At 40.2% G+C, this 72,089-nt stretch overlaps 1 protein-coding gene and 1 long non-coding RNA gene across 2 annotated transcripts; both read left to right on the plus strand.

Annotated features, from left to right (window-relative positions):
* Positions 1-7,321: 7,321 nt before the first annotated feature.
* On the plus strand, positions 7,322-52,203 carry LOC139584145 (uncharacterized). Its single transcript, XR_011676719.1, has 2 exons — positions 7,322-7,661; positions 51,148-52,203. It is a non-coding gene; the product is annotated as an uncharacterized lncRNA (long non-coding RNA).
* LOC139584144 (beta-1,3-galactosyl-O-glycosyl-glycoprotein beta-1,6-N-acetylglucosaminyltransferase 3-like) lies at positions 8,048-10,331 on the plus strand. Its single transcript, XM_071415666.1, has one exon. It carries the CDS (start codon positions 8,265-8,267, stop codon positions 9,579-9,581), a length of 1,317 nt encoding a protein of 438 aa, XP_071271767.1. The 5' UTR covers positions 8,048-8,264; the 3' UTR covers positions 9,582-10,331.
* Positions 52,204-72,089: the final 19,886 nt, after the last annotated feature.

The raw sequence follows: 72,089 nt of genomic DNA on the forward strand, positions 1-72,089 counted from the left end.
AGCTAGTCATGTGTCAACAGGGGGGATGTATAATATGGTAAACTAAGTATTTACAGCATTCTAATCTCTGTTATGTAGCGTTGTTGACACATGGAGCTAGTCATGTTAGGGTTAGGGGATGTATAATATGGTAAACTAAGTATTTATATGGCCTAATAACTTACCTAAAAAACAAATTGTGCTTCATGTGAGATCTGTGCAAAACACAATCCTCAAGGGAGAATAAAACAGGACTATATTCCCTGAAGCGACAAATCCATTTCAGATAATGGAGATGGAGTTTATTGAGTTGTCAAAATGTGAAGGCAAAAAATGGTGTTTAACTGTAATAGATATATTTACTGGGTTGAAGTGTTTCCAACAGGAAAAAGAAGAATTGGAAGACTCCGACGTGGGAGGGACCCTACCAAGTGTTGCTGACCACTCCATTTGCAGTAAGAATTAAAGAGCCACCTGGGTACATGTGACACATTACAAAAAGGTAAAGAGAGTAGATCTCCCTGGGTAGATATTCCACAATATTCCTGGGGGGGAAGACCGCTACAAAGGGAGGTGGTAGGGACCATCTGTCTCAACCCGGTGAAGAAACCAACTGAACCCCAAGGGAGTTAGACGTGGAGTAAAATTCAGGGAAGATGAGGCCAGGTGGGGATCGAGGGAGGAGGATCGTTTTTGGGGACGCTGCACCATATTGATATTAATCCTCATCACAGTCATAACCTCAGTACTGTGGTGGGAAATACAAGAAGCCAAGAGGGCATCTCCGACGGCAATCACACAAAGGGAGAAAAGAAATACAGATGTTGAGGGAAACCAGGTTTACATTAGTTTGAACGGAGAAGTGACGTTTGCATTTTATCTAGATCAAGCAGGGGAATTGCCATCATGGCAAACCAGGAGTCTTACAACCTGGGGAAGATATATCTGCATGTCACCCTGTAACTCATGGAGACATGTGATTACACACACTGAAAGGGAAGGATATGTTAATAGATATGGACAAAGGTGGAGCATAGTGAAGGGACCCTTTGTACCATCAAGGGACTGTAACCAAGAAAGGGGAAGGTATTGCTTAAAGACTAGAATCACCATTAAGGGGGTAAAATCAGAAGATTATGGAAAGTGGTATGTTGGGTTCGACCAAAAAGGACAGGATACTCTGGTGTCATTCTGGGTTAACCCAAAAGCTGGGCTGGTTACAGAAGCTGCTGGAAGCCAAAGCCCCGGGTTACCCCTAAATCCACCTGAGAAACATGTTGTGGTTCAAATAGTTTAGACAAAGGATCTCCATGAGGTCTTAGAGGAAGAAACAGGATACCAGGATTCCAACCTATGGTTAGAGTGGATTCAGTACACAGCTAAGACCACAGCTAAAGAAGAATGCTATGCTTGTGGGTCTGCAAGACCAAAATTGACTACCATTCCTTTCCTCTAGATGGAACAAATTCACCAAAAGGTTTAGTTAAAAAAGAAAAAGTACAGAGAGTTGTAGTGATTTGCGTTATCTGTACCCGCCTGTGTTCTCCATGCCTAGACTGGCACCATTTCAGATTTCTGATGCAATGTACTACTGTTTTGCCAGGTACCTGTCTGATGGTTACCCCATAGGGAAGGTGAAGACCTGTTCCGTAACTGAAAATGTAACAACAGGTAGCACCATGACTAATCTTTCTAGTTTTCTATCCCCAGAAGATTTTACTCCGACAGGCCCGTGCTGGTGGCTATGTGGAGGGAACCGGTTAAGAGCTCAGCTCCCAGTAAACCGGACAGGTATATGGGCTCTGACCCAACTGGTAATGCCTTTTACTCTCATTAAACAACAATTACTTCAAGTGTCGAAGACATTGGGGCGGAGCAGGAGGAGCTTGCCCGAGGGGTCATTTGACGGTGTGGTATATATAGATGAGATAAGCGTGCCTCGAGGGGTGCCAGATGAATTCAAAGCCAGGAATCAGATATTAGCCGGACTGGAGTCTAGCATCTTCTGTTGGTCAACTATTAATTAGAATGTTGATTGAATCAATGACATTTATTATAATCAACTAAGATTCATTAATAATTCTAGGGATGCTATCAATGGCCTGGCAGAACAGACAGCGGCTGCTAGTCTTATGGCAGAGTCGGATGGCTTTAGATATGCTATTGGTGGAGAAGGGAGGTGTGTTATGTTTGAATCCATATGTTGTACTTTTACCCCAAATAACACGGCACCAGATGGATCCGTGACTAAGGCGCACATGAGATGGCTGATTGGCACATGAGATGGCTGACAATTCAGGAGTAGACACCACGTTTACAAGCTGGTTTGACTCATTGTTTGGAAAATGGAAACCGTTTATCTTGTCTGTATTAACTATGGTTCTACTTTCTCTACCCATGTTAGCTCTGTGTGGATGTTGCATTATACCCTGTGTGAGAGGTCTGGTTGAGCTATAGAGACATCCGTGTCCAGCCAGATGTTGCATTATACCCTGTGTGAGAGGTCTGGTTGAGCTATAGAGACATCCAGCCAGATGTTGCATTATACCCTGTGTGAGAGGTCTGGTTGAGCTATAGAGACATCCAGCCAGATGTTGATGGCGTATGAGGACCATGCTTTGTTCCCCGATCCTAGAGACTACTATCCACCAGAACTTATGGGAGATGATGTCCTTGGAGTTTCCCTCACGGAGACGTTCATGGCTCACTAAGATTCCTTAAGAAGTGAACAATGCATTGAAAATCAAAAAAATAAGTGATGCAGTTGTGATGCTATTAGGGAAACTTGTGAATAAATGATACTCAGGGCGGAATGTTGGAGAAAACGTGTAAATACTATTAATTTATTGAGTTAATGTTGAATAATAGAAGAGAACATTTAGCATTTGTAAGTGTGTTTAACAGTAGGTTAGAGAAAAATGTAGTTCATAAATCTTCTTAAGGCTAGGTAGCCAACATCCGCTGAAATGGCAGAGCGCGAAATTCAAAAATATATTTTTTGAAATATTTAACTTTCATAAGTGCAATACACCAAATTAAAGCTTAACTTCTTGTTAATCTAGCCATCGTGTCCGATTTCAAAAACGATTCGATTATGTTAGGTCAGCGCCAAGTCACTGAAAAACATACAGCCATTTTCCAGCCAAAGAGAGGAGTCACAAAAAGCAGAAATAGAGATAAAATTAATCACTAACCTTTGATGATCTACATCAGACGGTACTCATAGTGTCACGTTCCTGACCTTATTTCCTTTCTTTAGTCTTTGTTTAGTTGGTCAGGACGTGAGCTGGGTGGGTATATTCTATGTTTTGTGTTTCATTGGTTTAGGTGTGTCTTATTGGCCTGATATGGTTCTCAATCAGAGGCAGGTGTTTTACGTTGTCTCTGATTGGGAACCATATTAAGGTAGGCTGTGTTCACTGTTTGTTTGTGGGTGATTGTTCCTGTTCGTGCGTTCATTGTTTTTTCATTGTTCACTAGTTCAGGACTGTAGCGTCGTTGGTTTCGTTCTGTTTATTGTTTTGTTCGTATTGAAGAGTATTCAAATAAATATGCATACATACCACGCTGTGATTTGGTCCTCCTCTCTTCCACATTACGACGATCGATACACATAGGACTTCATGTTACACAATACATGTATGTTTTGTTCGATAAAGTTCATATTAATATCCAAAAATCTCAGTTCACATTGCCACGTTATGTTCAGTAATGTTGTGCCTCGAAAACATCCGGCGAGTTTTCAGAGAGCCACATCAATTTACAGAAATACTCATCATAAACTTTGATAAAAGATACAAGTGTTATGCATAGAATTAAAGATATACTTCTCCTTAATCTGCTAAATTGTAATTAATTCGCTACTATGGCCTATTTATTGCCTTACCTCCTTACACCATTTGCACACACTGTATATAGACTTTTTCTATTGTGTTATTGACTGTACGTTTGTTTATTCCATGTGTAACTCTGTGTTGTTGTTTGTGTCGCACTGCTTTGCTTTATCTTGTCCAGGTCGTAGATGTAAATGAGAACTTGTTCTCAACTGACCTACCTGGAGTGCATTATAGTAGTCAAGTCTGTTTGAAATAAAATGATTCCTTATTAGAGAACATAAGCATATTTTTAAACTGAGGTGATTCTTCCCATAGCTTAATGAACAATCACCTACTATCTTATTAAACACACCTCTCTTAATAAATACATCCATCTTATTAATCAGAACTGTCTTTTTTAAAGAACAATCATCTACTATCTTAATAAAGGTATCTGTCTAATCTCTCTAAGTACACACACCTGTTAGTAACACCTTGTACCTCTGCAGCACACCTGTTGATAAGACAATATTGACTAATGTACTTCTCTGACGTCAGGAGTCCATAATTCAAATATTGTAAATAAAATATAATATACACTGCGTATACCAAAAATTAGGAACACTGGGATGATGTCCCATGTTGACTCCAATGCTTACCACAGTTGTGTCATGTTGGCTTGATGTCGTTTGGGTGGTGGACCATTCTTGATACACACAGAAAACTGTTGAGGGTGAAAAACCCAGCAGCATTGCAGTTCTGGACACAAACCGGTGCACCTAGCACCTACTACCATACCCTGAAATGTCTTAAGTCATTAAGTATTCAACTCCTTTGTTCTGGTAAGCCTAAATAAATTCAGGAGTAAAAATGTGCTTGATGTGTATCAAGTCACATAATAATTTCAATGGACTCACTACGTGTGCAATTATAGTGTTTAACATGATTTTAGAATGACTGCCTCTTCTCTGTACCCCACATATACCATTTTTTGTAAGGTCCCTCAGTCAAGCAGTGAATTTCAAACACTGATTTAACCATAAAGATCAGGGAGGTTTTCGATTGACTCGCAAAGAAGGGCACCTATTGGTATATGTGGGGGAAAAGCAAAGCGCGAAAAACACTCACCAAAGCTGATGTACCAAAGAAACATACAACGTGCACAAACACGGAACATGGAAACATAGCCTGGCGCATCACAATAACCACATAACAACAAACAATTTCACACAAAGAAATGGAGGGGAACAGAATAATAAATACATGCAGTGTGATTAGGGAATGAAAACCAGGTGTGCAGGGAACAAGACAAAACAAATGGAAAAATGAAAAATGGAGCGGTGATGGCTAGAAAGCTGGTGACGTCGACTGCCGAACGCCGCCCAAACAAGGAGAGGAGCCGACTTCGGCGGAAGTCGTGACAATGACTGTGATAAGAGAAAACTGAAGATGGATCAACAACATTGTAGTTGCTCCACAACACTAACCTAAAGGACAGAGTGAAAAGAAGGAAGCCTTGTACAGAATACAAATATTCCAAAATATGCACTAAAGTAAAACTGCTAAAAATATGGGAAAGAAATTAACTTCATGTTCTGAATACAAAGCGTTATGTTTGGGGCAAATCCAATACAACACACATAACACTCTTCATATTTTCAAGCACGGTGGTGGCTGCATCATGTTATGGGTATGCTTGTCATCAACAAGGACTAGGGACTTTTTTTGCACAGGCAAAATCCTGGAGGAAAACCTGGTTCAGTCTGCTTTTCAACAGACACTGGGAGATTAATTCACCTTTCAGCAGGGCAATGACCTAAAACACATGGCTATAGATACACTGGAGCTGCTTACCAAGAAGACAGTGAATGTTCTTGAGTGGCTGAGTTACAATTGTATAAAAAAAAAAAAAACATAAATACCTTATTTACATAACTATTCAGACCCTTTGCTATGAGACTCAAAATTGAGCTCAGGTGAATCCTGTTTCCATTCATTATCCTTGAGATGTTTCTACAACTTGTTTGGAGTCCACCTGTGGTAAATTCAATTGATTAGACATGATTTGGAAAGGCACATACCTGTCTATATAAGGTCCCACAGTTGACAGTGCATGTCAGAGCAAAAACCAACACCTATGAGGTCAAAAGATTTGTCCATAGAGCTCTGAGACAAGATTGTGTCGAGGCACAAAACATAGCATTACATTTCTACAGCATTGAAGGTCCTCAAGAGCATTCTTAAATGGAAGAATATTGGAACCACCAAGACTCTTACTGTAGCTGGCCAACTCGAGGGTGTAATCGCTGCCAAAGTTGCTTCAACAAAGTACTGAGTAAAGGGTCAGAATACTTATGTAAATTCTGTACACAAATTTGTTTACATCCCTGTCAGTTAGCATTTCCTCTTTGCCAAGATAATCAATCCACCTGACAGGTGTGGCGTATCAATAAGCTGATTAAACAGCAAGATCATTACACAGGTGCACCTTGTGCTGGAGACAATACAACTCTAAAATGACCAATTTTGTCAGGGTATGGGCAGGCATAAGCTACAGACATTGAACACAATTGCATTTGATGGCAATTTGAATGCACAGAGATACCGTGACGAGAATCCTGACGACCATTGTCTTGCCATTCACCCGCCGCCATCACCTCATGTTTCAGTATGATAATGTACGGCCCCATGTCGCAAGGATCTGTACACAATTCCAGGAAGCTGAAAATGTTCCAGTTTTTCTATGGCCTGCATACTCACCAGACATGTCACCCATTGAACATTGTTGGGATGTTCGGGATCGACGGGTATCACAGCGTGTTCCAGTGGAACATCATTCCACAGGCCACAAAAAACAGCCAGATCAACTTTACGCGAAGATGGGTCACGCTGCATGAGGCAAATGGTGATCACACAAGATACTGCCTAGTATTCTGATCCATGCTCCTACCTTTTCTTTAAGGTATCTGTGACCAACGGATGCATATCTGTATTCCCAGTCATGTGTTATCCATAGATTGGTCCTAATGAATTGATTTCAATTGACTGATTTCCTTATTTGAACTGTAACTCAGTAAAATCTCTGAAATTGTTGCATGTTGCGTTTATATTTTTGTCAGGTATATATAACTTATTTTCACCCTCAGCCTTTTGTTTATCATGATTCAATAAAGTTGGTTGCTGTCTGTCGATGGTAATATGATGTCTAAGATGTTAGTCAAGGATATTTACTGATGAACATGAAGGGAAATGCTCAGACACCATTGCTAACCAAAATAAACGGAGGTGATCCTTCACATGGATTAATACATCTAGTGTTTTGTCACTGCTGACACCTGTAACATAGGAGATAATAGTTATTTAATCCATGTGAAGGATTTCTGTTTCTCTGTTGCTCAAGGACATAATTCCCATTTTACACTTCATGGTTTCTAAACAGGTCAAGTTACAGAGAGGAGAGAGGAAGTTGACATTTATAACTTTTTTCAAACAGGGGTTGGAACCGGTTCAGGGAACAGATCCGAAAACCAGAAAATAACAACATTTTTCAAGGAACAGAAACGAGAACGAAAGTGATCTGTTCCGGAACATGGGAATCGGTTAATAACGTTATTTTACGTTCCATTTTTTTTCTCCAGTCCCACAAAAAATGCAACGAAGTCATTATGCATAGCCCTCCAAGTCCTGATGAAAAGTTATTCCAGTGTCTGCCTGCCTGCCTGCCTGCCTGCCTGCTGAACATATTTACCAGTGTGTGTGTGTAGGCTACCTGCCAATTCAGACATTAGGGAGAGATTTTTATTTAGAGAACAGTGGATTAACTTTTTCAATACAACATTTCACATTGTATTGATTAACTACAAAAAGGTAAGACATTTTATTTGAATTCTGGTGTCAGTCTGCACAAACAGATGTGTTAGCTTGCTTGCTAGCTTGTTAGCTAACTCTGGAAAACTCTAGGCAGTATTATGTGTAATGTAATGGAAGTGAGTCATGATCAAGGGCTAGCTCTGGTCCAACCTTAGTTGAGCCAACTCTCTGAAGTTCAAAGACATTCAAATTTCTTTCATTTAAGCCGCTCCTCCGTAGGTAAAAGTCTCTGGTAATGCATGTCATATCAACAAGATGTCCAGCGCTCTCCTCACCCACAAAACATCAGTCGCATATCGACCAGGAAATGATCCATGCACAGCGTACTACAGGTAGAGCCACTCCTGAGCCGCTCCCATGCCAACTAGAGTGTTTACCCCATGCACACAGACCATGCCCACTAAAGTCAATGATCCAGATTTCCTTTTATACTGAGGTGTGAGACTTGTCATTTTTTTGAGCTCTGAGGTATGAGCGAGACACATTACTCAGTTGAGCAGCAGTGGGCAACTCCTTAGATGTAGATACTAATACCACCACAATTACTGTCACTGCTACCGTACAGACAATACTACATAGTTAGATAATACAAGACTAGGCATGTCTCCACTTCGGTTGTCAAGCTCTCAGAGTGTCTTCAGGAACTTATCTCTGATCGTACTGAGTGGCGCTATCTGTTTGTTCCTATGGGCCGCTCTCAGACCCTGCTCTGACAGGAAGACTCTCCGCTCTCCAGACCTCCCTCTGCACTACGCTGCAGACTTGTCGGCCTGCTCAGCCATCATCCGAGGAGACACAGAGGGTCTGGAGAAGGAACAGCTCAGCACACTGCTGAAGACCAAGAAGAAGAGCCAGCTGCTGTCGGAGGCATTCTACCACACCGTGACACGGGACTGCCAGAGATTTGTCACAGACAGAGAGTTCATCACCATGCCTCTCAGCCCGGAGGAGGAAGAGTTCCCCATTGCATTCTCCATGGTCATCCACGAGAAGATTGAGATGTTTGAGAGGCTCCTGCGTGCTCTGTACACTCCTCAGAACGTCTACTGCGTCCACATCGACCAGAAATCATCCGAGGACTTCAAGAGTGCAGTGAGGGCTATCGTGTCCTGCCTACCCAATGTGTTTGTGGCCAGTAAGATAGAGAGTGTGATCTATGCCTCCTGGTCCAGAGTGCAGGCTGACCTGAACTGTATGGAGGACCTGCTAAAGTCACCTGTCCAGTGGAGGTACCTTCTCAACACCTGTGGAACCGACTTCCCCATTAAGACCAACGCTGAGATGGTTCAGGCCCTCAAACTGCTGAACGGAAAGAACAGCATGGAGTCAGAGGTCACCAATGGCTACAAGAAGGGCAGATGGCAGTTCCACCACAACGTCACGGACACAGTGGTCAGGACAGCGGTTAAGAAGACCCCTCCACCAATCAACACCCCCATGTTCTCTGGCAACGCCTACTTCGTGGTATCCAGGGCCTTCGTCCGTCACGTGATGAAGAGTCAGGAGGTCCGGGTCCTGCTGGAGTGGGAGAAGGACACCTATAGTCCTGACGAACACCTATGGGCCACTCTGCAGCGGATGCCCGCTGTCCCAGGCTCCAACCCCCCCAACAGTAAGTACCAGCAGTCAGATATGAACTCCATGGCCAGGGTAGTGAGGTGGAGCTACCATGCTGGGGATGTGAGGAGCGGAGCCCCTTACCCACACTGCTCCGGGACCTACAGGAGAGCTGTTTGTGTCTATGGAGCTGGAGACCTGCAGTGGCTCCTAAACCAACACCACCTTATCGCTAACAAGTTTGACCCCGAGGTGGATGATGTGGCGATCAGGTGTCTGGAGTCATACCTGCGCTTCAAAGCAACACACCGTGTATCATTAAAGACAGTGGAATCTGGGAGTATCGTACCAAAACTATAAATGTTAAAAGGTTGTAAATATGGTAATACACATTTATCTAAAATATATATATTTCTGATTCGTACAGAATATTTCTGTTAGTACTGTATATTTCTGATTGCCATGCTTATTTAAATATGTTTTAGATTATATTGACATGTTTGTTATTTAGCAGACTATTATCCAGAGCATCTTAATATTAGTGATTGTTGTATATTTCTGATGGTACTGAAATGAAGGTTGGAAATTCAGTCATGTATGTTTATTTATGTTTCTTTAACTGTTGGGGTTGCACTGTGGATTGCTGAATGCCCTGTACTGTATTTCCTAGATATATGTCCTCCTGTACTCGTTATTTATTGCACAGCATCGCCATCTATTGGAATGACTTGTCTACCTGGACACAGCAGTACGGTATCCTCATTATAACAGTTATATATGTGTATTCAACCATGCTGGGGGAAAGGTTGTATATCATGATAAGTTACTGATTACAGAATCAGCTAATCTTCTCTCTGTTTTTGTTGTTGTTGTTGGAACCATCATCAATAATTTTTGCACTGCGTACTGTATGTTGACTGTATACCTAAGACATGATTGTATCTAAATTGAGTCCAACATGAAACCCAGTCTTGTCATGTAACTCAGTGTTACTGTAGTATATAATGTATTAAGAATAAATATGCCAACTGTATGTATTGCCAACTACTGTCGTAACTATATGGCATACACTTGGGCAACAGTGTGCTCTTCTGTCCAATCCTTCCTAATAAATACAGACAGTTAGACTGGCGTCACATTCAGTTCTAGCCTCAACCTCTATCTCTTTAGATTGTTCTGTTTTCACATGAAATGTACAGACACAATATGCTCCTTCCAGGCAGACAGACAGGCAGACAGACAGGCGGACAGACAGGCAGACAGACAGGCAGACAGACAGGCGGAGAGAACACATTCAGGGGAGAGGGGATCATGGGAGGGGACATTCGGGACAGTAACTTTTTTCATGCAGGAATCTTACAAAGACATCAGCAGTAAAGCATTTCCAGGTGCTGTGAGACCTCCAGTAAAGCATTTCCAGGTGCTGTGAAACCTGCTCTATTTAAATGTGTGGAGGTCATGTGACCTGAAATTAGGCTCAAATCAAAGAAACTATAAAAAGATATGAATCTCTGTCCTTTCTCACCTGAAAATAAATATTTAAATGCAATGAAGAATATGCATCAAGCCTTAACAGAGTGCCCTAAATACATCGAAGATACAACAGTAACTATGACAACGTCAACATCTCTACGTTTGGCTTGATACATAAAAGGTTATCAAAATTCAACAGAGCATGGTGGACAGATTAGCCAGAGGTTAGAGATCAGAAGGTTGTAGGCTAGTGGCCAATCCTCAAAAAGGGTGTTCATTTGAGATACCTCTACATGAGGTAGAACAAAACACAACCAGATTTGTTTCATATTGCTACATTTTTGTAATTTAGCAGATGCTCTTATCCAGAGGGACTTACAGTTAGTGCATTCATCTTCACATAGCTAGGTGGGACAACCACATATCAGATTCATCTTCACATAGCTAGGTGGGACAACCACATATCAGATTCATCTTCACATAGCTAGGTGGGACAACCACATATCAGATTAATAGAAAGTACATTTCCTCAATAAAGTAGCTCTCAGCAAGGTCACCTTAACCCTATAAGCAAGTTAAGGGGTAAAAAAGTGTTAGCAAAGTATACTTTTGTGAACAAACAGATGTTTTCGGAAGATGGGCAGGGACTCTTCTAGCTTCAGGGGGAAGCTGGTTCCATCATTGGGGTGTCATGACAGAAGAGTTGGGGCTGGGCTGAGTGGGAGCTGCCCTCCTGTAGGGGTGGTAGGGTCAAGAGACGAGTGGTGGCAGAATGGAGTGCTCGGGTCGGGTTGTATGGTTTGAGCATAGACTGAAGGTAGGGAGGAGCAGTTCCTCTTGCTGCTCCGTAGGCAAGTACCATGGTCTTGTTGTGGATGTGAGCTTTGACTGGAAGCCAGTGGAGTGTGTGGAGAGCGTGGTGACATGGAAGACCTAGGGAAGATTAAACACCAGGCTGCAGCGTTCTGGATAAGTTGGGGGAGGTTTGATGGCACAAGCAGGGAGCCCAGCCAAACCGAGATTTGCTGTAGTCCAGACGGGAGATGACAAGTGCCTGGATTAGGACCTGTGCTGTTTCCTATATGAGGTTGAACCATGCAGATGTTGTAGAACAGGAACCTGCAGGAGTGAGTCACTGCTTTGATGTTTGCAGAGAACAACAGGGTGTTGTCAAGGGTCACGCCAAGTTTCTTTGCACTCAGGAAGGGGGACACAGTGGATATGTCATGGAGAGGTCTTGAAGCAGGTAGGCCTTCCCCGGGAGGAAGCAGCTCCGTCTTGTTGAGGTTTAGCTTGAGGTGTTGGGCTGACATCCAAGCTGAGATATCAGCCAGGCACGAGGTGGTGCGTGTTGCCACCTGGGTGTCAGAAGGGGGGGAGAAAAGTTGTTCAGTGTCATCCACATAGCAATGCTAGGAGAGACCATGTGAGGTTATGATGTAGCCGAGTGACTTGGTGTAAAGAGAGAAGAGGAGAGGTCCATCCTCATAGCAGTGATAGGAGAGACCATGTGAGGATATGATGTAGCCGAGTGACTTGGTGTAAAGAGAGAAGAGGAGAGGTCCATCCTCATAGCAGTGATAGGAGAGACCATGAGAGGATATGACAGAGCAGAGTGACTTGGTGTATAGAGAGAAGAGGAGATGTCCATCCTCATAGCAGTGATAGGAGAGACCATGAGAGGATATGACAGAGCAGAGTGACTTGGTGTATAGAGAGAAGAGGAGAGGGCCTAGAACTGAGCCCTGGGGGACACCATTAGTGAGAGTATGTGGTGCAGACACAGATCCTCTACAAGTCACGTGGTAGGAGTAGCCTGCCAGGTAGGATGCAATCCAATAGTGAGACGCCCAGCCCTGAGAGGGTGGAGAGGAGGATTTGATGGTTCATGGTGTTAAAGGCAGCGGACAGAACTAGGATGAGAACAGAGGAGAGAGATTTAGCTTTGGCAGCCTCTGTGACATTGAGAAGAGTCTCGTGTTGAGTGACCCATCTTGAAGCCTGACTGGTTAGGGTCAAGAAGATTGTTATGAGAGAGATAGTGAGAGTTGGTCAGAGACAGCACGTTCAAGTGTTTTGGAAAGAAAAGAAAGAAAGGATAGAGGTCTATAGTTTTTGACGTCAGAGGAGTCAAGTGTTGATTTCTTGAGAAGGGGAGGGACTCTGGCTATTTTGAAGTCAGAGGGAATGCAGCCAGTGGTCAGGGATGAGTTGGTGAGGGAAGTGAGGAGTGGGAGAAGGTCTACAGAGATGGGGATGGGGACGAGCGGGCAGGTTGTCGGCTGGCCAGAGCTCACTAGTGTCGTGTCTTTGCTATCGTTAAATTGAAGACTTATAGTTTTTATCATAGATTCCTATAATTAGGGATTACGCGATCACTTGAGTAATAACGTAATTAATTAACTATGAATTCGAGGGCACCAGGGAAAGTTATTAGATTACAAAGTTATAATTTCCCAATATAACCTTTCAGATATTTTCATATCTGATCAATAGTCTTCTAATTAATGATTTATTTACTCTACCTTACGTCAGTCTCATTCCAAACGTCGTAAATCGTTGATCTGCACGAACCCAGTCTTCACTATGAGTCATCCATACATCAATTGTCTTAAATCATTTATTTATTACTAACTAATTAATTCACAGAAATGCATAAACAAACAAACAAACTTAAAATAGTTACATGAAATGATAGGAGAAAATATGCCCTAGTGGGCTAAACCGGCATGGCGGCTGTTAGACAAAGGGAAAGTTGCGTTCGACTAAGAATTCACTACAGAGTCCATAATTATAACAATTGACATGCTAATCCTTTACACATGAACGCTCACTCATTCGGGAACAATTGCAATCAATATATATATATAGTTACGCTCGGTGTGTGTGTCGTCTTGATCGTTGGAGAGAAGTTAGTTTGTTGGAGAGAAGTTAGTTTCTGTTGGAGAGAAGTTAGTTTCTGTTGGAGAGAAGTTAGTTTCTGTTGGAGAGAAGTTAGTTTCTGTTGGAGAGAAGTTAGTTTCTGTTGGAGAGAAGTTAGTTTCTGTTGGAGATTCGTCGGTCTCTGTCTTGGCTATTGTGGATTGTTCAGAGGGACATTCGTTATAGAATGGATGTTTCGGCGGTTGTCTTTCTTCGCGTTCAATGATACCGAATTCCTAGCTGCAGACTAGAAGTCAATATCAAAGACTTGTTATGATTCGTATAAGAGTTTTAACCACGTGGTATAGAAAGTAATTCTACTCAACCTTCGTTCTCCTCCTTGGAGGATAAACATGGTCTGGGGTAATTTCTTAAGAGTTGGCTTTTATTCAGATAGCAGAGAGGGGTGGTCCCATGGTCTCTGACCCATACTGGGCTCAGGGCGGTCCTTGGATTTAGTTCAAATCAAAAAGGTATTTGTATTTTTCTTAATTAAACAGTCCAAAATCATATTACACAATTATACAAACAGTATCATACTCACTCATTCATTTTATACAACAAACAGATGTAAACCTCATATCTGAGGTTATTATATAAACAGCGGTATGGTAGTGTGGCCAACCCGTCTCTCCTGAGTTTCCCACATGGGGACAAATGGACTGGTTCATAGCTGGACTCTTCCACCGATCTTTATACTTTTGCAGGAATATGAAATATGTTTGTACCTCAAGTTCTGTGAGGTGGAAGAGAATTCCTTTGTCCTGAAAGTTTACCCTCTGTCTTATACTGTTTGTGGTGGGGAGATTCTCAGGAATTTACGACATCTCTCTGTGATCACCGCATGGGTTGTGGTGGAAAGGGAGAGGCAGGGAGAGGGGGATGGGGTTTGCAGTACCCAAGCAGGCAACATCATGACACTAGTCACAGGATTTCATCTGGAAAGAGAGGGGAGAAAGAGGTCAAGGCGTAGAGTAGTTCTGTGTGAGTGGAACAAGTGAATAAAATAGGCTGAGTGAATGAGGAGCGGATGTCGTCAACCTTATTTTCAAAGTGGTTGACAAAGAGGGAGGAGGAAGGGGGAGTGGGGTTAACTTCTTATGGCTGGGTGGCAGTATTGAGTAGCTTGGATGAAAAGGTGCCCAGAGTAAACTGCCTGCTACTCATGCTCAAAGGCTAAGATATGCATATTATTAGTAGATTTGGATAGAAAACACGTTGAAGTTTCTAAAACTGTTTGAATGATGTCTGTGAGTATAACATAACTCATATGGCAGGCAAAAACCTGAGAAAAAATCCAACCAGGAAGTGGGATATCTGAGGTTTGTAGGTTTGCCTATCCAATATACAGTGAGATATTGGTCATATTGCACTTCCTAAGGCTTCCACTAGATCAATCAAGTTTATTTTATATAGCCCTTCGTACATCAGCTAATATCTCGAAGTGCTGTACAGAAACCCAGCCTAAAACCCCAAACAGCAAGCAATGCAGGTGTAGAAGCACGGTGGCTAGGAAAAACTCCCTAGAAAGGCCAAAACCTAGGAAGAAACCTAGAGAGGAACCAGGCTATGAGGGGTGGCCAGTCCTCTTCTGGCTGTGCCGGGTGGAGATTATAACAGAACATGTTCAAAATGTTCATAAATGACAAGCATGGTCAAATAATAATCAGGAATAAATGTCAGTTGGCTTTTCATAGCCGATCATTAAGAGTTGAAAACAGCAGGTCTGGGACAGGTAGGGGTTCCATAACTGCAGGCAGAACAGTTGAAACTGGAACAGCAGCAAGGCCAGGTGGACTGGGGACAGCAAGGAGTCATCATGCCCAGTAGTCCTGACGTATGGTCCTAGGGCTCAGGTCCTCCGAGAGAGAGAAAGAAAGAGAGAAGGAGAGAATTAGAGATAGCATAATTAAATTCACACAGGACACTGGATAAGACAGGAGAAGTACTCCAGATATAACCAACTGGCCCTAGCCCCCCCGACACAAACTACTGCAGCATAAATACTGGAGGCTGAGACAGGAGGGGTCAGGAGACACTGTGGCCCCATCCGATGATACCCCCGGACAGGGCCAAACAGGAAGGATATAACCCCACCCACTTTGCCAAAGCACAGCCCCCGCACCACTAAAGGGATATCTTCAACCACCAACTTACAATCCTGAGACAAGGCCGAGTATAGCCCACAAAGATCTCCACCACAGCACAAACCAAGGGGGGGGCGCCAACCCAGACAGGAAGATCATGTCAGTAACTCAACCCACTCAAGTGACGCACCCCTCCTAGGGACGGCATGAAAGAGCACCAGTAAGCCAGTGACTCAGCCCCTGTAATAGGGTTAGAGGTAGAGAATCCCAGTGGAGGGGAACCGGCCAGGCAGAGCCAGGCAGATCGGCCAGACAGTCTTTAGAACATTGTTTGATGTTTCTACTGTGAGGAATGAGGGAAGGAAAGCTCTTTGAGTCAGGTGTCTGGCATGAGCTGAACATGCGCGCTCACGTGAGAGCGACCTGCTTTCCATTGCATTTCTGAAGACAAAGGAATTCTCCGGTTGAAACATTATTGAAGATTTATGTTAAAAACATCCTAAAGATTGATTCTATACATTGTTTGACATGTTTCTACAAACTGTAATGTAATTTTTAGACTTTTTGTCTGACCTGCACGTCATGAATTTGGATTACTGGACTGAACGCGCGAACAAAATGAATGTATTTGGACATAAATGATGGACTATATCGAACAAAACAAACATTTATTATGGAACTGGGATTCCTGGGAGTGCATTCTGATGAAGATCATCAAAGGTAAGTAAATATTTATAATGCTATTTCTGACTTCTGTTGACTCCAAAACATGGCAAATATCTTTATGGCTTATTTGCGCTGTACTTAGATTATAGCATGGTGTGCTTTTTCCGTAAAGTTTTTTTGAAATCTGACACAGTGGTTGCATTAACCCCGTTCCGCTAGCGGAACCCCTCGCCAACAGCCAATAAAATTGCAGGGCGCCAGATACAAAACAACAGAAATCTCATAAATCAAATTTCTCAAACATACAATTATTAGGCACCATTTTAAAGATAAAATTCTCGTTAATCCAGCCACAGTGTCTGATTTAAAAAATGCTTTACAGCGAAAGCCCCACAAACGATTATGTTAGGTCACCACCAAGTCACAGATAATTTTTCCCACCAAAGAGAGGAGTCATAAAAAGCACAAATAGAGATAAAATGAATCACTAACCTTTGATGATCTTCATCAGATGACACTTATAGGACTTCATGTTACACAATACATGTATGTTTTGTTCGGTAAAGTTCATATTTATATCCAAAAATCTTATTTTACATTGGCGTGTTAGATTCAGTAGTTCCAAAACATGCAGTGATATTGCAAAGAGCCACATGAATTCACAGAAATACTCATAATAAATGTTGATGAAAATACAGCTATTATACATTAAACTTTAGATACACTTCTCCTTAATGTAACCGCTGTGTCAGATTTAAAAAAAACTTTACGGAAAAAGCATCATCTGAGAATGGCGCTCAGAGCCCAAACCAACCAGAGAAATATACGCCATGTTGGGTAGTCAACATTATTCATATTATTCATATATAAATATTCACTTACCTTTGATGATCTTCATCAAAATGCACTCCCAGGAATCGCAGTTCCACAAAAAATGCTAATTTTGTTCGATAATGTCCATCATTTATGTCCATTTATGTCCAATAGCTTCTTTTGTTAGGGCGTTTGGTAAACAATCCAAAAGCGCGATCTGGTCGATTCGGACGAAAAGTTCAAAAAGTTATATTACAGGTCGAAGAAACTTGTCAAACTAAGTATAGAATCAATCTTTAGGATGTTTTTATCATATAAGTTCAATAATGTTCCAACCGGAGAATTCCATTGTCTGTAGAATTGCCCTGGAACGAGAGCAACCTCTCAAGTGAAAGGCTGTAGGCAGACTCCTGAGTAAAACATCTCCCATCCGGCCCCCTTCACATGAGCAGCCTGAAACTATGTTCTAAAGACAGTTGACATCTAGTGGAAGCCTTAAGAAGTGAGAAATAACCCATATTCCACTGTGTATTCGATAGGGGTGAGTTCAGATATCCCCAGGTCTTTGCCTGCCATATGAGTTCTGTTATACTCACATACATCATTCAAACAGTTTTAGAAACTTCAGAGTGTTTTCTATCCAATACAAATAATACTATGCAAATATTAGCATCTGGGACTGAGTAGGAGGCAGTTCACTCTGGGCACGCTATTCATCCAAGCTACTCAATACTGCCCCCAGCCATTAGAAGTTAAACAGGTCAACATTCACAAGGCTACAGGGCCAGACGGATTACCAGGATGTGTACTCTGAGCATGTGCTGACCATCTGGCAATTGTCTTCACTGACATTTTCAAACTCTCCCTGTCTGAGTCTGTATACCAACATGTTTCAAGCAGACCACCATGGTCCCTGTGCCCAAGAACACTAAAGTAGCCTGCCTAAATGACTACCGACCCGAAGCACTCACGTCTGTAGCCATGAAATAATGGTGTTGATGTGAGCCATTACCAACCTTTCAAAGCACTTCATGGCTACAGACGTGAATGCTACGGGTCTGTAGTCATTTAGGCAGGTTGCCTTAGTGTTCTTGGGCACAGGGACCGTGGTGGTCTGCTTGAAACATGTTGGTATTACAGACTCAATCAGGGACATGTTGAAAATGTCAGTGAAGACAGAGGGAATAACTACACTGTTTGTATTTGGCCATATTCCCAGTTACCTTGCCGGTAGCGGGACACCAGCCGACAACATCCGGTGAAATTGGAGGGCGCGCAATTCAAGTAAAGTATTGTAATATTAAACATTCATGAACATACAATTGTCTTATATCACTTAAACGCATAAATTCTTGTTAATCTAACTGCGTTTTCTGATTTCAATTAGGCTTTACAGCGAAAGTATACCATGCGATTGTCTGAGGACGGTGCCCACATCAACATATTTTTCAACCAGCACAGGCTTCATAAAATCACAAATAGCAAATAAATAAATCACTTACTTTTGAAGATCTTCCTCTGTTTGCAATCCCAAGGGTCCCAGCTACAACATGCATGGTTGTTTTGTTAGATAAAATCCTTCTTTATATCCCAAAAAGTCAGTTTAGTTGGCACCATTGATTTCAGTTATCCACTCGTTCAACATGCAGGCAAAGGAGTCCAAAAAGCTACCACTAAACTTTGTCCAATCAAGTCAAACAACGTTTCTATTTAATCCTCAGGTACTCTAAAATGTAAATAAACTATAATGTTTTAAAGTAGTATGTTCAATAGGAAAGCAAAATTAGTAAGTGTGCGCGCTCTCCCTCCCGTGCTCTTCTCACCAAAACTCCAAATTCATGCTTTTTTTTTTTGAAAGACAAGCCTGAAACCTTGATTAAAGACTGTTTTCTTCTAGTGGAAGCCAGAGGAATTTCAATCTGGGAGACAGATTTACATAGAAACAATAGGTTTCCATTATAAGTGCCTTGGACCTAAAAAAAATAAAAAATATTCCGGTTGGATTTTCTTCGGATTTTCACCTGACATATCAATTCTGTTATAGTCTCAGACTTATTTTAACAGTTTTAGAAACGTGAAAGTGTTTTCTATCTAATGCTACCAATTATATGCATATCCTGGCTTCTGTGCCTGAGTAACAGGCAGTTTACTTTGGGCACGTCAGTCAGGCGGAAATTCAGGAAACTAGACCCTATACCTAACAAGTTTTAACCCTCGCAAGGCTGCCGTTCCAGACGGCTTCCCTAGCCTCGTCCACAGAGCATGCGCAGACCAGCTGGCTGGAGTGTTTTTGGGACATATTCAATCTCTCCCTATCACAGTCTGCTGTCCCCACTTGCTTCAAGAGAACCACCATTGTTCCTGCATACAAGAAGGCAACTGAACTAAATGACTATCGCCCAATATCCCTCACTTCTGGCATCATGAAGTGCTTTGAGAGGCTCGTTAAGGATCATATCACCTCCACCTTACCTGTCACCCTAGACCCACAGTAGTAGTCCTGATTACCAATAATGACGAGACAGCCTACAGGGAGGATGTGAGGGCCCTGGGAAAGTGGTGCCAGGAAAATAACCTCTAACTCTACATCAACAAAACAAATAAGCTGATCGTGGACTTCAGGAAACAGCAGAGGGAGCACGCCCCTATCCAAATTGATGGACCGCAGTGGAGAAGGTGGAAAGCTTCAAGTGCCACGGTGTACACATCACTGGCGATCTGAAATGATCCACCCACACAGACAGTGTGGGGAATAAGGTGCAACAGAGCCTCTTCAACCTCATGAGGTTGAAGCAATTTTTACAGATGTACAATTGAGAACATCCTGTTGGGCTGTATCACCACCTGGTACGTCAACTGCACCACCCGAAACCACAGGGCTCTCCAGAGGGTGGTGCGGTCTACCTGTCCTCCAGGACACCTACAGGTCCCGATGTCACAGGAAGGCCAAACAGATTATCAAGGACATCAAACATCCGGGCCACGGCCTGTTGACCCCGCTATCATCCAGAAGGCGAGGTCAGTACAGGTGACTCAAAGCTGGGACCGAGAAACTGAAAAACAGCTTCTATCTCAAGGCCATCAGAATGTTAAATAGCCATCACTAGCCGGCTTCTACCTGGTTACACAACCCTGCACCTTAGAGGCTGCTGCCCTACATAAACTCAGCAAAAAAATAAACGTCCTCTCACTGCCAACTGTGTTGATTTTCAGCAAACTTAACATGTGTAAATATTTGTATGAACATAACAAGATTCAACAACTGAGACATAAACTGAAAAAGTTCCACAGACATGTGACTAACAGAATGGAATAATGTGTCCCTGAACAAATAGAATAGAATAGAATGCCCGCGGGCCTCTTGCCTAAGCACTCCCTAGGTGCCTTCCCCTTCCCCCTGGGAACAAATGATACAGAATAATACAAACTTAAGGAAACAATAAACCAAAAAACAATCCTTTTGACATACACCACTGCTCGCATTGGCGCGTGCAAGCAGTGTGGGTTTCTAAATTTATTTTGCAACGCTAAGGCACGTTCATGCAGATGAGCAGGGACCCTGGGCATCTTTCTTTTGGTGTTTTTCAGAGTCAGTAGAAAGGCCTCTTTAGTGTCCTAAGTTTTCATAACTGTGACCTTAATTGCCTACCGTCTGTAAGCTGTCAGTGTCTTAACGACTGTTCCACAGGTGCATGTTCATTAATTGTTTCTGGTTCATTGAACAAGCATGGGAAACAGAGTTTAAACCCTTTACAATGAAGATCTGTGTTTGGATTTTTACGAATTATCTTTGAAACACAGCGTCCTGAAAAAGGGACGTTTCTATTTTTGCTGAGTTTACATATCAAATCAAATCAAAATAAAATAACATTTATTTATATAGCCCTTCTTACATCAGCTGATATATCAAAGTGCTGTACAGAAACCCAGCCTAAAACCCCAAACAGCAAGCAATGCAGGTGTAGAAGCACGGTGGCTAGGAAAAACTCCCTAGAAAGGCCAAAACCTAAGAAGAAACCTAGAGAGGAACCAGGCTATGAGGGGTGGCCAGTCCTCTTCTGGCTGTGCCGGGTGGAGATTATAACAGAACATGGCCAAGATGTTCAAATGTTCATAGATGACCCGCATGGTCAACTAATAATATTGTTACGTACGCCTCTAGGAAGAGGGAACGTAACACCCTGCTACAACTCAACTCCCCGTGGAGTGAAAGAGGTATGGGACTGTAGGTGCGAGTAAGGATGACAAAGGCAGAGCATTACCATTTACTGGGAATTTATTCCTTGACTCGGTAAATTTGGGGAAAAGGGGCTGAACGGAACCAAAGCAAAGAAAGTAAATGTCAAAGCCCCCTCTCCTACCTTACCTGCCTATCCATTACTTACCTGACTTAGCACCACCTGGTGCACTAACCAAAATACAGGGGGTGGTCCGCCCAGGTCTTACCTAGTGTGCATAGACAGTGAATATACTACGGGTTATGTATGCCCGCGGGCCTCTTGCCTAAGCACTCCCTAGGTGCCTTCCCCTTCCCCCTGGGAACAAATGATACAGAATAATACAAACTTAAGGAAACAATAAACCAAAAAACAATCCTTTTGACATACACCTACGTCTGCAGGACCGGCTACAAAAATACTTCACAACAAATATACAGACCAACAACGAAAACACAGGACATACCAAGAAGCTCTCTCTCAGCAACACTAACCAAAATACAGGACATAACCATAACACACACACGGTCTCTCTCTCTCTCTCTCTCGAAATAGTGTGTTGAAAAGTTTAGGGATGAAGTGGGTAAATGACTGGAGTCACAAAATGCAGAAATAGAGATAAAATTAATCACTAACCTTTGATGATCTTCATCAGATGACACTCATAGGACTTCGTGTTACACAATACATGTATGTTTTGTTCGGTAAAGTTCATATTTATATCAAAAAATCTCAGTATACATTGACACGTTATGTTCAGTAGTTCCAAAAACATCCGGTGATTTTGCAGAGAGCCACATCAATGTACAGAAATACTCATAATAAACGTTGATCAAACGTTGTCTCAAAGGGACCACAATGGAAATAAGTCCCAGACTTTATTTATATGATTTATTTATGTGCATGTACGGCTTTTGTTTTTTTAAATGGTCAAACTAATAAACTAACCTAAACTAAACCGTACCTCTCTCCCCTGATTCCACAGAGCCCTATCACTCTAACCCTACCTCTCCCCTTATTCCACAGAGCCCTATGACTCTACCCTTACCTCTCTCTCCCACCTCTCCTCTGATTCCTATCCCTCTTCCCCCTACCTCTCGCCTGATTCCACAGAGCCATACCCCTCTACCCCCTACTTCTCTCCCCACCTCTACCCTGATTCCACAGAGCCCTATCCCTCTCTCCTCTTCCTCTCTCCCCCACCTCTCTCCTGATTCCACAGAGCCCCATCCCTCGATTCCCTACCTCTCACCCCCACCTCTCCCCTGATTCATCAGAGCCCCTACCCCTCTACCACTACCTCTCTCTGATTCCACAAAGCCCTATCCCTCTAACCCCTACCTCTCACCCCCACCTCTCCCCTGATTCATCAGAGCCCCTACCCCTCTACCACTACCTCTCTCTGATTCCACAGAGCCCCATCCCTCTATTCCCTACCTCTCACCCCCACCTCTCCCCTGATTCATCAGAGCCCCTACCCCTCTACCACTACCTCTCCCCTGATTCCACAGAGCCCTATCCCTCTATCCCTGATCACCTCCTGTCCCACTGTTTCTCCACTGATTCCTCAGAGCCCCTACCAACCCTCCTTTACCCGCCCCCAGCCTGCGCTACACCTTGATGAGTATTTGAATGGGTATTTTAGACTGCAGGCTTAATTAATCCTGTGTCTAGTTTGATTAATGAATCCTGTGTCTATTTTGATTAATTGTGTGTCTGGTTAGATTAATTGACTCTGTAACTGAGCAGTAATGGTCTGATATTTCTCTTCCTGAACCAGGACCATGTGACTCCGCTGTTGACAGTGGCGCTGGGGAAAGTCAAAGTCATGAATTCCAAAGCGACCCATACTCCTAGCTCTGTAACTGCCGTCTGTGGATTCCTGTTTCCTGTATAACTCCTGTCCTCTGTGGACTCCTGTTTCCTGTATAACTCCTGTCCTCTGTGGACTCCTGTTTCCTGTATAACTCCTGTCCTCTGTGGACTCATGTTTCCTGTATAACTCCTGCCCTCTATGGACTCCTGTTTCCTGTGTAACTCCTGTCCTCTGTGGACTCATGTTTCCTGTATAACTCCTGCCCTCTATGGACTCCTGTTTCCTGTATAACTCCTGTCCTCTGTGGACTCCTGTTTCCTGTATAACTCCTGTCCTCTGTGGACTCATGTTTCCTGTATAACTCCTGCCCTCTATGGACTCCTGTTTCCTGTATAACTCCTGTCCTCTGTGGACTCCTATTTCCTGTATAACTCCTGTCCTCTGTGGACTCATGTTTCCTGTATAACTCCTGCCCTCTATGGACTCCTGTTTCCTGTGTAACTCCTGTCCTCTGTGGACTCATGTTTCCTGTATAACTCCTGCCCTCTATGGACTCCTGTTTCCTGTATAACTCCTGTCCTCTGTGGACTCCTGTTTCCTGTATAACTCCTGTCCTCTGTGGACTCATGTTTCCTGTATAACTCCTGCCCTCTATGGACTCCTGTTTCCTGTATAACTCCTGGCCTCTGTGGACTCCTGTTTCCTGTATAACTCCTGTCCTCTGTGGACTCATGTTTCCTGTATAACTCCTGTCCTCTGTGGACTCCTGTTTCCTGTATAACTCCTGTCCTCTGTGGACTCATGTTTCCTGTATAACTCCTGCCCTCTATGGACTCCTGTTTCCTGTATAACTCCTGGCCTCTGTGGACTCCTGTTTCCTGTATAACTCCTGTCCTCTGTGGACTCCTGTTTCCTGTATTACTCCTGTCCTCTGTGGACTCCTATTTCCTGTATTACTCCTGTCCTCTGTGGACTCCTGTTTCCTGTATAACTCCTGTCCTCTGTGGACTCATGTTTCCTGTATAACTCCTGTCCTCTGTGGACTCCTGTTTCCTGTATAACTCCTGTCCTCTGTGGACTCCTGTTTCCTGTATAACTCCTGGCCTCTGTGGACTCCTGTTTCCTGTATTACTCCTGTCCTCCTGTTCCTGTATAACTCCTGGCCTCTGTGGACTCCTGTGGACTCCTCTTTTCAATTAGTTTGTATTGGGACACCAGATTTCTAAGCAACTTGCTTGCAGTTCCTACGGCTTCCACTGGATGTCAACAGTCGTGAGATATAGGTTGAGGTTATTCGTTTGTGTAATGAAGAAATACGGCCATCTTGAAGTCGAGGCACTCCTGGTGTCCTAGACATGCGTTTCAATCAAACAGAAGGCATGCTACATATCGTTTTAATCCTGTATTGAACACATATCATCCCGTCTTCAATTTTATCGATTATTAACGTAAGAAAATACCTAAAGTTGTATTACATAAGTAGTTTGACATTTTCTGGCAAAGTTTAAAGGTAACCTTTGATATATTTTGTCGTTATGTTTGAGCAAGTTGGAACCGGTGTTTTTCTGGATCAAACGCGCCAAATAAATTGACATTTTGGACATATATCAACGGAATTAATTGAACAAAAGGACCATTTGTGATGTTTATGGGACATATTGGAGTGCCAACAACAGAAGCTCGTCAAAGGTAAGGCATGAATTATATTTTATTCTGCGTTTTGTGTCGCTCCTGCAGGGTTGAAGTGTTTTCTCTCTTTTGTTTACAATGGTGCTATGCTCAGAAAATAGCATCGTATGGTTTCGCTGAAAAGCCTATTTGAGTTCTGACATGTTGGCTGGATTCACAACAAGTGTAGCTTTAATTTGATATCTTTCATGTGTGATTTAATGAAAGTTTGATTTTATAGTCATTTTCATAGTCATTCATTTTAATGTGGCGCTATGCATTTTCTCAGGCTTTTTGCGTAGTGATACAGTAGTGTCTTGCCTAAACTCATATTTTTGGATATAAATATGAACTTTACCGAACCTAAAATACATGTATTTTGTAACATGAAGTCCTATGAGTGTCATCTGATGAAGATTATCAAAGGTTAGTGATTAATTTTATCTCTATTTATGCTTTTTGTTAATGCTCTCTTTAGCTTGAAACATGGCTGTCTTTTTCTGTGACTTGGCTCATACCTTACATAATCGTTTGGTGTGCTTTCGTCGTAAAACCTTTTTGAAATCGGACACTTTGGCTGGATTTACAACAGGTGTAGCTTTCCAATGGTGTAAAATACTTGTATGTTTGAGGAATTTAAATTATGGGATTTCTGTTGTTTTGAATATGGCGCCCTGCAGTATCACTGGCTGTTGATGAGGTGGGACCCTAACGTCCCACATTCCCTAGAGAGGTTAATGAGCCTTTTGGACCTAGTGTAACACCCTGATCTGTTCCACCTGTCTTTGTGATTGTCTCCACCCCCTTCCAGGTGTTGCCCATCTTCCCCATTTTTTAGGTCATTGGACTTTTCAATGCTTTTCCATGGGAAAGTCTAATAATTAGGACCCAGATTGCAGTTCCTATGGCTTCCACTAGATGTCAACAGTCTTTAGAAATTGTTTCATGCTTGTTTTTTGAAAAATGAAGAAGTATTCGTATTCTTTCGAAGTATCCCTCAGAAGGACTCTAGTCTTTTGGTGCTCGTGAATGAGTGCGCGCTCCTCGTTCTGTTTCTCTGGTATTGAACACCGTATATTCCGTCTTACATTTAATAGATTATTTACCTTAGCACGGGTACTTTCTGTCTAGGAGCAAAATGGAGTCATGATCAGATTTGCCAAAAGGAGGGCAGGTAAGGGCCTTGTAGACATTTAGAAAAGTTGAGTAGCAGTGGTCCAATATTTTTCAAGCGCAATGTGTTGATAGTATTTCGGAAGCATTTTCCTCGGATTTGCTTTGTTAAATCTCCAGCTATAATAAATGCGGCCTCAGGATATGTGGTTTCCAGTTTGCATAAACTCCAATGTAGTTCTTTGAGGGCTGTCGTGGTATTGGCTTGAGGGGGAATATACACGGCTGCGACTGTAACCAAAGATAATTCTCTTGTGAGGTAATACGGCCGGCATTTGATTGTGATGGATTCTAAGTTTGGTGAACAAAAGGACTTGAGTTTCTGTTTGTTATCACAATCACACCATGAGTAGTTTATCATGAAACATACACCCCCGCCTTTCTTACTCCTGGAGAGTTAATTATTCCTGTCTGCGCGATGTACTGAGAACCCAGCTGGCTGTATGGATGGGAACAGTATATACCGAGAGAGACATATTTCCGTGAAATAGAGTATGTTTCAATCCCTGATGTCTCTCTGGAAGGAGATCCTCGACCTGAGCTCCTCTACTTTAGTATCCAGAGACTGAACATTAGCGATTAATAAAGTAGGAAGTGGTTGATGGTGTGCACGACTCCTGAGTCGGACAAGAAGTCCACTCCGAATACCACTTCTCCGCTGGCTGGAGCAGCCTCTGGAATAAGTTAATTTGCCCTGCGGGGTACGAACAAAGGATCCTTTTCAGGAAAGTCGTATTCTTGTTCTTAATGCCAATGAGTTATCGCCACTGATATCCAAAAGTTATTTCCGGGCTGTATGTAATAAGACCATTTTTTTGCCTGTTTGGCTGGTGGGGTAGGCCGTCATTGTAAATAAGATTGTTTTCTGAATTGCCTAAAAAATCTATAAAAAAAAGAGCGTGGTTAACCAAGTTAAGCCCCCCCAACCAAACCCTCCCCTAACACAGACAACGTTAGGCCAAATGTGCACCGCCCTATGGGACTCCCGATCACGGCGGGTTGTGACACCTGGTTCGAAACCAGGACTTTCGTGACACAATGCAGTGCCTTAGACTGCTGCGCCACTCGGGAGAACCATTACTATGGTACCTCTATCTAGTGACTCATGATCTAGGGTACCTCTATCTAGTGACTCATGATCTATGGTACCTCTATCTAGTGACTCATGATCTAGGGTTCCTCTATTTATTTAATTTATTTTTTATTTCACCTTTTATTTAACCAGGTAGGCAAGTTGAGAACACGTTCTCATTTACAATTGCGACCTGGCCAAGATAAAGCAAAGCAGTTCGACACATACAACAACACAGAGTTACACATGGAGTAAAACAAACATACAGTCAATAATACAGTAGAAAAATAAGTCTATATACAATGTGAGCAAGTGAGGTGAGATAAGGGAGGTGAAGGCAAAAAAAAAGCCATGGTGGCGAAGTAAATACAATATAGCAAGTAAAACACTGGAATGGTTGATTTGCAGTGGAAGAATGTGCAAAGTAGAGATAGAAATAATGGGGTGCAAAGGAGCAAAATAAATAAATAAATACAGTAGGGAAAGAGGTAGTTGTTTGGGCTAAATTATAGATGGGCTATGTACAGGTGCAGTAATCTATGAGCTGCTCTGACAGCTGGTGCTTAAAGCTAGTGACGGAGATAAGTGTTACCAGTTTCAGAGATTTTTGTAGTTCGTTCCAGTCATTGGCAGCAGAGAACTGGAAGGAGAGGCGGCCAAAGGCAGAGTTGGTTTTGGGGGTGACCAGAGAGATATACCCGCTGGAGCGCGTGCTACAGGTGGGTGCTGCTATGGTGACCAGCGAGCTGAGATAAGGGGGGACTTTACCTAGCAGGGTCTTGTAGATGACCTGGAGCCAGTAGGTTTGGCGACGAGTATGAAGCAAGGGCCAGCCAACGAGAGTGTACAGGTCGCAGTGGTGGGTAGTATATGGGGCTTTGGTGACAAAACGGATGGCACTGTGATAGACTGCATCCAATTTATTGAGTAGGGTATTGGAGGCTATTTTGTAAATGAGATCACCGAAGTCGAGGATTGTTAGGATGGTCAGTTTTATAAGGGTGTATTTGGCAGCATGAGTCTGGAAGGAGAGTTTATAGTCTAACCAGACAACTAGGTATTTGTAGTTGTCCACATATTCTAAGTCAGAGCCGTCCAGAGTAGTGATGTTGGACAGGCGGGCAGGTGCAGGCAGCGATCGGTTGAAGAGCATGCATTTAGTTTTACTTGTATTTAAGAGCAATTGGAGGCCACGGAAGGAGAGTTGTATGGCATTGAAGCTCGCCTGGAGGGTAGTTAACACAGTGTCCAAAGAAGGGCCAGAAGTATACAGAATGGTGTCGTCTGCGTAGAGGTGGATCAGAGACTCACCAGCAGCAAGAGCGACATCATTGATGTATACAGAGAAGAGAGTCGGTCCAAGAATTGAACCCTGTGGCACCCCCATAGAGACTGCCAGATGCCCGGACAACAGACCCTCCGATTTGACACACTGAACTCTATCAGAGAAATAGTTGGTGAACCAGGCGAGGCAATCATTTGGGAAACCAAGGCTGTCGAGTCTGCCGATGAGGATGTGAGGATGTGGTGATTGACAGAGTCGAAAGCCTTGGCCAGGTCAATGAATTCGGCTGCACAGTATTGTTTCTTATCGATGGCGGTTAAGATATCGTTTAGGACCTTGAGCGTGGCTGAGATGCACCCATGACCAGCTCTGAAACCAGATTGCATAGCGGAGAAGGTATGGTGGGATTCGAAATGGTCAGTAATCTGTTTGTTGACTTGGCTTTTGAAGACCTTAGAAAGAAAGGGTAGGATAGATATAAGTCTGTAGCAGTTTGGGTCAAGAGTGTCCCCCCCTTTGAAGAGGGGGATGACCGCAGCTGCTTTCCAATCTTTGGGAATCTCAGACGACACGAAAGAGAGGTTGAACAGGCTAGTAATAGGGGTGGCAACAATTTCAGCAGATCATTTTCGAAAGAAAGGGTCCAGATTATCTAGCCCGGCTGATTTGTAGGGGTCCAGATTTTGCAGCTCTTTCAGAACATCAGCTGACTGGATTTGGGAGAAGGAGAAATGGGGAAGGCTTGGGCGAGTAGCTGTGGGGGGTGTAGTGCTGTTGACCGGGGTAGGGGTAGCCAGGTGGAAAGCATGGCCAGCCGTAGAAAAATGCTTATTGAAATTCTCAATTATTGTGGATTTGTCGGTGGTGACAGTGTTTCCTAGCCTCAGTGCAGTGGGCAGTTGGGAGGAGGTGCTCTTATTCTCCATGGACTTTACAGTGTCCCAGAACTTTTTTGAGTTTGTGTTGCAGGAAGCAAATTTCTGCTTGAAAAAGCTAGCCTTGGCTTTTCTAACTGCCTGTGTATATTGGTTTCTAGCTTCCCTGAAAAGTTGCATATCACGGGGTCATTCGATCCTAATGCAGTACGCCACAGGATGTTTTTGTGTTGGTTAAGGGCAGTCAGTTCTGGAGAGAACCAAGGGCTATATCTGTTCCTGGTTCTAAATTTCTTGAATGGGGCATGCTTATTTAAGATGGTGAGGAAAGCACTTTTAACATCTTTGGGAAAGGTGGGATGCTAACACCCCATCTGAAATTGCAGAGCGCGAAATTCAAAATACAAAAATTGTAATATTAAACATTCATGATTATACAAGTGTCATTCATAATTTAAAAGCTTAACTTCTTGTTAATCCAGACGCTTTGTCAGATTTTGTCAGACAGCGCCCAGCATACAAAAGCATTAAAAACATTTTCCAAACCAGCAGAGTTTGATAAATCACTTACCTTTGAAGATCTTCATCTTTTTGTAATCCCAAGGGTCCCAGCTATACAACCAATGGTCGTTTTGTTCGATTAAGTCCTTCTTTATATCCCAAAAAAGTCAGTTTAGTTGGCGCGCTTGATTCAGTAATCCACCTGTTCAACACGTTCAAAATGCATACAAAGGAATCCCAAAAGTTACCAATAATCTTCGTCCAAACAATCAAACAACGTTTCTAATCAATCCTCAGGTACCCTAATATGTAAATTAACGATACATTTTAAGACGGAGAGTAGTGTGTTCAATACCGGAGATAAATAATGAAGTGTGCACCCTCATCCACGCGCGCAAAAGACCACAGTCAAAATGAGAGCCACCTTGAAAAACTACAAATTCTAGCTCAATTATCAAAAATGTAAGCCTGAAACGCTTTCTAAAGACTGTAGACATCTAGTGGAAGCCATAGGAGCTGCAATGTGGGAGTATTTCCTTTGAGTTTCCCATAGACAATCATTTTCAATGGGTGGTGACCTCAAAAAACTAATTCTGAATAGATTTTCCTTGGGTTTTTGCCTGCCATATCAGTTATGTTATACTCACATACATTATTTGAACAGTTTTAGAAACTTCAGAGTGTTATCCTATCCAATAATACCAATTCTATGCATATCTTAGCTTCTGGGCCTGAGTAACAGGCAGTTTACTTTGACGTTGAGAGAGGTTGCATCTCTGGAGGTGCCAGTTAAGCTCATTGGGGTCTCCGCATGTGTGTGGGGTGGGACAAGGGGGCTATGTGAGGCATGTTGAGCAGGACTAGGGGCTCCGCAGTAAAATAAAACAATGAGAGCTGCCCTAAACAACAGTATACAAGGCATATTGACATTAGAGAAAGGCATAAAGCATTCTCAGGCGATGATTGGGACAACAACGGGTGAGACAACCTCGGGTAAACGGCTAGGAAAACAACGGGTAATAGCGATGAATGGGCAGAGAGGGTCAGTTAGCTACATACAGGGTCTGAGTTCGAGGCTGGGGCCGACAGATAAACAAAATGAAGTACCGTGTTAATGAACATGAATAGTAATAGTGGAATGTTCATTGTTAGTAATAATAATAGAAGCATGTTCATGTTAGTAATAATAATAGTAGCATGTTCATGTTAGTAATAATAATAGTAGCATGTTCATGTTAGTAATAATAATAGTAGCATGTTCATATTAGTAATAATAATAGTAGCGTGTGCATGTTAGTAATAATAATAGTAGCATATTCAGTGTTGGTAATAATAATAGTAGCATGTTCATGTTAGTAATAATAATAGTAGCATGTTCATTGTTAGTAATAATAATAGTAGCATGTTCATGTTAGTAATAATAATAGTAGCATGTTCATGTTAGTAATAATAATAGTAGCATGTTCATATTAGTAATAATAATAGTAGCGTGTGCATGTTAGTAATAATAATAGTAGCATATTCAGTGTTGGTAATAATAATAGTAGCATGTTCATGTTAGTAATAATAATAGTAGCATGTTCATTGTTAGTAATAATAATAGTAGCGTGTGCATGTTAGTAATAATAATAGTAGCATGTTCATGTTACTAATAATAATAGTAGCATGTTCATGTCAGTAATAATAATAGTAGCATGTTCATTGTTGGTAATAATTATAGTAGCATGTTCATGTTAGTAATAATAATAGTAGCATGTTCATATTAGTAATAATAATAGTAGCGTGTGCATGTTAGTAATAATAATAATAGCATGTTTATTGTTAGTAATAACAATAGTAGCATGCTCATGTTAATACTAATAATAGTAGCATGTTCATTGTTAGTAATAATAATAGTAGCATGTTCATTGTTAGTAATAATAATAGTAGCATGTTCATTGTTAGTAATAATAATAGTAGCATGTTCATTGTTAGTAATAATAATAGTAGCATGTTTATTGTTAGTAATAATAATAGTAGCATGTTCATTGTTAGTAATAATAATAGTAGCATGTTCATTGTTAGTAATAATAATAGTAGCATGTTCATGTTAGTAGTAATACTAGTAGCATGTTCATTGTTAGTAATAATAATAGTAGCATGTTCATGTTAGTAAAAATAATGGTAGCATGTTCATTGTTAGTAATAATAATAGTAGCATGTTCATGTTCACAGTAATAATAGTAGCATGCTAGTAATAATAGAAGCACGTTAGTAATAATAATAGTAGCATGTTCATTATTAGTAATAATAATAGTAGCATGTTCATGTTAGTAATAATAATAGTAAGATGTTCATGTTCGCAGTAATAATAGTAGCATGTTAGTAATAATAGTAGCATGTTAGTAATAATAGTAGCATGTTCATGTTAGTAATAATAATAGTAGCATATTCATGTCAGTAGCAATAATAGTAGCATGTTCATGTTAGTAATAATAATAGTAGCATGTTCATATTAGTAATAATAATAGTAGCGTGTGCATGTTAGTAATAATAATAGTAGCATGTTTAAAGTTAGTAATAATAATAGTAGCATGTTAGTAATAATAGTAGCATGTTAGTAATAATAGTAGCATGTTCATGTTAGTAATAATAATAGTAGCATATTCATGTCAGTAGCAATAATAGTAGCATGTTCATGTTAGTAATAATAATAGTAGCATGTTCATATTAGTAATAATAATAGTAGCGTGTGCATGTTAGTAATAATAATAGTAGCATGTTCATTGTTAGTAGTAATAATAGTAGCATGTTCATATTAGTAATAATAATAGTAGCATGTTCATGTCAGTAATAATAATAGTAGCATGTTCATTGTTAGTAATAATAATAGTAGCATGTTCATTGTTAGTAATAATAATAGTAGCATGTTCATTGTTAGTAATAATAATAGTAGCATGTTCATTGTTAGTAATAATAATAGTAGCATGTTCATTGTTAGTAATAATAATAGTAGCATGTTCATGTTAGTAATAATAATAGTAGCATGTTCATGTTAGTAATAATAATAGTAGCATGTTCATATTAGTAATAATAATAGTAGCGTGTGCATGTTAGTAATAATAATAGTAGCATATTCAGTGTTGGTAATAATAATAGTAGCATGTTCATGTTAGTAATAATAATAGTAGCATGTTCATTGTTAGTAATAATAATAGTAGCGTGTGCATGTTAGTAATAATAATAGTAGCATGTTCATGTTACTAATAATAATAGTAGCATGTTCATGTCAGTAATAATAATAGTAGCATGTTCATTGTTGGTAATAATTATAGTAGCATGTTCATGTTAGTAATAATAATAGTAGCATGTTCATATTAGAAATAATAATAGTAGCGTGTGCATGTTAGTAATAATAATAATAGCATGTTTATTGTTAGTAATAACAATAGTAGCATGCTCATGTTAATACTAATAATAGTAGCATGTTCATTGTTAGTAATAATAATAGTAGCATGTTCATTGTTAGTAATAATAATAGTAGCATGTTCATTGTTAGTAATAATAATAGTAGCATGTTCATTGTTAGTAATAATAATAGTAGCATGTTTATTGTTAGTAATAATAATAGTAGCATGTTCATTGTTAGTAATAATAATAGTAGCATGTTCATTGTTAGTAATAATAATAGTAGCATGTTCATGTTAGTAGTAATACTAGTAGCATGTTCATTGTTAGTAATAATAATAGTAGCATGTTCATGTTAGTAAAAATAATGGTAGCATGTTCATTGTTAGTAATAATAATAGTAGCATGTTCATGTTCACAGTAATAATAGTAGCATGCTAGTAATAATAGAAGCACGTTAGTAATAATAATAGTAGCATGTTCATTATTAGTAATAATAATAGTAGCATGTTCATGTTAGTAATAATAATAGTAAGATGTTCATGTTCGCAGTAATAATAGTAGCATGTTAGTAATAATAGTAGCATGTTAGTAATAATAGTAGCATGTTCATGTTAGTAATAATAATAGTAGCATATTCATGTTAGTAATAATAATAGTAGCATGTTCATATTAGTAATAATAATAGTAGCGTGTGCATGTTAGTAATAATAATAGTAGCATGTTTAAAGTTAGTAATAATAATAGTAGCATGTTAGTAATAATAGTAGCATGTTAGTAATAATAGTAGCATGTTCATGTTAGTAATAATAATAGTAGCATATTCATGTCAGTAGCAATAATAGTAGCATGTTCATGTTAGTAATAATAATAGTAGCATGTTCATATTAGTAATAATAATAGTAGCGTGTGCATGTTAGTAATAATAATAGTAGCATGTTCATTGTTAGTAGTAATAATAGTAGCATGTTCATATTAGTAATAATAATAGTAGCATGTTCATGTCAGTAATAATAATAGTAGCATGTTCATTGTTAGTAATAATAATAGTAGCATGTTCATTGTTAGTAATAATAATAGTAGCATGTTCATTGTTAGTAATAATAATAGTAGCATGTTCATTGTTAGTAATAATAATAGTAGCATGTTCATTGTTAGTAATAATAATAGTAGCATGTTCATTGTTAGTAATAATAATAGTAGCATGTTCATTGTTAGTAATAATAATAGTAGCATGTTCATTGTTAGTAATAATAATAGTAGCATGTTCATTGTTAGTAATAATAATAGTAGCATGTTCATGTTAGTAGTAATAATAGTAGCATGTTCATTGTTAGTAATAATAATAGTAGCATGTGTATTGTTAGTAATAATAATAGTATCATGTTCATGTTAGTAATAATAATAGTAGCATGTTCATTGTTAGTAATAATAATAGTAGCATGTTCATGTTAGTAATAATAATAGTAGCATGTTCATGTCTGTAATAATAATAGTAGCATGTTCATGTCTGTAATAATAAAAGTAGCATGTTCATTGTTAGTAATAATAATAGTAGCATGTTCATATTAGTAATAATAATAGTAGCGTGTGCATGTTAGTAATAATAATAGTAGCATGTTTATTGTTAGTAATAATAATAGTAGCATGTTTATTGTTAGTAATAATAATAGTAGCATGTTCATTGTTAGTAATAATAATAGTAGCATTTTCATGTTAGTAATAATAATGGTAGCATGTTCATTGTTAGTAATAATAATAGTAGCATGTTCATGTTAGTAATAATAATAGTAACATGTTCATGTTCGCAGTAATAATAGTAGCATGTTAGTAATAATAGTAGCATGTTAGTAATAATAATAGTAGCATGTTAGTAATAATAGTAGCATGTTCATGTTAGTAATAATAATAGTAGCATATTCATGTCAGTAGCAATAATAGTATTATGTTCATGTTAGTCGTAATAATAGTAGCATGTTCATGGTAGTAATAATAATAGTAGCTTGTTCATGTTAGTAGTAAGAATAGTAGCATCATTTACATTTACATTTACATTTAAGTCATTTAGCAGACGCTCTTATCCAGAGCGACTTATAGTAATAATAGTAGCATGTTCATGTTCGTAGTAATAATAATAGTAGCTTGTTCATGTTAGTAATAATAATAGTAGCATGTTCATTGTTAGTAATAATAATAGTAGCATGTTCATGTTAGTAATAATAATAGTAGCTTGTTCATGTTAGTAGTAATAATAGTAGCATCATAGTAATAATAGTAGCATGTTCATGGTAGTAATAATAATAGTAGCTTGTTCATGTTAGTAATAATAATAGTAGCATGTTAGTAATAATAGTAGCATCATAGTAATAATAGTAGCTTGTTCATTTTAGTAATAATAATAGTAGCATGTTCATGTTAGTAGTAATAATAGTAGCGTGTTCATGTTAGTAGTAATAATAGTAGCGTGTTCATGTTAGTAGTAATAATAGTAGCATGTTCATGTTAGTAGTAATAATAGTAGCTTGTTCATGTTAGTAGTAATAATAGTAGCTTGTTCATGTTAGTAGTAATAATAGTAGCGTGTTTATTGTTAGTAATAATAATAGTAGCATGTTCATGTTAGTAGTAATAATAGTAGCATGTTTATTGTTAGTAATAATAATAGTAGCATGTTCATGTTAGTAGTAATAATAGTAGCATGTTCATTGTTGGTAATAATAATAGTAGCATGTTTATTGTTAGTAATAATAATAGTAGCATGTTCATTGTTAGTAATAATAATAGTAGCATGTTCATGTTCACAGTAATAATAGTAGCATGTTAGTAATAATAGTAGCATGTTAATAATAAGAATAGTAGCATGTTTATTGTTAGTAATAATAATAGTAGCATGTTAATGTTAGTAATAATAATAGTAACATGTTCGTGTTCGCAGGAATAATAGTAGCATGTTAGTAATAATAGTAGCATGTTAGTAATAATAATAGTAGCATGTTAGTAATAATAGTAGCATGTTCATGTTAGTAATAATAATAGTAGCATATTCATGTCAGTAGTAATAATAATAGTAGCATGTTCATGTTAGTAGTAATAATAGTAGCATGTTTGTGTTTGTAGTAATAATAGTAGCATGCTCTTGTTAGTAGTAATAATAGTAGCATGTTCATGTTAGTAATAATAATAGTAGCATGTTCGTGTTAGTAGTAATAATAGTAGCATCATAGTAATAATAGTAGCATGTTCATGTCAGTAGTAATAATAGTAGCAGCATAGTAATAATAGTAGCAAGTTCATGTTAGTAATAATAATAGTAGCATGTTCATTGTTAGTAATAATAATAGTAGCATGTTCATATTAGTAATAATAATAGTAGCATGTTCATGTTCACAGTAATAATAGTAGCATGTTAGTAATAATAGTAGCATGTTAATAATAAGAATAGTAGCATGTTTATTGTCAGTAATAATAATAGTAGCATGTTAATGTTAGTAATAATAATAGTAGCATGTTCGTGTTCGCAGGAATAATAGTAGCATGTTAGTAATAATAGTAGCATGTTAGTAATAATAATAGTAGCATGTTAGTAATAATAGTAGCATGTTCATGTTAGAAATAATAATAGTAGCATATTCATGTCAGTAGTAATAATAGTAGCATGTTCATGTTAGTAGTAATAATAGTAGCATGTTGTGTTAGTAGTAATAATAGTAGCATGTTAGTAAAAATAGTAGCATGTTCATTTTTAGTAATAATAATAGTAGCATGTTCATGTTAGTAGTAATAATAGTAGCATGTTGTGTTAGTAGTAATAATAGTAGCATGTTAGTAAAAATAGTAGCATGTTCATTGTTAGTAATAATAATAGTAGCATGTTCATGTTAGTAATAATAATAGTAACATGTTCATGTCAGTAGTAATACTAGTAGCATGTTCATGTTAGTAGTAATAATAGTAGCATGTTTGTGTTAGTAGTAATAATAGTAGCATGCTCTTGTTAGTTGTAATAATAGTAGCATGTTTATGTTATTAGTAATAATAGTAGCATGTTCATGTTTGCAGTAATAATAGTAGCATGTTAGTAATAATAATAGTAGCATGTTAGTAATAATAATAGTAGCATGTTAGTAATAATAGTAGCATGTTCATTGTTAGTAGTAATAATAGTAGCATGTTCATGTTAGTAATAATAATAGTAGCTTGTTCATGTTAGTAATAATAATAGTAGCATGTTAGTAATAATAATAGTAGCATGTTAGTAATAATAGTAGCATGTTCATGTTAGTAATAATAATAGTAGCATATTCATGTCAGTAGTAATAATAATAGTAGCATGTTCATGTTAGTAGTAATAATAGTAGCATGTTTGTGTTTGTAGTAATAATAGTAGCATCATAGTAATAATAGTAGCATGTTCATGTCAGTAGTAATAATAGTAGCATCATAGTAATAATAGTAGCATGTTCATGTTAGTAATAATAATAGTAGCATGTTCATTGTTAGTAATAATAATAGTAGCATGTTCATATTAGTAATAATAATAGTAGCGTGTGCATGTTAGTAATAATAATAGTAGCATGTTTATTGTTAGTAATAATAATAGTAGCATGTTCATGTTAGTAATAATAATAGTAGCATGTTCATTGTTAGTAGTAATAATAGTAGCATGTTCATATTAGTAATAATAATAGTAGCATGTTCATGTCAGTAATAATAATAGTAGCATGTTCATTGTTAGTAATAATAATAGTAGCATGTTTATTGTTAGTAATAATAATAGTAGCATTTTTATTGTTAGTAATAATAATAGTAGCATGTTCATTGTTAGTAATAATAATAGTAGCATGGTCATGTTAGTAGTAATACTAGTAGCATGGTCATGTTAGTAATAATACTAGTACCATGGTCATGTTAGTAGTAATACTAGTAGCATGTTCATTGTTAGTAATAATAATAGTAGCATTTTCATGTTAGTAATAATAATGGTAGCATGTTCATTGTTAGTAATAATAATAGTAGCATGGTCATGTTCACATTAATAATAGTAGCATGCTAGTAATAATAGTAGCATGTTAGTAATAATAATAGTAGCATGTTCATTGTTAGTAATAATAATAGTAGCATGTTCATGTTAGTAATAATAATAGTAACATGTTCATTTTCGCAGTAATAATAGTAGCATGTTAGTAATAATAGTAGCATGTTAGTAATAATAATAGTAGCATGTTAGTAATAATAGTAGCATGTTCATGTTAGTAATAATAATAGTAGCATATTCATGTCAGTAGCAATAATAGTAGCATGTTCATGTTAGTAGTAATAATAGTAGCATGTTCATGGTAGTAATAATAATAGTAGCTTGTTCATGTTAGTAGTAAGAATAGTAGCATCATAGTAATAATAGTAGCATGTTCATGTTCGTAGTAATAATAATAGTAGCTTGTTCATGTTAGTAATAATAATGGTAGCGTGTTTATTGTTAGTAATAATAATAGTAGCATGTTCATTGTTAGTAATAATAATAGTAGCATGTTCATGGTAGTAATAATAATAGTAGCTTGTTCATGTTAGTAGTAATAATAGTAGCTTCATAGTAATAATAGTAGCATGTTCATGGTAGTAATAATAATAGTAGCATGTTTATTGTTAGTAATAATAATAGTAGCATGTTTATTGTTAGTAATAATAATAGTAGCATGTTCATTGTTAGTAATAATAATAGTAGCATGGTCATGTTAGTAGTAATACTAGTAGCATGGTCATGTTAGTAATAATACTAGTACCATGGTCATGTTAGTAGTAATACTAGTAGCATGTTCATTGTTAGTAATAATAATAGTAGCATTTTCATGTTAGTAATAATAATGGTAGCATGTTCATTGTTAGTAATAATAATAGTAGCATGGTCATGTTCACATTAATAATAGTAGCATGCTAGTAATAATAGTAGCATGTTAGTAATAATAATAGTAGCATGTTCATTGTTAGTAATAATAATAGTAGCATGTTCATGTTAGTAATAATAATAGTAACATGTTCATTTTCGCAGTAATAATAGTAGCATGTTAGTAATAATAGTAGCATGTTAGTAATAATAATAGTAGCATGTTAGTAATAATAGTAGCATGTTCATGTTAGTAATAATAATAGTAGCATATTCATGTCAGTAGCAATAATAGTAGCATGTTCATGTTAGTAGTAATAATAGTAGCATGTTCATGGTAGTAATAATAATAGTAGCTTGTTCATGTTAGTAGTAAGAATAGTAGCATCATAGTAATAATAGTAGCATGTTCATGTTCGTAGTAATAATAATAGTAGCTTGTTCATGTTAGTAATAATAATGGTAGCGTGTTTATTGTTAGTAATAATAATAGTAGCATGTTCATTGTTAGTAATAATAATAGTAGCATGTTCATGGTAGTAATAATAATAGTAGCTTGTTCATGTTAGTAGTAATAATAGTAGCTTCATAGTAATAATAGTAGCATGTTCATGGTAGTAATAATAATAGTAGCTTGTTCATGTTAGTAATAATAATAGTAGCATGTTAGTAATAATAGTAGCATCATAGTAATAATAGTAGCTTGTTCATTTTAGTAATAATAATAGTAGCATGTTCATGTTAGTAGTAATAATAGTAGCGTGTTCATGTTAGTAGTAATAATAGTAGCGTGTTCATGTTAGTAGTAATAATAGTAGCATGTTCATGTTAGTAGTAATAATAGTAGCTTGTTCATGTTAGTAGTAATAATAGTAGCTTGTTCATGTTAGTAGTAATAATAGTAGCTTGTTCATGTTAGTAGTAATAATAGTAGCGTGTTTATTGTTAGTAATACCAATAGTAGCATGTTTATGTTAGTAATAATAATAGTAGCATGTTCATGTTAGTAGTAATAATAGTAGCATGTTTATTGTTAGTAATAATAATAGTAGCATGTTCATGTTAGTAGTAATAATAGTAGCATGTTCATTATTGGTAATAATAATAGTAGCATGTTTATTGTTAGTAATAATAATAGTAGCATGTTCATTGTTAGTAATAATAATAGTAGCATGTTCATGTTCACAGTAATAATAGTAGCATGTTAGTAATAATAGTAGCATGTTAATAATAAGAATAGTAGCATGTTTATTGTTAGTAATAATAATAGTAGCATGTTAATGTTAGTAATAATAATAGTAGCATGTTCATGTTCGCAGTAATAATAGTAGCATGTTAGTAATATTGGTAGCATGTTAGTAATAATAATAGTAGCATGTTAGTAATAATAGTAGCATGTTCATGTTAGAAATAATAATAGTAGCATATTCATGTCAGTAGTAATAATAGTAGCATGTTCATGTTAGTAGTAATAAAAGTAGCATGTTGTGTTAGTAGTAATAATAGTAGCATGTTAGTAATAATAGTAGCATGTTCATTGTTAGTAATAATAATAGTAGCATGTTCATGTTAGTAATAATAATAGTAGCATGTTCATGTCAGTAGTAATACTAGTAGCATGTTCATGTTAGTAGTAATAATAGTAGCATGTTTGTGTTAGTAGTAATAATAGTAGCATGCTCTTGTTAGTTGTAATAATAGTAGCATGTTTATGTTAGTAGTAATAATAGTAGCATGTTCATGTTCGCAGTAATAATAGTAGCATGTTAGTAATAATAATAGTAGCATGTTAGTAATAATAGTAGCATGTTCATTGTTAGTAGTAAAAATAGTAGCATGTTCATGTTAGTAATAATAATAGTAGCTTGTTCATGTTAGTAATAATAATAGTAGCATGTTAGTAATAATAATAGTAGCATGTTAGTAATAATAGTAGCATGTTCATGTTAGTAATAATAATAGTAGCATATTCATGTCAGTAGTAATAATAATAGTAGCATGTTCATGTTAGTAGTAATAATAGTAGCATGTTTGTGTTTGTAGTAATAATAGTAGCATGCTCTTGTTAGTAGTAATAATAGTAGCATGTTCATGTTAGTAATAATAATAGTAGCATGTTCGTGTTAGTAGTAATAATAGTAGCATCATAGTAATAATAGTAGCATGTTCATGTCAGTAGTAATAATAGTAGCATCATAGTAATAATAGTAGCATGTTCATGTTAGTAGTAATAATAGTAGCTTGTTCATGTTAGTTGTAATAATAGTAGCATGTTCCAGTTAGTAGTAATAATAGTATTATGTTCATTGTTAGTAATAATAGTAGCATGTTCATGTTAGTTGTAATAATAGTAGCATGTTCGTGTTAGTAGTAATAATAGTATTATGTTCATTATTAGTAATAATAGTAGCATGTTCATGTTAGTAATAATAATAGTAGCATGTTCATGTTAGTAGTAATAATAGTAGCATGTTCATGTTAGTAGTAATAATAGTAGCATGTTCATGTTAGTAGTAATAATAGTAGCATGTTCATGTTAGTAATAATAATAGTAGCATGTTTATGTTAGTAGTAATAATAGTAGCATGTTCATGTTAGTAATACTAATACTGTTGCTAGGCTATTGTTGTTATTTCAATGTTTTATTAATATGTATTATTATTTTCTACCATTTTATATTTTTATTATTCATTATTTTATTACAAAATATATTGTATAGATTGTTGCTTTGGCAGTATTGACACAATGTTGTTCATGCCAATACAGCAGCTTGAATTTGAAGGAGAGATAAAGGACAAAGAGAGAGACAGAGAGACAGAGAGGCAGAGACGCAGAGAGGCAGAGAGGCAGAGAGACAGAGAGGCAGAGAGGCAGAGAGACAGAGAGGCAGAGAGGCAGAGAGGCAGAGAGGCAGAGAGACAGAGAGACAGAGAGGCAGAGAGGCAGAGAGGCAGAGAGGCAGAGAGGCAGAGAGACAGAGAGGCCTAGATTTAATCACATCAAGCTATGACTGGTGATAGCCGACACCCGCATCGCTGGTGTTTTGTGTCAGAGGTGGAACATCTGTGAGCAGCTGCTCTTGTCATCATGGTCACGAAGCCACACACATTCCAGTCCCGTTAGAATTTCAGAACGAGAAAGTGCAGGCTATATAGAAATAATTACGCTCAAATTTAGAATCCTTAATCAGCCTAATCGAGGTGTAGATTACGTATCACATTCCAGTGTTAGATCTTGTAAGAAAGGCTGCCTGGGATTTACGTTACAGTTACTCCATGAAGCGAATGGCAATGTCCTCTTTAAAAATAATGCCAGGAGCCGCTTGTGGATTTGACAGCTCTAACGCAGTTCCTCCTCCAACACCTTCAAAACATAATCTATGCAGATGTTGGCTAAAGCAGATCTGATTGACTTCAGCTCTGAGAGATAGAGGGAGATGCTGCTGCAAACTTGGCCTCAGCTGGTGTTCCAGCGTCTAACGGCCGGTAACTTCACCTGGGAATCTCCCTCCTCTACGGTGAATAGCCAAGTAATTACCAGGCTGAACAGGAGTTTTTGCTCTGCCCTCTCTGACAGTCATCAAGGATAACAGGTGTTCACCATGCCTGGAAGGGACAGAGATTAAATATGATTTCCTTATCCTTATCCGAGTCTCCAGGCAGATCTGACCTGTGTTCTGCCCTGCCATGCAGATACAGAGAGGAGAGGAGGGCCGTGAAGGGCTGGTTGTCCCCTGACTGGGTGGGTGTAAAGCTGGGACAAGCTGGGGGGCATAGCGAGGCCGTTTGACAGAGACTGAACGCTGTTTCATCTGGGAGAAGAGCCTGTCCTTGAAAATCCCAGACGCCCAAATAAAAGTTTATTTGTCGCATACACAGTTTTTCAGATATTATTTCAGGTGCAGGAAAATGCTTATGTTTCTAGCTCAGAAATGCAGCAATATCTAGCAACACCATAGCAACACCATAGCAACGCAATCAAAATATGATAACAATACAATTAAAATACAATAACAACACCATAACACTACCATAACAATACCATAACAATCAAAATATGATAACAAAACCATCACAATACGACAACAATCCAATCACAAAACAACAACAAAACAAAAAATATACAAAAACAAAACCATAACAAAACAACAACAATACAATAACAAAACAACAAAACCATAACAATACATAAAAAAATATATTTTTAAATGTTAGGTCTCTAACCTTCTCACTGAATGTTGCTGGACAACTGTTGCTGGTATTGGTACTGGTACTCAAGGGGACCAGGTATCCTACTGATACATTCTGAAATGTTATCCTACCGGAATACATGATTAGAGCATTTTACTAGTTGCATTGTAGTTGAAACTACACATGGCATGGACTGATTCATTTTTGCCATTTGTTCTGGAGGTGGAAAGTCCACTGGACTTCTTTTACGACCAGTGTGGTACCTCAATGATATCTTAGATGTGCTTTAAGATTATTCCCGTCGAGGGGCCTGTCCGCTCCTCTCTGTTCTCATGGGGAAGTTTACAACTAGATTTGTTTTCTGCTCTGGCGGCCTCGTACAGTGTTGCACGTAGTCTCAACCCCCCCCACACAGAGGTCATCATGGGTCTGGGCTGGTATTCCCCCCCTTTGCGTCTCGGGATCCTTCCACCAGCAGTTGGTGTTTGAAAAGATCGGACCCTATGTACGAGTTGTCAGCGGCCGCGTTGTCATTAGATTGGCTGTAACCTTTCAACCAAATCTCCTGGTGTTTGTGGTTGAAAACGCTCAGTGGCTGTCGAGGCCTGCCAGTCACCACAGCGTCCGCTTGTGGTAACCTCTTCAGTACCTGCGAACTGAGGCGAGGATATCTGTTTGTGATATTGCAAAGTGTTTGACCAGTGGGAGTCATCAGGTCAGTTGTGGGACTGACGCCGTTAGGGTCGTTGTAAGGGCTGACAGTCCCCCACAAAGCGGAAGATGCATCATCGGAAGCATGGTACACTCTGCGCTTCTATGCTTTTCTTGCTGAGATGGCCGCAGTGCTTGCGGAAGTGTCCAAAGGGCAAGAGAAGTTAATCTCATCCATAGTATTGCACAACTTCAAAGAAGAAGGAAGAGAACGTAGCCTATGATAGTAAGCTAGTAAGTAAGTAAGTAAGATAGTAAGTAAGTGCAAGGTGTTCTGAATTGGACGGACAAAGAGACGTCTTCAAGACCGCTTAGCGGAACACAAGTACGCCATACGGGTAGGCAATGAAGACTACCCCATGGCAAGGCACTACAAGTCCCTACACCATGGCAACCCTGCCTCCCTACAAGCTATGGGTATTGATCATATTCCGGCCTCTATTAGAAAAGGGTACCGTCTTAAACAGTTAAACCAAAGGGAAAGTTTTGGGATTTACAAACTACAGGCCACTAAGTACCCTGGTTTAAATGAAGATATGGATTTCTCACCCTTCCTGTAGGGTTGTGATGGGTCCATTTGCTGTCATCTAGTGGACATTTTGCTCAATTGCCCTCAGCTATGTTTAGACTGTTGTTGTTCATGTTTTGCTGTGTTCTAGTGTACTATGGAATATATTGCTTTCTTATTCTTGACACTTCTCCCATTCATATTTAAGGTTAGAACTACCTTTTAGTGTTCTGATACTTCTAGCTTGGAGTTGTATTTTTATGATAACATAGCTACAGTATTTCACCTTTTAATGTGTATAGTATTGCTTACTAGGTGTGTCCAATCAATTTGGTAACCACTCCCTCTTCCAATTAGGGCTAATTGGAAAAGCTGTTTAAAAGAGGACATTGTATTCCTTTTTTTTTTTTTTTTTGTACTCCCTGACGAAGGAAACGCATCAGTTAAAAAAAAACTTTGTTTCTATTGAACATGCCATACTAAAATACATTTTGATTAATTATATGAAGAGTGCCTTGGTCCTCCTTTCTTTTTGATGACCAATTTACCCCTTTTACCAATAACATTCAATGATAATGATTAATCTTACCTGAATAGGCTAATGGGGAATTAAACTTTAATTAACCTGAGAAGTTGGTTCATCCAGGTTAATATTGGAAAGTTTAAAATATCTCATTTAATTGGAAGAACCTGAATAGGTATGTTCGACAATTTAACTTATTAAATTGAATGAGACGATGATATCCAATTGATTGAGATTGGCTGGATTATAATAAGTGTAACCAGTAGATCAAATGTGAGGGTACATTCACCACCAGGGTCACTTATCCCTAAGGCTGAAGCCACGTGGGATTCCCGTTAAGGTGGGACTACTGTCAATACTGGATCAGTACTGGGGGTTTGGTTCCGATTATCTTTGAACTTCTTGACGCTAGGGGTCAGATTTTTTAATTTTTTTAAAATAACGTTCCCAAGGTAAACGGACTATTTCTCAGGTCCAGATCGTAAAATATGCATATAATTTACAGATTAGGATAGAAAACACTCCAAAGTTTCCAAAACTGTCAAAATATTGTCTGTGAGTATAACAAAACTGATTCTGCAGGCGAAAACCTGAGAAAATATAACCCGGAAGTGATTTTTTTATCTGTGTTTCCTGGCCAGTCTTTCTTCCATTTAAAGGGGTATCAACCAGATTCCTTTTCCAATTGCTTCCTCAGGCTGTGACTAGGCTTTAGACATAGTTTCAGGCTTTTATTTTGAAAAATGAACGAGATTTTTCAAAAGTAGTCAGGTGTCCTCTGAATAGTTCCTGCGCGCGAGAGGGGAGCTCTCCATTTTCCTTTTCTCTCTTATTGAATAGGTTACAGTCCGGTTGAAATATTATCGATTATGTTTGTTAAAAACAACCTGAGGATTGATTATAAAAAACATTTGACATGTTTCTACGACCATTACGGGTACTTTTTGGAATTTTCGTCGAACGGAACGAGGGTGTAGTTTTCTCAACATAACGCGCAACCCAAATGGCGTTTTTTTGTTATAAAAGTATTATTTATCGAACAAAAATAACATTTATTGTGTTACTGGGAGTCTCGTGAGTGCAAACATCCGAAGATTATCAAAGGTAAGCGATTTATTTTATTGCTTTTCTGACTTTCGTGACCAAGCTAACCAAGCTAATATAAGGCTAACTGTTCTAGCATTGATTGATACACTCACAAAAGCTTAGATTGCTTTTGCAATATGCAAAGCATATTTTCAAAATCTGACACAATCGGTTGATTAACAACAAGCTAAGCTGTGTTTTGGTATATTTCACTTGTGATTGCATGATTATAAATATTTTTTGTAATTATTTTGTATCTGATACGTTTGGGATTTTTCTTCTGCCTTTCAGCACCGGAACGAGGCTGTAGTTTTCTCAACATAACGCGCAACCAAATGGCGTTTTTTTGTTATAAAAGTAATATTTATTGGACAAAAAGAACATTTGTTGTGTAACTGGGAGTCTCGTGAGTGCAAACATCCGATGATTATTAAAGGTAAGCGATTAATTTTATTGCTTTTCGGACTTCCGTGACCATGCTAATTTGGGGCTAGCTGTTGTAGCATTGATCGATACACTCACAAAAGCTTGGATTTCTTTCTCTGTAAAGCATATTTTCAAAATCTTACATGATAGGTGGATTAACAACAAGCTAAGCTGTGTTTTGGTATATTTCACTTGTGATTAAGTGATTATAAATATTTTTTGTAATATTTTTGAATTTGGCGCCCTGCAATTCAGCGGTTGTTTAGGGAAATGATCCCGTAATCGGGATCTGTGCGCAGAAAGTTTAAAAGCAAATTGAATTCATTAGTCAGTGATAATGATTAATCATACCTGTATAGGCTATCTGGGGATTAAACATGAATTAACCTGAAAGCAGTCCTTCATCTAGGTTAATATGGAAAAGTTTAAAATGTGTAACCAGTAGTTCAAATGTGAGGGTACATTTACCACCAGGGTCACTTATCCCTAAAGCTGAAACCACATGGGATTCCCACGAAAGCGGGACTTCCGTCAGTACTGAGGAGAGATTCAGTGATCTTTGCAAAAGCAAATTTTATTGATGAATCAATGTTAATGATATATCAAACCTGTATAGGCTATTTGGGAATTAAACTTTAATTAACCTGAAAGCATAGCTGTATCAAGGTTAATGTGAAAACGTTTAAATTGTCTCATTTGAAGAAACCAAATCAATTTGGATATTTTTCAACATGTCCATTTGAAAAAGGTAAGTCTGGCAATCTTACCTCTTAGTTAAATTGAATGAGATAACGACATCCAATCAGTTGAGATTGGCTGGATTTCAACGTGACACAGGAAACAAAATGGCTGCTCTCCCGTTGTTAGCTTTAGCATCTCGTGCACAGCTAGCTGTTCATATACTGTTCCAAGCACACAACAGAATAATTTACACTACGGAAAGAGGGTTTACAAGTGACGTCTCACATTCAACCCATTCGGCATTCTGCTTTGCTATCGCGCGGTAATTTAAAAAGAGATACGCCTGTGGCCTAGCCGCGCTGTGCGGTAGACGGATAGATAATACTCCGGCCCGGTCAACAAATAGAGCTATCCTCAAATTGCTGGATCTATGCCCTCGCTCTAGAAATTAATACTGACCGAATCACTTGCTTCTAAGACGCGAGTGACAGAAATAGTACACGTTTGGTCTAACGGACTATATCTGAAATTTAACAAATCATGCTACTCTGACGTCATCAGATACACAACACCGGGGACAACTTCGAGGGTTACACAGACACACCAAAATCCTGCCAGCGGCTGTATTCCTATACAACAACAGTTGCCTAGTAATCTGTTTGCACTATTCATATATATACAGTACTTAATTCAACAGTAAAGTCTCGCTCTATCTTAGACGCTTCACACGGGGCACCACGTGACTATTCATTTCTGTGCAGACTGTTAAATCAAATCAATTCTATATGTGTATTATATTTTTATTATTATTATATATTATATGTGTGATTAAACTATTCATGTAAACATGAATTAACCTCTTGGCGCACGGATCCCTTTAACGAGATCATTTTCATACACAACTGCTGAATTGCAGAGCGCCAAATTAAAAAAAATATATACTAAAAATATTTATTTTCATGAAATGACAAGTGAAATATACAAAAACACAGTTTAGCTTGTTGTTAATCCACCTATCGTGTCAGATTTTGAAAATATGCTTTACAGCGAAAGCAATCCAAGCGTGTGTGAGTTTATCGATCACTAAACAAAACATTAGAAACAGCTAGCAGCAATGTAGATTGGTCACGAAAGTCAGAAAAGCAATAAAATGAATCACTTACCTTTGATGATCTTCGGATGTTTGCACTCACAAGACTCCCAGTTACACAATAAATGTTATTTTTGTTCGATAAAGATTATTTTATATCCAAAAAACACCATTTGGTTTGCGCGTTATGTTCAGAAAACCACAGGCTTGTTCCGGTCCTGAAAGGCAGACGAAAATTTCAAAAAGTATCCGTAATGTTCGTAGAAACATGTCAAACGTTTTTTATAATCAATCCTCAGGTTGTTTTTAACATACATAATCGATAATATTTCAACCGGACGGTATCCTCTCGCGCGCAGGAACTAATCAAAGGACACCTGACGCGTTTTGAAAATTCTCGCTAATTTTTCAAAATAAAAGCTTGAAACTATGTCTAAAGCCTGGTCACAGCCTGAGGAAGCCATTGGAAAAGGAATATGGTTGATACTGTAGGAGTAGGTGACATATGTGGGTAGATATCACACTGTTGGACATTAGACAGGAGTATACTGGAAGGTAGTATAAGAGAGCAGATGTGAGTGCATTTGCCATTCTGGTAAATACAGGAAACCAAAGATTAGCAGATGGTGTAGTAGTGTAGTGGTAACATAAGATACATGGATAAAATATAAATATAAAAGATAGCTGAACATTAAAGTAACGAACCACATGTTAACATGGGTCATGGGACCGTGGTGATGGAGGTCTACTAAGGGACATTCTGACCCTTGTAGATTCTCCATTGTGCTGACATACATGTCAGACAGAGTGGCGCCTAAAAGCAATTGGACACTAGACATATGGTCTGACAATTCTATTACAAACATACATGTCAGACAGAGTGACGCCTAGAGGTAATTGGACACGCTGGGATAGAGGGTCCAGCCACTATTATAAACAAATTGAAAGCAGATGGTGGTGAATGACTTCATAGGGGACGGACAATACTGTGTGTATAAATAGAGTAGCTGGAGTTCTGAGAAAGGGGGTGTTCCGCGGGGTGTGTTCCGCGGGGTGTGTTCCGCGGACATTCCAGATTGTGATACAATTTGTATTAAAAATCTTATTTGAGTTCACAAAGTTCTTGTAAGAGTTATATTTGAAGTGATTTTCTACGACAATACCCCTTTAAATGGAGGAGGGGCAGGCAACGGAACAGGGATTTTTCCAAATGAAAGGCACTTCCGGGTTGGATTTCCTCAGGTTTTCGCCTGCAAAATCAGTTCTGTTATACTCACAGACAATATTTTGACAGTTTTGGAAACTTTAGAGTGTTTCCTATCCTAATCTGTCAATTCTATGCATATTCTAGCATCTGGACCTGAGAAATAGTCCGTTTACCTTGGGAACGTTATTTTTCCAAACATAAAAATTCTGCCCCCTAGCTGAAAGAAGTTAAAGGTCGAGACCGTGTCTGCGTCTCTCACATGGATAGGCAGAGCATTCCATAAAAAGTGAGCTCTTTAGGAGAAAGCCCTGCCTCCAGCTGTTTGCTTAGAAATTCTAGGGACAATAAGGAGGCCTGCGTCTTCTGACCATAACATACGTGTTGGTATGTATGGCAGGACCAAATCGGAAAGGTAGGTAGGAGCAAGCCCATGTAATGCTATGTATGTTAGCAGTAAAACCTTGAAATCAGCCCTAGCCTTAACAGGAAGCCAGTGTAGAGAGGCTAGCACTGGAAAAATATGATCACATTTTTTGGTTCTAGTCAAGATTCTAGCAGCCGTGTTTAGCACTAACTGATGTTAGTGAGCTTGTACTGACGAAAGCTTGTATTAATTTTTCTGCATCATTTTTGGAAAGACATTTTCAGATTTTTGCAATGTTAGATAGATGGAAACAAGCAGTCCTTGAAACAGTCTTGATATGTTCGTCAAAAGAGAGATCAGGGTCAAGTGTAACGCCAAGGTCCTTCACAGTTTTATTTGAGATGACTGTACAACCATCAAGATTAATTGTCAAATCCAACAGAAGATATCTTTGTTTCTTGGGACCTAGAACAAGCATCTCTGTTTTGTCCGAGTTTAGAAGTAAACAATTGGCCGCCATCCACTTCCTTATGTCTGAAACACAAGCTTCCAGGGAGGGCAATTTTCGGGCTTCACCATGTTTCATCGAAATGTACAGCTGTGTATCGTACGCATAGCAGTGAAAGTTAAAATTATGTTTCTGAATGACATCACCAAGAGGTAAAATATAGAGTGAAAATAATAGTGGTCCTAAAACGGAACCGTGAGGAACACCAAAATGTACAGTTGATTTGTCAGAGGACTGCACGAACCCAAGGGGGGCGCCAACCCGGACAGGAAGATCACGTCATTGACTCACCCCACGCAAGTGACGCATCCACAGAGACAAACTGATATCAAACTGATATCTTTCCCACAGATAACTTTCATGCCGTCCCTGGGAGGGGTGCGTCACTTGAGTGGGTTGAGTTACTGACGTGATCTTCCTGTCTGGGTTGGCGCCCCCCCTTGGTTTGTGCTGTGGTGGAGATCTTTGTGGGCTATACTCGGCCTTGTCTCAGGATTGTAAGTTGGTGGTTGAAGATATCCCTCTAGTGGTGTGGGGGCTGTGCTTTGGCAGAGTGGGTGGGGTTATATCCTTCCTGTTTGGCCCTGTCCGGGGGTATCATCGGATGGGGCCACAGTGTCTCCTGACCCCTCCTGTCTCAGCCTCCAGTATTTATGCTGCAGTAGTTTATGTGTCGGGGGGCTAGGGTCAGTTGGTTATACCTGGAGTACTTCTCCTATCTTATCCAGTGTCCTGTGTGAATTTAAGTATGCTCTCTCTAATTCTCTCGTTCTCTCTTTCTTTCTCTCTCTCGGAGAACCTGAGCCCTAGGACCATACGTCACGGCAAACCGGGCATGATGACTCCTTGCTGTCCCCAGTCCACCTGGCCTTGCTGCTGTTCCAGTTTCAACTGTTCTGCCTGCTGTTATGGAACCCCTACCTGTTCAACTCTTAATGATCGGCTATGAAAAGCCAACTGACTTTTATTCCTGATTATTATTTGACCATGCTTGTCATTTATGAACATTTTGAAAATCTTGGCTCTCTCTAATTCTCTCCTTCTCTCTTTCTTTCTCTCTCTCGGAGGACCGGAGCCCTAGGACCATACGTCAGGACTACCGGGCATGATGACTCCTTGCTGTCAACAGTCCACCTGGCCCTGCTGCTATTCCAGTTTCAACTGTTCTGCCTGCGGTTATGGAACCCCTACCTGTCCCAGACCTGCTGTTTTCAATTCTTAATGATCGGCTATGAAAAGCCAACTGACATTTATTCCTGATTATTATTTGACCATGCTTGTCATTTATGAACATTTTGAAAATCTTGGCTCTCTCTAATTCTCTCCTTCTCTCTCTCTTTCTCTCTCTCGGAGGACCTGAGCCCTGGGACCGTGCGTCGGGGCTGCCGGGCGTGATGGCTCCTTGCTGTCCCCAGTCCACCTGGCCTTGCTGCTATTTCAGTTTCAGCTGTTCTGCCTGCGGTTATGGAACCGCCACCTGTCCCGGACCTGCTATTTTCAACTCTTGATGAACGGCTATGAAAAGCCAACTGAAAATTATTCATGATTATTATTTGACCATGCTTGTCACTTATGAACATTTTGAACATCTTGGCATAGTTCTGTTATAATCTCCACCCAGCACAGCCAGAAGAGGACTGGCCACCCCTCATAGCCTGGTTCCTCTCTAGGTTTCTTCCTAGGTTTTGGCCTTTCTAGGGAGTTTTTCCTAGCCACCGTGCTTCTACACCTGCATTGCTTGCTGTTTGGGGTTTTAGGCTGGGTGTCTGTACAGCACTTCGAGATATTAGCTGATGTACGAAGGGCTATATAAAATAAACTTGATTTGATTTGATTTGAGATACGATCTAAACCAGGCCAGAACTTGACCATGCTGACAGATTCACGAGTCTCAGTAATATGATGGGGTCTAAAACCAGACTGAAACGTTTCCAATACATTGTTAGTCTTCAGGAAGGCAGTGAGTTGTTGCGCAACAGCTTTTTCAAATTGTTTGAGAGGAATGGGAGATTCGATATAGGCCGATAGTTTTTGATATTTTCTGTGTCAAGGTTTGGCTTTTTCAAGAGAGGCTTTATTACTGCCACTTTTAGTGAGTTTGGTACACATCCGGTGGATAGAGAGCCGTTTATTATGTTCAACATAGTAGGGCCAAGCACAGGAAGCAGCTCTTTCATTAGTTTAGTTGGGATAGGGTCCAGTATGCAGCTTGAAGGTTTATTTTCATTATTTTCATCTATGTGTCAAGAGATATTGTATTAAAAAACTTGAGCGTCTCCCTTGATCCTAGGGCCTTGCAGTGTTGTGCAGACTCAGGACAACTGAGCTTTGGAGAAATACGCATTAATTTGCATTCTAATGATCAAGATCTTTTTGTCAAAGAAGTTCATGAATTTATCACTGCTGAAGTGAAAGCCCTCCTCTCTTAGGGAATGCTGCTTTTTAGTTAGCGTTGCGACAGTATCAAAAAAACATTTAGGATTGTTCTTATTCTCCTCAATTAAGTTGGAAAAATAGGATGATCGAGTAGCAGTGAGGGCTCTTCGATACTGCACGGTACTGTCTTTCCAAGCTAGTCGGAAGACTTCCAGTTTGGTGTAGTCCCATTTCCATTCCAATGTTCTGGAAGCTTGCTTCAGGGTTTGGATATTTTCTGTATACCAGGGTGCATGTTTTTTGTTTTTAGGGGTGCGACTGCATCTAGTATTACGCAAGTTTAAATTAAGTTCCTCAGTTAAGTGGTTAACCGATGGTTGTACTCTGACGTCCTTGGGTAGGTGGAGGGAGTCTGGAAGGGCATCTAGGAATCTTTGTGTTGTCTGAGAATTTATTGCACGGCTTTTGATGATCCTTGCTTGGGGTCTGAGCAGATTATTTGTTGCGATTGCAAACGTAATAAAATGGCGGTCCAACATTCCAGGATTATGAGGAAAAACATTTAGATCCACAATATTTATTCCACAGGACTAAACTAGGTCCAGAGTATGACTGTGGCAGTGAGTAGGTCCAGAGACATGTTGGACAAAAACCCACTGATTCGATGATGGCTCCGAAAGCCTTTTGCAGTGGGTCTGTGGACTTCTCCATGTGAATATTATCTGCCATGACTACAAGGTCCAATAGGAATTCAGGGAACTCAGTGAGGAACGCTGTATACGGCCCAGGAGGCCTGTAAACAGTAGCTATAAAAAGTGATTGAGTAGGCTGCATAGATTTCATGACTAGAAGCTCAAAAGATGAAAATGTTTTTGTTTTTTGTAAATTGAAATTTGCTATCGTAAATGTTAGCAACACATCTGCCTTTGCGGGATGCACGGGGGATATGGTCACTAGTGTAACCAGGAGGTGAGGCCTCATTTAACACAGTAAATTCATCAGGCTTAATTAATCACAAACCCGGATCCGGGATCCCCCCATCAACAGAGCTGACTAGTATAGCCTAGCCTAAAGCCACAGGGATATCATATAATAAAATGTTCATGAAATCACAAGTCCAAGACACCAAATGAAAGATACACATCTTGTGAATCCAGCCATCATTTCTGATTTTTAAAATGTTTTACAGGGAAGACACAATATGTATTTCTATTAGCTAACCACCATAGCAAAAGACACAACTTTTTTTTCTCCACCATTTTTTTCCTGCAAAGGTAGCTATCACAATTTCGACCAAATAAAGATATAAATAGTCACTAACCAAGAAACAACTTCATCAGATGACAGTCTGATAACATATTTATTGTATAGCATATGTTTTGTTAGAAAAATGTGCATATTTCAGGTATAAATCACAGTTCTACATTGCAGCTGCAATCTGAAATAGCGCCGAAGCAGCCAGAATAATTACAGAGACCAACATCAAATACCTAAATACTCATCATAAAACATTTCTGAAAAATACACAGCGTACAGCAAATGAAAGACCAACATCTTGTGAATCCAGACAATATTTCAGATCTTTTAAGTGTTTTACAGCGAAAACACAATATAGCATTATATTAGCTTACCACAATAGCCAGAAACACAAGCCATTTACCAGCAGCAAAGGTTAGCGATCGTAACAAACCAGCAAAAGATATATAATTTTTGACTAACCTTCATAAACTTCTTCAGATGACAGTCCTGTAACATCATATTACACAATGCATATAGGGTTTGTTCAAAAATATGCATATGTAGCGGCACAAATCGTGGTTATACAATGTGATTAGTAGCCAAACTTCAAGCAATCTGTCCGGCGCCATCTTGGAGAGGCACCTAATCTAATCAATAACTAATCATAAACTTGACTAAAAAATACAGGTTGGACAGCAAATTAAAGATACATTAGTTCTTAATTCAACCGCTGTGTTAGATTTTTAAAATTAACGTTACTACGACATACAGCGTGCGTTACAGCGAGACCACACCGAAATTAATGGCGGACTAATAATTTTAAATTTTTCCACAGAAATACGAATTAACATCATAAATAGCTCTTACTTTTTGATGAGCTTCCATCAGAATCTTGGGCAAGTGGTCCTTTGTCCATAATAATCGTTGCTCGGCTGTAGAATGTCCTCTTCAACTTTGGAACTAGCAGCAAACATTAGCTATGTGGCGCAGAGGTGTCCAACTGTTCATAATGCAGAACTAAGAAAATTCCAAAAATCGCAATATACTCATGTAAATGATATAACTCGGTTTAAAATAACTACATTAGGATGTTTTTAACACCTAAATCGAAGAAAATCAGAGCCGGATATATCTAACGCCGATAACCTGAGCTTTTCAAAATGCCATTCTTGAGGTCTGTCTTGCGTCATGGCGAACAATGAAAAGAGGGCACCCCCCGTTCCATGAGGCTTTATACGGCCTCAGATCTGCCCAGCAACACCATTCCAATTCTCATTGGTTACTGACATCCAGGGGAAGGCGCATGCAGTTCATGTCGACCCATAGGATACATACAGATTATTAAACTGATCCTAGAACAGAGTCTCCGATTTCAGATTTTGCAGTTCCTGTGAGGAATTTCGCTGCCAAATGAGTTCTGTTTTACTCACAGATATAATTCAAACGGTTTTAGAAACTAGAGAGTGTTTTCTATCCAATAGTAATAATAATATGTATATTGTACGAGCAAGAATTGAGTACGAGGCAGTTTAATTTGGGAACGATATTTTACAAAGTTGAAACAGCACCCCCTATATTGACAAGAAGTTTTAAGCCATGTTTCAATCAGGCCAATCACATCAAGATTATGATCAGTTATTAGTTCATTGACTATGACTGCCTTGGAAGTGAGGGATCTAACATTAAGTAGCCCTATTTTGAGATGTGAGGTATCACGATCTCTTTCAATAATGACAGGAATGGAGGAGGTCTTTATTCCAGTGAGATTGCTAAGGCGAACACCGCCATGTTTAGTTTTGCCCAACCTAGATCGAGGCACAGACATGGTCTCAATGGGGATAGCTGAGCTGACTACACTGACTGTGCTAGTGGCAGACTCCACTAAGCTGGCAGGCTGGCTAACAGGCTGCTACCTGGCCTGCACCCTATTTCATTGTGGAGCTAGGGGAGTTAGAGCCCTGTCTATGTTCGTAGATAAGATGAGAGCACCCCTCCAGCTAGGATGGAGTCCGTCACTCCTCAGCAGGCCAGGCTTGGTCCAGTTTGTGAGTGAGTCCCAGAAAGAGGGCCAATTATCTACAAATTCTATGTTTTGGGAGGGACAGAAAACATTTTACAACCAGTGATTGAGTTGTGAGACTCTGCTGTAGAGCTCATCACTCCCCCTAAATGGGAGGGGACCAGAGACAATTACTCGATGCCGACACATCTTTCTAGCTGATTTAAACGCTGAGGCACTTGGTGACCTCTAGTGTTTAGTGTCTAGTGTACTCGTGTCTAGAGTACTAGTATCTTTTGTACTCATGTCTAGGGTACTGGTATCTAGTGTACTCATGTCTAGTATACTGGTATCTAGAGTACTCATGTCTAGTATACTGGTATCTAGTGTACTCATGTCTAGGGTACTAGTATCTAGTGTACTCATGTCTTGTATACTGATATCTAGTGTACTCAAGTCTAGTATACTGGTATCTAGTGTACTCATGTCTAGGGTACCAGTATCTAGTGTAGTCATGTCTAGGGTACTAGTATCTAGTGTACTCATGTCTTGTATACTGATATCTAGTGTACTCAAGTCTAGTATACTGGTATCTAGTGGACTCATGTCTAGGGTACTAGTGCACTCGTGTCTAGTATCTAGTGTACTCATGTCTAGGGTACTACTATCTAGTGGATTCATTTGGGCCACCAGTGGTACAGCCTTTGAGAGGGCATCTGCTACCACTAAAGTTGACCCAGGAGTTCGTGGAGGTACTGAATCAGTTTGATGCATGTTGTTAAGAAGAACAAAACATATGGACGTTATGTGTTTCGCTGTCGTGTACAACAGCAAGCTGAAAAGTTTGACGTCTTTCTCACGGATTTGAAATTAATAGTAGCTACGTGTAATTTTGTAGACCTTACCTCATCTACGCTTAGAGATCAGATTGTGTTTGGTATAAATTACTCCAGAGTTAGAGAAAGATTGCTGCGGGAAAGTGAGTTGCATTTGGAAACTGCAGTAAAAATATGTAATGCGAATGAGCTGGTAGAATTGCATTTAAAAACTTTTAGCTCAACACAAGCAAACACTGTCTTGGAGGGGGAAAGTGCACCAGTGGATTATATAGGCAAGGACACAAGGGGGCGGTATGATCAAAGGAGTCACAGGAAATATGACTTTGACCAAAGGAGTCACAGGAAATATGATTGTAACAGGTGTGGCACCACGCACCAGGACAGGAAGTGCCCTGATTGTGCAAGGGGGAAAATTGTTTTGGAAAAAAGTTTTTTTTGCAAAGGACAGGTACAGGAGACAAAATGTTCACACCATTGACATGGGGGAGAATGAACAGAGTGATTGGTTCGTGGGCGCTGTGGAATCCATGGAGGACGGGGCAAGAACCATCACAGGTCCTGTAGCTAGTGACCACTGGGTTGTACCACTCGTGGTCAATGGTACCATTTTGACCTTAAACCTGGATACACCTGATCAACATGAGGGTTTTTCATGAGTTAAAGCACAAACCAGTCATCATGCAAAAGGCGGCGGCTCTCAAAGCGTACAATGGCCGAGCAATTGAGACTAAAGGTTTATGTCTGCAAACTATACAGAGGTAAACAAGAACTAAAGGTTTATGTCTGCTAACTGTACAGAGGAAAACAAGAACTAAGTGTTTATCAATCAAAAGTATTTATAAAGCCCTTTTTCACATCAGTCGATGTCACAAAGTATTTATATTTGTATTTATTTTAGATCTCCATTAGTTCCTGCCAAAGCAGCAGCTACTCTTCCTGGGGTCCAACATAATTAAGGCAGTCTATACAATTTAAAAAACATTACAATACATTCACAGATTTCACAACACACTGTTGCCCTCAGGCCACTACTCCACCACTACCACATATCAGTACTAAATCCATGTGTATGTATAGTGTGTGTGTGTGTATGTATAGTGTGTGTGTGTGTGTGTGTGTGTGTGTGTGTGTGTGTGTGTGTGTGTGTGTGTGTGTGTGTGTGTGTGTGTGTGTGTGTGTGTGTGTGTGTGTGTGTGTGTGTGTGTGTGTGTGTGTGTGTGTGTGTGTGTGTGTGTGTGCATGCGTATGTGTGTGTGTATGCATGTGTGTCTGGGACAATGTTTGTGCTGCTTCACAGTCCCCGCTGTTCCATAAGGTGTTTTTTTAATCTGTTTTTTAAATCTAATTTTACTGCTTGCTATACAGAAACCCAGCCTAAACCCCCAAACAGCAAGCAATGCATATGTAGAAGCATGGTGGCTAGGAAAAACTCCCTAGAAAGGCAGGATCCTAGGAAGAAACCTATAGAGGAACCCGGCTCTGAGGGGTGACCAGTCCTTTTCTGGCTGTGCCGGATGGATATTATAACAGTACATGGCCAAGATGTTCAAACGTTCATTGATGACCAACAGATTCAAATAATATTGATCACAGTAGTCGTAGAGGGTGCAACAGGTCAGCACCTCAGGAGTAAATGTCAGTTGGCTTTTTATAGCCGATCATTCAGAGATAGAGACAGCAGGTGCGGAAGAGAGAACATCCCTGGTCATCCACAGAAATGCTTCATTTGTAAATGACGTCTCAGTGTTGTTGTAGTGTGCCTCTGGCGACCTGTAAATAAAAAAATGGTGCTTAATATAAAGACTTTTAAATGATTTATACTTTTACTTTTGCTACTTAAGTCAATTTAAAATCAAATACTCTTAGACTTTTACTCAAGTAGTATTACTTTCACTTTTACTTGAGTCATTTTCTTATAAGGTATCTTTAATTTTACTCAAGTATGAACACTTGGTACTTTTTCCACCACTGGCCTGGGTCAACTTTAGTGGTAACAGATCTCAAGCCCAAATCAGCCTCAGTCAGGAGTCTCTGGAGGAGGAGGTTGCCTTGCAAGTTCGTATGGTCATGGAGTCACTTCCTGTTTCTGATCAGCAACTAAGGACAATAGCTGAAGAGACCACAAAAGATCCCATTCTTTGCAAGGTGATCCAGAGTCTGTAAAATGGCTGGCAAAAAGGCTCTTGTTAGCAGTACTTCCCACTAAGCGAAGTGGTCAACGGTGTGCTGTTGAAGAACAACAGAAAGGTGATACGTACTCAGGGTGGCAGGTAGCCTAGTGGTTAGAGCGTTGGACCAGTAACTGAAAGATTTCTAGATCGAATCCCTGAGCTGACAAGGTAAAAATCTTGTTCTGTTGTTCTGCCCCTGAACTAGGCAGTTAACCCACAGTTCACAGGCCATCATTGTAAATAAGAATTTGTTCTTAACTGACTTGCTTAGTTAAATAAATAAAAATACTTTGATGTGTCACAAGATGCTGCAGAGAGTGCATGAAGGACATCTGGGAGCTGAGAAATGTAAGGGGGGGCCAGAGAGTCCTTTTTTGCGCCAAATGCAAAATCTGACATAAGACTGTCATTTTGCATTTGATTTTTTTGTTGTTGCTAGAAATGGGATAACCCTAGTGGTGGTTTCTGATCATGCACCTTATAATGCTCTGCAAACATCTTAAACTCACTGTAAGCAAGCTGTTGCATTAATCAGAAACCACCACTAGGGAGATCCCATGACTAGTAAAAAAATATTTCAAATGCAAAATGACAGTCTTTGCTGTAGTCCTGGACAAGAGTGCAATTTCAGGGTAATTTGACAAGTAGTCTATAGTCACCAAAAAGTCCTTACCATTGCATATATATAAAGACAATGTAACAACACCACAGCAGCTATGGTATGGATAAAGACAATGTGACACCACCATAGCACCTATGGTATGGATAAAGACACCACCACAGCAGCTATGGTATGGATAAAGACACCACCACAGCAGCTATGGTATGGATAAAGACACCACCACAGCAGCTATGGTATGGATAAAGACACCACCACAGCAGCTATGGTATGGATAAAGACAATGTGACACCACCACAGCAGCTATGGTATGGATAAAGACACCACCACAGCAGCTATGGTATGGATAAAGACACCACCACAGCAGCTATGGTATGGATAAAGACAATGTGACACCACCACAGCAGCTATGGTATGGATAAAGACAACACCACAGCAGCTATGGTATGGATAAAGACACCACCACAGCAGCTATGGTATGGATAAAGACACCACCACAGCAAATATGGTATGGATAAAGACACCACCACAGCAGCTATGGTATGGATAAAGACAACTCCACAGCAGCTATGATATGGATAAAGACACCACCACAGCAGCTATGGTATGGATAAAGACACCACCACAGCAGATATGGTATGGATAAAGACACCACCACAGCAGCTATGGTATGGATAAAGACACCACCACAACAGCTATGGTATGGATAAAGACAACACCACAGCAGCTATGGTATGGATAAAGACACCACCACAGCAGATATGGTATGGATAAAGACACCACCACAGCAGCTATGGTATGGATAAAGACAACACCACAGCAGCTATGGTATGGATAAAGACACCACCACAGCAGCTATGGTATGGATAAAGACACCACCACAGCAGCTATGGTATGGATAAAGACACCACCACAGCAGCTATGGTATGGATAAAGACACCACCACAGCAGCTATGGTATGGATAAAGACACCACCACAGCAGCTATGGTATGGATAAAGACACCACCACAGCAGCTATGGTATGGATAAAGACACCACCACAGCAGCTATGGTATGGATAAAGACAATGTGACACCACCACAGCAGCTATGGTATGTATAAAGACACCACCACAGCAGCTATGGTATGGATAAAGACACCACCACAGCAGCTATGGTATGGATAAAGACACCACCACAGCAGCTATGGTATGGATAAAGACACCACCACAGCAGCTATGGTATGGATAAAGACACCACCACAGCAGCTATGGTATGGATAAAGACACCACCACAGCAGATATGGTATGGATGAAGACACCACCACACTAGCCATGGTATGGATAAAGACACCACCACAGCAGCTATGGTATGGATAAAGACACCACCACAGCAGCTATGGCATGGATAAAGACAATGTGACACCACCACAGCAGCTATGGTATGGATAAAGACACCACCACAGCAGCTATGGTATGGATAAAGACACCACCACAGCAGCTATGGTATGGATAAAGACACCACCACACTAGCTATGGTATGGATAAAGACACCACCACAGCAGCTATGGTATGGATAAAGACACCACCACAGCAGCTATGGCATGGATAAAGACAATGTGACACCACCACAGCAGCTATGGTATGTATAAAGACACCACCACAGCAGCTATGGTATGGATAAAGACACCACCACAGCAGCTATGGTATGGATAAAGACACCACCACACTAGCTATGGTATGGATAAAGACACCACCACAGCAGCTATGGTATGGATAAAGACACCACCACAGCAGCTATGGCATGGATAAAGACAATGTGACAACACCACAGCAGCTATGGTATGTATAAAGACACCACCACAGCAGCTATGGTATGGATGAAGACACCACCACAGCAGCTATGGTATGGATAAAGACACCACCACAGCAGCTATGGTATGGATAAAGACAATGTGACAACACCACAGCAGCTATGGTATGGATAAAGACACCACCACACTAGCTATGGTATGGATAAAGACAATGTGACACCACCACAGCAGCTATGGTATGTATAAAGACACCACCACAGCAGCTATGGTATGGATAAAGACACCACCACAGCAGATATGGTATGGATAAAGACACCACCACAGCAGCTATGGTATGGATAAAGACACCACCACAGCAGCTATGGTATGGATAAAGACACCACCACAGCAGCTATGGTATGGATAAAGACACCACCACAGCAGCTATGGTATGGATAAAGACACCACCACAGCAGCTATGGTATGGATAAAGACACCACCACAGCAGCTATGGTATGGATAAAGACACCACCACAGCAGCTATGGTATGGATAAAGACAATGTGACAACACCACAGCAGCTATGGTATGGATAAAGACACCACCACAGCAGCTATGGTATGGATAAAGACAACACCACAGCAGCTATGGTATAGATAAAGACACCACCACAGCAGCTATGGTATGGATAAAGACACCACCACAGCAGCTATGGTATGGATAAAGACACCGCTACAGCAGCTATGGTATGGATAAAGACACCACCACAGCAGCTATGGTATGGATAAAGACACCACCACAGCAGCTATGGTATGGATAAAGACAATGTGACACCACCACAGCAGCTATGGTATGGATAAAGACACCACCACAGCAGCTATGGTATGGATAAAGACAATGTGACACCACCACAGCAGCTATGGTATGGATAAAGACAATGTGACACCACCACAGCAGCTATGGTATGGATAAAGACACCACCAAAGCAGCTATGGTATGGATAAAGACACCACCACAGCAGCTATGGTATGGATAAAGACACCACCACAGCAGCTATGGTATGGATAAAGACACCACCACAGCAGCTATGGTATGGATAAAGACAACACCACAGCAGCTATGGTATGGATAAAGACATCACCACAGCAGCTATGGTATAGATAAAGACACCACCACAGCAGATATGGTATGGATAAAGACACCACCACAGCAGCTATGGTATGGATAAAGACACCACCACAGCAGCTATGGTATGGATAAAGACACCGCTACAGCAGCTATGGTATGGATAAAGACACCACCACAGCAGCTATGGTATGGATAAAGACACCACCACAGCAGCTATGGTATGGATAAAGACACCACCAAAGCAGCTATGGTATGGATAAAGACACCACCACAGCAGCTATGGTATGGATAAAGACACCACCACAGCAGCTATGGTATGGATAAAGACACCACCACAGCAGCTATGGTATGGATAAAGACAACACCACAGCAGCTATGGTATGGATAAAGACATCACCACAGCAGCTATGGTATAGATAAAGACACCACCACAGCAGCTATGGTATAGATAAAGACACCACCACAGCAGCTATGGTATGGATAAAGACACCACCACAGCAGCTATGGTATGGATAAAGACACCGCTACAGCAGCTATGGTATGGATAAAGACACCACCACAGCAGCTATGGTATGGATAAAGACACCACCACAGCAGCTATGGTATGGATAAAGACAATGTGACACCACCACAGCAGCTATGGTATGGATAAAGACACCACCAAAGCAGCTATGGTATGGATAAAGACACCACCACAGCAGCTATGGTATGGATAAAGACACCACCACAGCAGCTATGGTATGGATAAAGACACCACCACAGCAGCTATGGTATGGATAAAGACAACACCACAGCAGCTATGGTATGGATAAAGACACCACCACAGCAGCTATGGTATGGATAAAGACACCACCACAGCAGCTATGGTATGGATAAAGACACCACCACAGCAGCTATGGTATGGATAAAGACAATGTGACACCACCACAGCAGCTATGGTATGGATAAAGACACCACCACAGCAGCTATGGTATGGATAAAGACAATGTGACACCACCACAGCAGCTATGGTATGGATAAAGACAATGTGACACCACCACAGCAGCTATGGTATGGATAAAGACACCACCAAAGCAGCTATGGTATGGATAAAGACACCACCACAGCAGCTATGGTATGGATAAAGACACCACCACAGCAGCTATGGTATGGATAAAGACACCACCACAGCAGCTACGGTATGGATAAAGACACCACCACAGCAGCTATGGTATGGATAAAGACACCACCACAGCAGCTATGGTATGGATAAAGACACCACCACAGCAGCTATGGTATGGATAAAGACAACACCACAGCAGCTATGGTATGGATAAAGACATCACCACAGCAGCTATGGTATAGATAAAGACACCACCACAGCAGATATGGTATGGATAAAGACAATGTGACACCACCACAGCAGCTATGGTATGGATAAAGACACCACCACAGCAGCTATGGTATGGATAAAGACAATGTGACACCACCACAGCAGCTATGGTATGGATAAAGACACCACCACAGCAGCTATGGTATGGATAAAGACACCACCACAGCAGCTATGGTATGGATAACGACAACACCACAGCAGCTATGGTATGGATAAAGACATCACCACAGCAGCTATGGTATGGATAAAGACACCACCACAGCAGCTATGGTATGGATAAAGACAACACCACAGCAGCTATGTTATGGATAAAGACACCACCACAGCAGCTATGGTATGGATAAAGACAATGTGACACCACCACAGCAGCTATGATATGGATAAAGACACCACCACAGCAGCTATGGTATGGATAAAGACACCACCACAGCAGCTATGGTATGGATAAAGACAATGTGACACCACCACAGCAGCTATGGTATGGATAAAGACACCGCCACAGCAGCTATGGTATAGATAAAGACACCACCACAGCAGCTATGGTACGGATAAAGACACCACCACAGCAGCTATGGTATGGATAAAGACACCACCACAGCAGCTATGGTATGGATAAAGACAATGTGACAACACCACAGCAGCTATGGTATGGATAAAGACAATGTGATACCACCACAGGAGATATGGTATGGACAAAGACACCACCACAGCAGCTATGGTATGGATAAAGACACCACCACAGCAGCTATGGTATGGATAAAGACACCACCACAGAAGCTATGGTATGGATAAAGACAATGTGACACCACCACAGCAGCTATGGTATGGATAAAGACACCACCACAGCAGCTATGGTATGGATAAAGACAACACCACAGCAGCTATGGTATGGATAAAGACACCACCACAGCAGCTATGGTATGGATAAAGACACCACCACAGCAGCTATGGTATGGATAAAGACAATGTGACACCACCAAAGCAGCTATGGTATGGATAAAGACACCACCACAGCAGCTATGGTATGGATAAAGACAATGTGACACCACCACAGCAGCTATGGTATGGACAAAGACACCACCACAGCAGCTATGGTATGGATAAAGACAATGTGACAACACCACAGCAGCTATGGTATGGATAAAGACACCACCACAGCAGCTATGGTATGGATAAAGACAATGTGACACCACCACAGCAGCTATGGTATGGATAAAGACAATTTGACACCACCACAGCAGATATGGTATGGATAAAGACACCACCACAGCAGCTATGGTATGGATAAAGACACCACCACAGCAGCTATGGTATGGATAAAGACACCACCACAGAAGCTATGGTATGGATAAAGACAATGTGACACCACCACAGCAGCTATGGTATGGATAAAGACACCACCACAGCAGCTATGGTATGGATAAAGACACCACCACAGCAGCTATGGTATGGATAAAGACACCACCACAGCAGCTATGGTATGGATAAAGACACCACCACAGCAGCTATGGTATGGATGAAGACAACACCACAGCAGCTATGGTATGTATAAAGACAATGTGACACCACCACAGCAGCTATGGTATGGATAAAGACACCACCACAGCAGCTATGGTATGGATAAAAACAACATCACAGCAGCTATGGTATGGATAAAGACACCACCACAGCAGCTATGGTATGGATAAAGACACCACCACAGCAGCTATGGTATGGATAAAGACACCACCACAGCAGCTATGGTATGGATAAAGACACCACCACAGCAGCTATGGTATGGATAAAGACACCACCACAGCAGCTATGGTATGGATAAAGACAACTCCACACCAGCTATGGTATGGATAAAGACAACTCCACACCAGCTATGGTATGGATAAAGACAATGTGACAACACCACAGCAGCCATGGTATGGATAAAGACACCACCACAGCAGCTATGGTATGGATAAAGACACCACCACAGCAGCTATGGTATGGATAAAGACACCACCACAGCAGCTATGGTATGGATAAAGACAACACCAAAGCAGCTATGGTATGGATAAAGACAATGTGACACCACCACAGCAGCTATGGTATAGATAAAGACACCACCACAGCAGCTATGGTATGGATAAAGACAATGTGACAACACCACAGCAGCTATGGTATGGATAAAGACACCACCACAGCAGCTATGGTATGGATAAAGACACCACCACAGCAGCTATGGTATGGATAAAGACAATGTGACACCACCAAAGCAGCTATGGTATGGATAAAGACACCACCACAGCAGCTATGGTATGGATAAAGACAATGTGACACCACCACAGCAGCTATGGTATGGACAAAGACACCACCACAGCAGCTATGGTATGGATAAAGACAATGTGACAACACCACAGCAGCTATGGTATGGATAAAGACACCACCACAGCAGCTATGGTATGGATAAAGACAATGTGACACCACCACAGCAGCTATGGTATGGATAAAGACAATTTGACACCACCACAGCAGATATGGTATGGATAAAGACACCACCACAGCAGCTATGGTATGGATAAAGACACCACCACAGCAGCTATGGTATGGATAAAGACACCACCACAGAAGCTATGGTATGGATAAAGACAATGTGACACCACCACAGCAGCTATGGTATGGATAAAGACACCACCACAGCAGCTATGGTATGGATAAAGACACCACCACAGCAGCTATGGTATGGATAAAGACACCACCACAGCAGCTATGGTATGGATAAAGACACCACCACAGCAGCTATGGTATGGATGAAGACAACACCACAGCAGCTATGGTATGTATAAAGACAATGTGACACCACCACAGCAGCTATGGTATGGATAAAGACACCACCACAGCAGCTATGGTATGGATAAAAACAACATCACAGCAGCTATGGTATGGATAAAGACACCACCACAGCAGCTATGGTATGGATAAAGACACCACCACAGCAGCTATGGTATGGATAAAGACACCACCACAGCAGCTATGGTATGGATAAAGACACCACCACAGCAGCTATGGTATGGATAAAGACACCACCACAGCAGCTATGGTATGGATAAAGACAACTCCACACCAGCTATGGTATGGATAAAGACAACTCCACACCAGCTATGGTATGGATAAAGACAATGTGACAACACCACAGCAGCCATGGTATGGATAAAGACACCACCACAGCAGCTATGGTATGGATAAAGACACCACCACAGCAGCTATGGTATGGATAAAGACACCACCACAGCAGCTATGGTATGGATAAAGACAACACCAAAGCAGCTATGGTATGGATAAAGACAATGTGACACCACCACAGCAGCTATGGTATAGATAAAGACACCACCACAGCAGCTATGGTATGGATAAAGACAATGTGACAACACCACAGCAGCTATGGTATGGATAAAGACACCACCACAGCAGCTATGGTATGGATAAAGACAATGTGACACCACCACAGCAGCTATGGTATGGATAAAGACAATGTGACAACACCACAGCAGCTATGGTATGGATAAAGACAATGTGACACCACCACAGCAGATATGGTATGGATAAAGACACCACCACAGCAGCTATGGTATGGATAAAGACACCACCACAGCAGCTATGGTATGGATAAAGACACCACCACAGAAGCTATGGTATGGATAAAGACAACACCACAGCAGCTATGGTATGGATAAAGACACCACCACAGCAGCTATGGTATGGATAAAGACACCACCACAGCAGCTATGGTATGGATAAAGACACCACCACAGCAGCTATGGTATGGATAAAAACAACATCACAGCAGCTATGGTATGGATAAAGACACCACCACAGCAGCTATGGTATGGATAAAGACAACTCCACACCAGCTATGGTATGGATAAAGACAACTCCACACCAGCTATGGTATGGATAAAGACAATGTGACAACACCACAGCAGCCATGGTATGGATAAAGACACCACCACAGCAGCTATGGTATGGATAAAGACAATGTGACACCACCACAGCAGCTATGGTATGGATAAAGACACCACCACAGCAGCTATGATATGGATAAAGACACCACCACAGCAGATACGGTATGGATAAAGACACCACCACAGCAGATATGGTATGGATAAAGACACCACCACAGCAGCTATGGTATGGATAAAGACACCACCACAGCAGCTATGGTATGGATAAAGACACCACCACAACAGCTATGGTATGGATAAAGACACCACCACAGCAGCTATGGTATGGATAAAGACAATGTGACACCACCACAGCAGCTATGGTATGGATAAAGACACCACCACAGCAGCTATGGTATGGATGAAGACACCACCACAGCAGCTATGGTATGGATAAAGACACCACCACAGCAGCTATGGTATGGATAAAGACAATGTGACACCACCACAGCAGCTATGGTATGGACAAAGACACCACCACAGCAGCTATGGTATGGATAAAGACAATGTGACAACACCACAGCAGCTATGGTATGGATAAAGACACCACCACAGCAGCTATGGTATGGATAAAGACAATGTGACACCACCACAGCAGCTATGGTATGGATAAAGACAATTTGACACCACCACAGCAGATATGGTATGGATAAAGACACCACCACAGCAGCTATGGTATGGATAAAGACACCACCACAGCAGCTATGGTATGGATAAAGACACCACCACAGAAGCTATGGTATGGATAAAGACAATGTGACACCACCACAGCAGCTATGGTATGGATAAAGACACCACCACAGCAGCTATGGTATGGATAAAGACACCACCACAGCAGCTATGGTATGGATAAAGACACCACCACAGCAGCTATGGTATGGATGAAGACAACACCACAGCAGCTATGGTATGTATAAAGACAATGTGACACCACCACAGCAGCTATGGTATGGATAAAGACACCACCACAGCAGCTATGGTATGGATAAAAACAACATCACAGCAGCTATGGTATGGATAAAGACACCACCACAGCAGCTATGGTATGGATAAAGACACCACCACAGCAGCTATGGATAAAGACACCACCACAGCAGCTATGGTATGGATAAAGACACCACCACAGCAGCTATGGTATGGATAAAGACACCACCACAGCAGCTATGGTATGGATAAAGACAACTCCACACCAGCTATGGTATGGATAAAGACAACTCCACACCAGCTATGGTATGGATAAAGACAATGTGACAACACCACAGCAGCCATGGTATGGATAAAGACACCACCACAGCAGCTATGGTATGGATAAAGACACCACCACAGCAGCTATGGTATGGATAAAGACACCACCACAGCAGCTATGGTATGGATAAAGACAACACCAAAGCAGCTATGGTATGGATAAAGACAATGTGACACCACCACAGCAGCTATGGTATAGATAAAGACACCACCACAGCAGCTATGGTATGGATAAAGACAATGTGACAACACCACAGCAGCTATGGTATGGATAAAGACACCACCACAGCAGCTATGGTATGGATAAAGACAATGTGACACCACCACAGCAGCTATGGTATGGATAAAGACAATGTGACAACACCACAGCAGCTATGGTATGGATAAAGACAATGTGACACCACCACAGCAGATATGGTATGGATAAAGACACCACCACAGCAGCTATGGTATGGATAAAGACACCACCACAGCAGCTATGGTATGGATAAAGACACCACCACAGAAGCTATGGTATGGATAAAGACAACACCACAGCAGCTATGGTATGGATAAAGACACCACCACAGCAGCTATGGTATGGATAAAGACACCACCACAGCAGCTATGGTATGGATAAAGACACCACCACAGCAGCTATGGTATGGATAAAAACAACATCACAGCAGCTATGGTATGGATAAAGACACCACCACAGCAGCTATGGTATGGATAAAGACAACTCCACACCAGCTATGGTATGGATAAAGACAACTCCACACCAGCTATGGTATGGATAAAGACAATGTGACAACACCACAGCAGCCATGGTATGGATAAAGACACCACCACAGCAGCTATGGTATGGATAAAGACACCACGACAGCAGCTATGGTATGGATAAAGACACCACCACAGCAGCTATGGTATGGATAAAGACAACACCACAGCAGCTATGGTATGGATAAAGACAATGTGACACCACCACAGCAGCTATGGTATGGATAAAGACACCACCACAGCAGCTATGATATGGATAAAGACACCACCACAGCAGATACGGTATGGATAAAGACACCACCACAGCAGATATGGTATGGATAAAGACACCACCACAGCAGCTATGGTATGGATAAAGACACCACCACAGCAGCTATGGTATGGATAAAGACACCACCACAACAGCTATGGTATGGATAAAGACACCACCACAGCAGCTATGGTATGGATAAAGACAATGTGACACCACCACAGCAGCTATGGTATGGATAAAGACACCACCACAGCAGCTATGGTATGGATAAAGACACCACCACAACAGCTATGGTATGGATAAAGACACCACCACAGCAGCTATGGTATGGATAAAGACAATGTGACACCACCACAGCAGCTATGGTATGGATAAAGACACCACCACAGCAGCTATGGTATGGATAAAGACACCACCACAACAGCTATGGTATGGATAAAGACACCACCACAGCAGCTATGGTATGGATAAAGACACCACAACAGCAGCTATGGTATGGATAAAGACACCACCACAGCAGCTATGGTATGGATAAAGACACCACCACAGCAGCTATGGTATGGATAAAGACAATGTGACACCACCACAGCAGCTATGGTATGGATAAAGACACCACCACAGCAGCTATGGTATGGATAAAGACAATGTGACACCACCACAGCAGATATGGTATGGATAAAGACACCACCACAGCAGCTATGGTATGGATAAAGACACCACCACAGCAGCTATGGTATGGATAAAGACACCACCACAGCAGCTATGGTATGGATAAAGACACCACCACAGAAGCTATGGTATGGATAAAGACAACACCACAGCAGCTATGGTATGGATAAAGACACCACCACAGCAGCTATGGTATGGATAAAGACACCACCACAGCAGCTATGGTATGGATAAAGACACCACCACAGCAGCTATGGTATGGATAAAAACAACATCACAGCAGCTATGGTATGGATAAAGACACCACCACAGCAGCTATGGTATGGATAAAGACAACTCCACACCAGCTATGGTATGGATAAAGACAACTCCACACCAGCTATGGTATGGATAAAGACAATGTGACAACACCACAGCAGCCATGGTATGGATAAAGACACCACCACAGCAGCTATGGTATGGATAAAGACACCACGACAGCAGCTATGGTATGGATAAAGACACCACCACAGCAGCTATGGTATGGATAAAGACAACACCACAGCAGCTATGGTATGGATAAAGACAATGTGACACCACCACAGCAGCTATGGTATGGATAAAGACACCACCACAGCAGCTATGATATGGATAAAGACACCACCACAGCAGATACGGTATGGATAAAGACACCACCACAGCAGATATGGTATGGATAAAGACACCACCACAGCAGCTATGGTATGGATAAAGACACCACCACAGCAGCTATGGTATGGATAAAGACACCACCACAACAGCTATGGTATGGATAAAGACACCACCACAGCAGCTATGGTATGGATAAAGACAATGTGACACCACCACAGCAGCTATGGTATGGATAAAGACACCACCACAGCAGCTATGGTATGGATAAAGACACCACCACAGCAGCTATGGTATGGATAAATACAACACCACAGGAGCTATGGTATGGATAAAGACACCACCACAGCAACTATGGTATGGATAAAGACACCACCACAGCAGCTATGGTATGGATAAAGACAATGTGACAACACCACAGCAGCTATGGTATGGATAAAGACACCACCACAGCAGCTATGGTATGGACAAAGACACCACCACAGCAGCTATGGTATGGATAAAGACAATGTGACAACACCACAGCAGCTATGGTATGGATAAAGACACCACCACAGCAGCTATGGTATGGATAAAGACAATGTGACACCACCACAGCAGCTATGGTATGGATAAAGACAATTTGACACCACCACAGCAGATATGGTATGGATAAAGACACCACCACAGCAGCTATGGTATGGATAAAGACACCACCACAG

This window comes from Salvelinus alpinus, chromosome 9 (genome assembly GCF_045679555.1).
Source record: "Salvelinus alpinus chromosome 9, SLU_Salpinus.1, whole genome shotgun sequence".
Taxonomy (NCBI): Eukaryota; Metazoa; Chordata; class Actinopteri; order Salmoniformes; family Salmonidae; genus Salvelinus; species Salvelinus alpinus.

Excerpts from the sequence above, each read along its gene's own strand:
- LOC139584144 (XM_071415666.1), top strand. The coding sequence starts at position 8,265 with ATGTCTCCACTTCGGTTGTCAAGCTCTCAGAGTGTCTTCAGGAACTTA.